A 59,394-nucleotide genomic window follows, 5' to 3' on the forward strand; every position below is an offset into this window, starting at 1 on the left:
TGCCCGCCAATGGAGTCAGAAGAAGCAGAGAGGGCGGGGCAGGGGGCGGAGCCAGCCTGTTATTCCAGGGTTCAAGACTGGTGGGAGGAAGACCCGCCCCACCCCGCGGGGATTGGCTGCTCTGGGCCCGGCTAGCCCCTGTCACGCAGCCTGCAGGGAGAGGACTGTGGCTTGGTGGTTTCCGTGGCTTGTTTTCCTGCGGCTGGTGAGGGACGCACCCGGCAGAAGCTGGGAGCCCCGAGCCGGGGCCGGACTTTAGGGAGGACGTGGCCCTCCTTCCGCCTGACAAAGTGTCTTTGTTCCACCAGACTGTAGTCGGGATCCCCAACTTTCGTCTAGGCCCTTCCGTGCCCTCTCTTTTCAAACCCACTTTCAGCAAGAAGAGCTGCTTAACCAGTGAGGACATGGTCAAGACTGCATTGCATTCCGGGAAACTGTTACGTGTGTAAATTCTGACCACCCAATTGGTAGACACAAAGTAAGTTCCAGAGGGTTCAAAGATTTAGACACACAAATGACACAATAAGTACACTGGAAAACACACAGGGAGAATTTCACGTCTCACAGAAGTGGCGTTATGAGTAATAGGTATGTTTAAGTAACTCAGGTCTGAAAACATTTCAGAAATAGGAAGACAAGATAAAACTAAACAAGACTAAATAAATTTTTAAAAATACTGAGAAAACCTACAAGTATTTTGCATAAAAATAAGATACCAAATTTGAGGACCGGTCCACAGAGCAGGGTCAGTGTAACTGCTGCTGGCTTTCACGGGATAAAATGGGAAGAGCATCTCTGGTCCTTACCTCGTTTCGAGCACATAAATATACCTTGATTTTCATGGATTGCAAATAAGCCAACTAGCTAATTATTACTGTGAAATTGCATAAAGGGAAACCTCACTAAAGTGGAGTTGGGGTCAGTGGGGGTGCTGTCACATAGCACCATCCGGGGTCCATTACAGGAAAAATTGTCTGTCACAGGCCCCAACATGAAGATGTACCTACGTGTGCTCCCAGGAGAAAACGACTCCCCAGCAACTCAGCCAGAGAGAAACCAGGGTCACCCTGAACTGATGCTTTTCTCCTCTGCATTTTCGTTTGAAATGACCCCTCTCAAGTTCCTCCTTTGTCCCTGTAAGGCGACGTACCTCTCCTTTAATTGTGGAGCTTGCCTATGGTTTTTGTACAGCTTGATTGTCCTAAATTGCATTTTTTACTGTTTCCGAATAAACCCCTTATTTGCTGGTAAAATGACTGACTGCTATAGTTTTGAGGTCAACACAGTTTGGGGGCCCGTATGGGGATCCAGAGGACTCCTGGAATCCCTGAGGCTGATGAGCAGGCAGGTGCCGTGACCTTGCTCTGAAAGGCTCGGGGAAGGGTCCTTTGGTGCAGACTCTCCGGTGATCATTTCCAGAATAGCCATCCAGAAACAGCATCCTCATGCCCTCTGACCCAGAAATCTCACTTTTCAAAATTTCCCCTGGTAGCCCTGGCCTGGTAGCTCAGTTGGTTAGTGTCCTGCCTATGTGCCAAGATGGTCAGTTCATTCTCCAGTCAGGGCACATACGAGAAGCAACCAATGAATAAATAAGCAGAACAACTCTCTCTTTCAAATTAATAAATGAAATTAAAAGAAAAGCATAAAAAATGTCCCCCAGTTATGCTTCCCTGTGTATGAAATGAAGTATGTTTAATATATTTTATCCAACACTTATATAATAACAGGTATAATTTTAGTATGTATCTTACTAAATAGTAATATATCTTACATATTTTAACAAATTCAATAGAAGAGAATTTGTTAAGTTATGGTTTCTAACACTGTGAAATATGATAGAACATTAAAAATGGGTGAGAATATATGACATTTCATTCAAGAAACAACCTAGTAAGGTGGTTCTAGTAGAATTTAACAGAGAATAATTTTCTTAGTAATGTTGTGATGTGAGAACAGTATCCTGCAAAACACGTCGTGTTAAAGAAAAACCAGGCAGAAGACACGTGCTGAAAGGAGACGCAGGGATCAGGGTCTGGGCAACGTGCAGCGGAAACTTGCTTTTCCTTCATGTCATTTGGAATGCTGTGTCATTTCTTTTCTCCTTTACTTAGAATAAACCTATCTATACATATTTTTGTAGATAAAAGAATGGGTGAGAAGTATTTGGTTATAAATGTATGCATTTAAAAATGACTCACCAAAAACTCTGCCCACCCTCATTACACCCAGTGGTCCCGGCCGCCTTCCTTATCCGAATAGCACCCTGACCACCCAACGTGTCCAATTTGCATCCAGAGCTCTGTTCCAGCAGGAACACTTCCATAGTGCAAAACGTACTGTGTCACGCAGTTACTGTTTGTTGGAGAGATGAAAACCATTTATTATAAAAACAATGAATTTTATATTTAAAAATTGGGTCCAAAGTCATTTATAGAAATGCTATTAAGAATATTATAAGCCCTGACTAGTGAGGTTCAGCTTCTGTGTCTGGCATCTGGCAACTAGGGTTCATTGTCCAGCTCCAGCTCTGGAGTCTGGCTGTGGGGTCTTGGTTACGGATCTGGGTCCTGTGTCTGCAGTCTGTGGCCCGCGTTTGAATCTATTGGGCTGTGGGTCTTGGATCTGAGGTCTGTTTGGGTGTGGCATTGGGGTCTCTGGGTTTGTGTGGGGTCCACGTGCATTTCTATAAATTTATAGTCGTTGGTTCCAAGTCAATGCCAAGAGGAGTCAGTCCCAAGGTTGGGGTGTGGTGATGACGGAAGCTTCAGTGCAAATACCTCAATTTAAAGACAGAATGGCTGTGAGCACAGAAGGGGTGTTAAGAAGCTCAGCATTGTCACAGGTGAAGTATGAAGCAGCACACTGTGTTGACTCAGCAGTGCTGCTTCTCAGTCACCTAGCAGCAGGGCTATGCGGAGGCCCCGAAGTGAGGCAGCCCCTGGGCAAACCCCCTCTCCCGCTGTGCTGCTCAGGCTGCTCCGCTCACCTGGCTGACCTTTCATTTCCTCTTTGCTCGGCTGCATTTGCACATGAAGAAGTGAAAGTTGGAAAAGGAGCCCCTCTGAGATCAGGCTGGGCGAGCACAGAAAAGGCCTCTGGTGGTGTCACCACAACAGACTAGATTATTACTATTTTTAAATTATGCCGTGTTTTCCTCTAGATCGTTTTAAGCCCAAACAGAGGTAGCCTGTTTTTGTTGTGGTTGCCGCTTAAATTATATAGAAGAATAAAAAATAGTTGAAAATCCTACCCAGACAGGTAATAACTGCTCTTATAATAACTGTATATGCTTCTAAAAAAGGTAGGGGTATGTGGGGTGGGATGGGTGGAGGAGGGCAAAGGGGAAGAATTGGGAAGCTGTAATAGAATAACAGTAAAAAATTATTCAATAAAAAAGTATATACCCTTCCAGACATCACCACTTGCCCATTTCCATTCTTCCACTTTCTCTGGATTTAATTTATTATTCCGGGTTTGTAAACTGATGCAAAATTGAATTTTCAGGCTTTCTCCTTAATGTGTGGATTTATCAATACATTTTTTCCAGAGTGTTTTTATGTACTATTTTTATTATCATTCAGTTCAAGTTATTTTTTAACTGCAATTGTAATTTAATTTGAGGGTTATTTAGAAGTGTATTTTATAATTTTTAAATATAAGGACTTTCTAGTTATCTTTTACTACTGATAGCTAGATTAGCTGCAATGAGAGCAAGAAACATACTTTATATAATTTCAGTCCTATGATATATATTTTTGAAACTCGCTCCATAGTACAACATGCTCACTGTTAAAAAAAAAAAAAAAAAGCAAGCTCGTAGCGTGGTTCTCTGCTGCCATCTCTTGTTCATTTTGGGAATAACACCTTAGTGCCGGTCACAAGAGAAATGGTTGATTCTGGTGGATTGTCACTGATTGTTGATGACAATGGTATTTAGAAATGTATTTTAAAAGGTCTAAATGCAAGCACTGTCCAGTTACCTTGTGACTGGTTTCCAGATTATGGCAAAGGAAGCAATAAATGTGCTTTATGTGCCATTTGTTGGACTTGCTGTATATTGTGATAGTCAGATTTTTAGAAGTTCTGAGTGCGCTAGAAAATCATTTATAATTTTCCTTGTTTGTTGAGGATTCCTGAAACAATGAAGAAAGTAAAATCTATTTAAAATAAATTTTAAACCAAGAAGCTAAAAAAAATAAAACCACTATCATTTTATACGTGAAAACCAAAGGAACTGTTTGGCGAAGCCACTAATATGTGTCCCAGGTGTGCATCTCTGCTGCCATCTTGTGGGAATTGTTGGGAATAACATCTTAGTACAGGTCAGCAGGAACCTGGTTGATTATAGTGGAGTATCAGTGACTTGATTTTTTTAAGACTGTTTCGAGGTACAAGTCTCAGGTCCCAATGTAAGTGACCAGTTCCTTGGGACCACTTTTTATGAGCACATCATCTAGACCAGACACTGGAATTAGGAGTGCACCATGGGTTCTTTTCTTTGATTATATCTTTAAATTACTCTTTGTGTATATAAAAGATATTTATTTCTGCATGTTATTTACCACACAATTTACTAAGTTGTATTATTTATAACTTTAAGTTGATAATTATGAGTTGTCAAGGTAAATAAGATATCATGCAATAATAAAATTACATTAGTTTAGCTGTATAGAACATAAAAAAGTAGTTAAAGCTTAGAATAAAACATGAAGACATGAAGAGTTAAAATTTGTCAGCTTTAAGTTCATTAATAATTAAATAATATAGTAACATGATTCTTAGCATTGTAAATGAGTTCAGGGCCTGGAGCAATGGTGTTCTAGAAATCAGAAGTATTTTGTAAGTAAAATTGTGCCCCTTGTAGGTTATCTGAGGAACTCACAATATGGCAAATGTCCACATTTTCAAAGCAGAGAACGTTAGATGGTGAATTCTGGAATCTAAAAGAGTCAGATTATAGATTCTAAGTTATTTTAAGAAACAATTACTGAAGAGTGACTTATGGGCAATGGAAAGAGACAGTGAGCCTCAGTGCTGCGGTTTATCACATGTGGTGCAGTCTCTTAAGGTGCCATATCTTCCTTGGCTTCTGAGGTTTTGTGGGTGTCTTCCTAGCCAAGGACATTCCTCCCCAGTCTTTGCAAGATGGCTGGCATTTTTATTTATTTATTTTTGTTGTTGTTCTTTAGCTCTCAGCCTCCAAGCTACATGTCCAGAGAGAGGCATGATTTCAGATCTAGGGTGCAAAGTCACATGCTGTTTGTGTTCTAATGGACTCTTCATCCTGCTCCATACAGAGGAGGGTTTCTCATGGCTATGAGATTGGGGGAATTTTCCCTGCATTGTAGGTGCTTATTAGCAATTAAGCACCTACATAGTTACCTCTATTCAGTGCATGACAGTAACTTCCACCTTAACCCCCCTAACGACAATCTGAAAGGTCTCTACACAATGTGCCAAATGTCCCTTTGGGGGCAAAGTCAACCTTAGGTTGAAAACCACTGATTTTTAAAAATTTTTATTTATTTATTTTTAAAGAGAGGGGAAGGAAGGGAGAAAGAGAGGGAAAGAAACATCAATGTGTGGTTGCCTCTCCCCTGGCCCCCACTGGGGACCTGGCCTGCAACCCAGGCATGTGCCCTGCCTGGGAATCAACTGTCAACCCTTTGGTTTGCAGCCCGTGCTCCATCTGCTGAGGTGCACAAGCCAGGGCGAAAACCACTGATCTTCAAGCTGTGATCATCTTTGGAACCTGAGTGATCTGGCCTTGGTATGCAGTATTTTTACTATCATTCCATGAAAATTATTTTTTAATTCCAATTGGTTTATTTTTGGGTGGTTATTTAGAAGTGTATTTCATAATATGTAAATATAAGTATTTTCTAGTTATCTGTTGTTACTGATTTCTTGATTAATGGTAGTGAAAGCAAAAAACATATATATATATATGTTTTTATATATATACTTGAAATTTATTGAAACTTGCTTTATATCACTATATAGTCAGTGTTTTAAAAAGTTTCCAGGGTGCTTGGAAAGCATCTGTAATTTGCAGTTTTGGGGTGTAGTGAAGTACTTATCCACATTGAATGCAATTTGCTTCTCATGTTATTTTAAAAATATTTTTATTATTTTGGGGGGGCTTTATTGGTTCTGGAATAGAACCTGAATGATAGAGGTTTGTTAAATCTCCTATTATGATTATTAATTTATATAATTTTCCATGTAGCTCTGTTCTATATAATTTTGAGTTTATGTTATTAAGTGAATAAAAATGTGGAACTAACTGGTAGATTGAACTGACTGATATGAAGTATTCCTCTTTATTTTTAGTAGTGTTTTTTTGTCTTCAAGTCTACTATGTTATTATATAATTTTCATTTGGTTAATGCTCGTATAGTATATTTTCCCCATTCTTTCACTTTAGATATTTTTTGCACATTTCTCTAGGTAGCTCTCAGTTTGTTATGTTAGTGATAAGTGGCTATTATAATCAATCAAAGAATTGATTTTGTCAGAGGATGTAATGTAGGAGATATTACATCCTCCTTTTTAATATTACATTAAAAATAATGTAATATTTTTCCCATTCACTTGTTCCAACACCTTTTATTATATTATAAATATTTTCCCACAAGTCTAAGGAGATATCTTTGTCATAGAAAATTTCCATCTGATTTTGCATTTACTATTGGACTTTGTATTTTGTCCCATCAGTTTGTCTATTCAAAGACTATTACCCCACTGTTTAGATTAACGTAGATTTATAACACAATACATAGTTATATTTGGTTGAGCTAGGTTCTATTTATTAATTTGCTTTTCCAGGATTCCCTTTTCTTTCCTAATTTTAACAAGTGAACTGAAAATGAGTTTGTTTTAGTTTTAAAATGTTGATATTTTAAACTGTATCACAATTTATAAGCAACTTTGGGAAATTGACATTCTTATGTTTTTCATCGAAGAACACGATGCCACTTTACAGTTGTTCAGGCGTCTTTCATTGGGCATCATTGTAACATTTGTCCACACAGATCACTGCACATTCTTGCTGAGGTTGGCGTTAGGTGTTTTATCTGTTTTGTTGCTATTGGTTCTTTTTGATTCTGTCTTTAACTTTCTGTTTCTATATACATATAAAGGATATTTATATGTGTGTTATTTCCCCTGACTGTAACAAATTCTGTTACTTGTAATCATTACGTTGCTTTTCGTGATTTGGTAAATAAGGTATCAAGGTAAATAAGTTATTGTACAATAATAAAATTACATTACTTTAGTTATGTAAAAATACTTAAAGTAGATAACACTTGAAAAACTGAAGAAACGAGGTGATGTGAGGAGCGAGAGAAAATCTCGTTGGCGGTGAGTTCATTGATGATGCAATAGAGCAGGAACAGGATACTTACCTTTAAGTGAGTCCAGGGCTCGGACCCCTGGTCCTGCAGAAACCAGCAGTGTTTGTAAGAGAAATCGCGCCCCCTGCAGGTTGTCTGAGGAACTCACGATCTGGCCAGTGTCCTGATTGTCCATAAGGGAGATTGGAGATGGTGAATCTGGGAATACGGGAAAGCAAGAGTATTTACTGTTAGTGACGTCACAGAGTAGGTATTAAGGAGTGACGTGTGAGCGATGACAGGAAAGCCGTCATCCTGGGACGCCTGCAGCGCTTCACCACCGTGACTCCGTGTCCCCAGGCGTCGGGTCCCTTCCACCTGCTGCGCTCGGGCAGGTGCCCGCGCAGCCTGGACGCTTGCACCGCGTCTCGTCCACCTGCAGGGACAGGGAGCCGCACGAAGGCGCGTGTGTCCCTCTCACCAGTGTGTGGCCCGTATTACACACGAGACGCCCGTCCCCCAGCCGGACACCAGCAAATGCTTCACACGTGTTCACCGAGTGAACGCGCTCCCTTCCCGGGGCGAGACCGCGCTCCATCCGTGTCCTCCGCGTCCGGGTGGGGCCGCACCTGCCCGGCGCTGCGCTCGGCCTCCCTGCGGTCCTGAGCCTTTCGGTTCAGAGCCCTTCTCAGATCCAGCCCGTCCCCACGCTGGCCCGCGGGTCCCCTCTCCTCCATCCCAGCGGACACAGGACGGGGACGCACCGGCGGAGGACCCGCGTGGGCGGAGGAGCGTTGGCGGGGTCGCGCGGGGGCAAATGTCTTGGGACGCAGAGCGGAGGGGGCGGAGCGATGTCTGCCCCGGGAACCTCGAGAACTTCGGGGGGAGGAGCGACCAGGACGCTGCCCTGGGAGGGACAGAGGGGCTGGTGAGGGACGGAGGGGCCAGGAGAGGCCGGCGGGGCTGCGATCCGGTGGTTCGGGGTTCGGGTTCGGGGACAAGCCCGGGTGAGAAGAGAAGGGCGGCGCGTGTCTGGAAAGAGGGCTGGACCCTGGTGCGCGGTGGGGACAGGAGAGGGTGGGCCGGAGCCGCCTGGGGGAGGTTTGAACGGGTTACGTTGGGAGCAGGAGGGGAAAGGGCCCGCGCGGAATTCTGCTGGAACGCAGAGAAGGGAGGTTTGGGGACGGGGACCTGCGGGTGGGAGTAGGTGACGGAGACCATGAGAGACTCCAGGAGGGTTTGGGGGGAGAGCGATGGGGCAGGAGACAGGACACGGAGTCGCGCGCTAACACAGCTTTGGGGGGTCCTCTCCCCGGTGGGAAGGAAAGGAGAGCGGAGTGGAGCTCCTTCACCGCGGACGGCGCTGCGCACCCGGCCTCTGGCCTCTCTCGGGACCGGGGGGCGCAGCGCGGGTCCGGGGGTTTGCGGAGCTGGAGCCGGCTGAGCATCCACATGGGTGAGCTCTCCAAGACCGCGGAGCTCACCCCTCTCTTTCCTGGTTCTGAAAGAAGAAAAAACGGGAAAACCGGCGTCCGAGGACTGTAGTGAAGGAGCGAAGGAATTCACCCATTTTCCACGGTGCGACAACAGGGAGGGGGTCGCTGGACCCCACGTGCAGACGCGGAGGCTCGAGTCAGGGACCCGAGCAGCAGGCTGGTTACACGCGCGGTTTTCTCTCCAGACCTTTCTTTGGCTCTTCCGGTGCCAGTAGGGAGAGTCAGCGTTTATGCATCAGAAATGTCCCTGGTGAGAGAAAGGGCTCTGTCCGAGCGGACACCGCCCCCGGGGACTCTGGTGCTCACTGTGTGCTTGGCCAGGGGAAGGGCTGAGACAGAGTTTTGCCGCGGTCCAGCCGCAGCAGAGTCCAGGGGGTCCCGAAGGTGCTATGAGGCGTCGGCCATGGGAGACAGACGACATCACGCCTCAGAGGACAGTGAAGCTCTGTTCCGTTTATTGCAAGCACAAATGGATTTTTATATTTTCCTTTTTGGCATAGATTAACATTTGCAAGTGCATAACATGATCAGTTAACCAGAAACATCAATACAAAGGTAACCAGGAAAAGTACGAAAGTTTCCATGGATATAATTATATTAAACAAAGATTGTTTTGACCAAAGTTTCCATAGATTCAGTTATAGTGAACAAAGATTATTTTAACTAGGAGAGTTATAAATCAGACAATTAGACATTTTCAGAAATTGTTCATAGGGCAAAAGTATACGGTAGATTGAGCAGAGGCAATAAGGCTTTTGTGATACCTAACTTAGCTATCTGTCTTTTCTGTCTGAAATGTTTCTCTGTGTACTATAAACTTTAACTTCATAGTAACTGTTTCTATATGCTTAATAGCTAACCAGCTTTTCTTATTTCTATGGCTGTCTAATTGATATATATTCTTATTTAAGGTAAAGGAGGGGCTGTTACTTTAACGACTTTTAGACATTCAGGGGCTTGTTGACTAGAAACGTATTGGTCTGATTATATCCTGTTTGTGTCAGCTTCTGGTCAATTCTAAGAGTGGTGATCATTTCCAGGAGGTTCCAGATGATTAAAGCAGTAAAAATACAGATTCAAAGAAAGAGAAAGAACAAAATCACACACAGATCCCAAGTAATGCCACGTCCTCCAGGCCAGGATACGCTTCTTTGAAGACATATCCCCCATGTCTGGACTTTGTCAAACAACATGGTTGACCGTACTGGAACTGGACGTGGCAGAGTTTGGGGACAGTTCTGGTCCGATCAAGTGACATGACTGACGGAAACGGTCTTCTTTGTGGTAGCCACGGTGAGCAGTTTTCCCTAAACACAAAAGCTAACATTGATATTGTAGCCAAATTGGACGGGTCCCACATGGTCTGGAGGAATCAGGTAGAAAGTGTCAAGAGGGTAATTGCCTTTCTCTCTGGTTGTTAAAGTTGGGACCTTTCTTGCCAGGAGTTACTGCGTCTGAAGTTCTCGGAGCTGGTGTTGGTTTGTGACTTGTCATTATTGAGTAACTGGGACCACAGCATTGGCTGCCTTCGCCCCTATTTTCCAGTGGTGAGTGACGTGGAGACGGGAGCATTTCATTTCCTGGGGGCTGTAGCTTCCAGTTGAGTTTTAACTATTTTAGGAGAAGTCAAGGAATATGTAGATTCATTTCAGGTGGAATTTTTCCAAATTTAATGGATTTAAGCAGGACGGCTACAAGGGGGCCCTGGGGCTGGCCCTTGACCCTTTTTATAAGGATACTTTGAAGCCCCAAGGCCCCTCACATCATTGCTGCCTCATTTATGCTCTTCTGCGTGTGGGGTTTCTGACTCTCTCCTGTGAGTGAGGTTCTCCCGCCTATGTATGTCTTACATTAGGCCATTTTCATTGGCTAATCTGTGTCATACCTGTGGGATTATTAGACCAGCCCAAAGATTCCTGAGGTCACAGGAAAGGTTGTTTCCCCACCATGTAAGCAAGCAGTCAGGTGTTTAATACGAGGTGAATTAGGGGAGTACATGTATGTCACCGTTTACTTAAGGAAGATTTAACAATTTAAGTAAAGTAACCTTCTCAAAACTGAATGATTGTGTCAGTGAAATAGGGAACAATGTACTAATGTAGCTTGTGGACATACAACTTCTATTAAAAGTTTTGAAGGTGGCAATGAAGATGGCCAATATTTTGCACTTGGCACGTTGATTTGAAACTGGCTGTTAAGGAAGGGAAGACTGAGAAATTACTTAGGATTGTCATCTCATTTCTTCCTAAGAGGTTTAGTTGCCACAGTTTGGTTTAGGAAGAGAACTTCAGCACCATCACCTCAGCTTCAGACAGTGACACTCCTAGCAAGAGGCTGTTGACCCTCTTACCGTCTCCTTGTGTGTTAAGGTTTTGGGAGTTGCCCGACAGAAATTAATCTGCCAGGTATGCTGGCTTTTTTTTTTTAATTGCCTGCATGTTCCCCATTTACCTTTGAAATCTAAGACTCTGTTCTTCCATTCTCCAAAATACCCTGTATACCCAATATCACCTCCTTATATTTGGTATTCATTTGAATATGAATTCCCCTTGCCCGTATGTTTGACATTGAATACCTCCTGTTAATTAGATTATGTTAATTTGATTGTTATCCCAGCTCTTAGAACTTAGAAGGTATGGCAAAAATAATGTTTTAAACCCTGCAGTGTTGGTGAGCTGGCCGTGTGACATGCATGGCTGGGACACTAACTTCTGGAAAGTGCAGCCTCTGAGAGATTGTGGACATCTGCTGGCAAAAGTAAGCATTAATATTATATTTTGCTCTGTCAGCCTTTTTGGTCTATTTCTGCAGGGCTTGGTACAATTTAGTAGTGGTGGGAGTCACTTTCTTCTCTGTACATTTACACCGGCATGAAAAGTATTTGTGAGGCCAGTTGCTCGGACTTAGGAGTGTTCTTCATTGACCGCTGGCTCTGTTTACATTGGGAGGACTTGGTTCTGCTCCTGCATTGGCATCTGGCAACTGGGCTCCATTGCCCAGCTCCGACTCTGGAGTGTGGCTGTGGGATCCTGGTTACAGATCTAGGTTCTGTCTCCAGGGTCTGTGGCCTGGGGCTGTGAGTCTGGGATGTGGAGTCTCTTTAGTGTGGCTTTGCATGCTGGGTTGGTGTGTGGGATCCACAGGCAGCTCTGGCTCTAGGGTCTGATGGATGGATTCTGGTGTCCAGAGTTCTCTGTCAGTCTCTGGTGTCCAGTGGCTGGCATTCAGTGTACATGGTCTGTCCTGGGTTGTGGGGACAGTTTTAGGATTGGGGCGGAGATCTGGCATTCAACTATTGGTTCTGGTTCTTCTCCAGGGTCCAGGTTCTAGACTCCAGGGCCTGTGTATGTTTTGGCATTGAGTGTCTGTGAACTTGATGCGGATCCCGGCCCACGGGATCTGTGTGCTGTGGCAGCAATAGACAAATTCACAGGGACTACAAAAATCCTGTGGGGAAAAAGGGATGGCATGGCCACTCTCTAAGTGAGAGAGGGCGTGAGGGCCAGAGAGAGCCCCTGAGAAAGCCCCATCCCTGCCTGGGCAGGTTTTCAGTGCTTTTCTGGGCAGTTTACATAGAGGATGGTCCACATTTACTGTGCCCATGCTCACTGTAGGTGACTACCTTTTACGTACAACCAAGGACAGAATGCTGCTAATTACATCAAAGAGAAGGATGTTACAGTTCCGGGGGGGGGGGGGGGAGTGGTTGAACTGGTCACACTCCATACTTGGGTGGTTTAGCACAGACTTTAGGAAGTTAAAGATACTCAGTCAACATTTGCTGCCTCAATCCAGGGTGAGGGAGTTTCTGGGAAAGCAAGTCTCAGAGCAGCCTAGGTACAGGGCACGCCTGATTCCCCACAGAAGTAACTGTGTGTATGGGCGTGGGCCCTGCCGGTTGGACCTCGCTCCCACTGGCTTTTCCGAGTGGGATCTGGGCTGCATTTCCCGTGCGTGGGACAGTTCCCTATACTCCATCTTGGCCGGCAGTCCCTGGTTCTACCTTTTGCACTCTGCCTTTATGTGGGTGGGAGACATGCTTGGAAAAGTGGTCTCCAGAAAAATGTGTGGTCCTCTGGACAGTAGGGAAAGCATGCAGTAGTTGGGAAGCGCCCTGCCCTGTTTCAGAAGCTGTAACCTCCCATGGCTAAGGCTGAGTGAAAGACCTTGGCACCACAGGCCATTAAGGAGACAAAGCTTATCTCCCTGGCAGGGGTGCCGCCCCTGCCCACTTAACTTTACCCTGCTTGGCCCTGAGCCTGATCAGTTAGCCAATTATGGGTACGATTCCTCAAGGGAGGGATGACCTAAGACAGGCATGGTCAGGAAGAGGCCCTCAGGGAGGACTTGGGGGGCTATAGAAAAAGGCAGTGATGGACCCTCGCCCCTCAGCTTTGACATAGCCTGAGTCCTCATTCTGTCTGCAAGAAGTCTCCTAACCTCTTGGCTGCCTTACTTCCCCTGCCTGACTGAAGCCTGAAACAATGACAGAGGGCAGTGCAGCCCTGTGCTGGAAAGGGCGTTTCCCTGGTGCGGATCAGGCCTAAGAGGGAATACAAAAAACCCCGTGAAAACTGCTTTGCTAAGAATGCCCTCAGGTTTCTCCTAATGGTCCAAGCATGAAATGAGTTTGTTTCCCAAAGTTTCATAGCCGTTTAGCTAACTGATCCTGACTGAGAATAAGCCCTCAGAGTTCTTTGAATGTTACCTATTGTTTGATTCTTACTGCCTGACAATGATTGATGAGCTTTACCTGTATTCCTGTGCGAATTGCACCCAATAAAAGCCCATTGAGGAAAAGGGTCTTAGCCCTTCCCCTTGCATAGATCAGTCACCTTTCCTCCCCAAGCAGATCATGTCTCAGTAGACTTATTCTCATCCTCGGCGGATAAGCTGATATAATAGCTGTCACTATACCATCTAATAAAACAGTTTTGAATGATGTTAAAGGGCAAGTATGGGTGACCAGAGACAGGTGATGGGGTGGGGTTGGGGGAGTGGGGTTGCAGGCTGAACTGACTTGTGGCTGAACTGACTTTTCAGCCAAACAGACTTATTGGCCAAATGGACTTTTTCACCAAACAGGCTTTTTGGCCAAAGAGGCCTTTTCGCTGACCCGATTTAAGGCAAGGTTCAACCAGCATCGCAGCCGCAAAATCGTATACAGTCCATTTTTTGCTCCCATAGGATTTAACCTAGCATTCACAGAGAATAGACGAATAGACAGTTCTGTTGTTCAGCACTTCCGAAAGAGACTCCTACAGAAGCTCCAAAATGAACCACCATAGGAATTAGTTGATAACTTGACCTGAATGACGCTAAAGATGATAATTACCAATTCTTGATAAACAATTCTTCACCCCTCAATGCAGAGGTCAGAAGCAGAAACTGGAAATGTACAACGTTTGCACATGTGGGAGGAACCGAAAATGGAAAAGGAAGTCCAGGCATAGTTGAGGAAACAACAGTACATACACCGATAGCGCCGATATTTTACTTTGTTTTTTTTTCTGCACCTCTTGGTGCAGAAATCTGTATAAATTTTACCTCCACGTTGTTTAAGGAAGCTGCAACAAAGCAAAGACAAACGAATTTCAAGCACACCTTCAACTTGTCAAAGACTGACGCTACTATGCTACAGAGCCAGTTCTGAGAAACGTCATATAAAACGTATCAATGGCTCCTTTGCCCTTAACCTGAAAGCCAGTCACAAGGTAACTGGACACCCCTGAAATTTAGATGTTTTCGAATGCACTTGTAAATACCACTGCCCCCCAAAGTCCTTGACATTCCACTGGAATCAACCACTTTTCCTGCTGACCTGCACTGAGGTGTCATTCCCAAGAGTGACCACGAGGTGGCAGCATAAACCGACAGTTGGAACACAAACTCTACTATTGGCTTCCCACAAAGGTTCCTTCGCTTTTTTACCTGAACGAGGACCCTAAAACAGTAAACGCACTCTAGGCAAAGTTTAGTAAACGAGCCCGTAAACATGTCTGGAGGGGCATATACATAAAGTGAAAGTGCTTGTATTTTACTTCACTTTTTCTCATCTCCTGGTAGAGAACTTTAAATAAATTTTACCTCCTCGTTGTTTAAGGATTCTGCATCAGAGAAACCAAATTACAAGTGATTTTCAAGCATACCTGGAACTTGTGGAAACCAGCCTCTAGCACGCTACACAGCCAGATCCAAGAAATGTCACATAAAATATGCTTATTGCGTTCTTGGTGGTTAATCTGGAAACCAGTGACAAGGTAACTGGCCAGCCCTGACATTTAGACGTTTTCAAATGCACTTCTGAATACCCCTGCTATCCAAAGTCATTCATATTCCCCTGGAATCAACCACTGATCCTGTTGAATTGTACTGAGGTGTCATTCCTTAGAAAGGCCACGAGATGGCAGCAAAGACCAGCATTTGGAACACATAGTGTACTAATGCCTTGGCCAAAAATTTTGTTTGCTTTTCACCATCAGATGCCATGACAGAGACAATTTTCATTCTCCCCCAAACAACGGGACTGAACCACTACTGGACAACGTTGTCACTGTTTTGTTCCACTGCCCTCTCTCACCTTTCAAGCTACTTCACCGTTCCATCGTCCCACAACATTGTCCTCTTTCAGACCAGGGAACTCTTCCAGGTGTCTTCTGCAGTCTTGCAGGGAAGGAAAATTCCTCTCCAATAAGAGAAATTCACAAAGACCAAAGTAAACGGTCATGCAAAGTGCAAGCTCTGGTGAGGACTGCGGATGAATCATGACTGCTCAGCGGGGCTGGAACACTTTCCCCCTGCTCACCGAAGAGAAATGTGTGTGCTCCTTCCTTATCCTGAAGCTTCCCTGTCTTTCCTGACAAATTCTGGACATTTTCCCTCAGGTGGCTTTCACCTGGTCTAACAGAGATCAGTACTTGTTGGGAGAAGCCCTCTGGGTTTCCGCAAGGAGCTCCCACCGCAGGACATCACCTCCTTCAGATGAAGACCACCCTTTGGAGGGGCTGCTAGTGGTTCCTGGGCTTCCCTCAATATCTCCTGTTCCACATTATTCTCAAATATCAACGGTTCATCCCCTCACACTTTGTCTTGGAAATGGAATGTTTCCCTTCCATTTCCGTAGAGAACTGCATGTGGAAATTCAGTCAAGATGGGACCCCCACCACCCAGCTTGACATCTGTGGAACCCAAACGTCAAAGAGATTAACATAATCAAGCTGCTGCAAATGCTTTTCGACACTGGATTGGGATACTTTGAGTATATTGCCTGTCTCCCATGTGCCATAACGTGGTCCGTCTTCTGTTAACGTCTGCCCTGGATGGCTCTCCACTGCTCCTGGTCTGCCTACTCGTGCGGTAACTGTCATGAGAAATCTCCTGCATTAATCTTTGCAGCCCACTTCTCACACGTTCCATCAGACTCAGCATCTTCTCCGTACACACCAAGCATGTTTTCTTGCCTTACACTTGCGCTTGTACCTTTCTGGAAATGACACAGACTGAGGGGCCAAAAACGTTCCTTATGTTCATGCATCTTCAGTGGGAAGAGGGCCACACACACATTCACCACTTGTCATGAGGTTTTTCATCCCACAGGGATATGACAGTTGTCACGATACTGTCTAAACAACAGTTTCAAATGACATTAAAGGCAAGTATGCGGGACCGTTGCCAGGTGATGACATGGGGGCAACACAGAGGTGGTGCAGCTGTGGGGGACCAAACTGACTTTTTGGACAACTAGAAAGTAACTAGAAAGCCCTTACACTTAGATGTTTTGAAACGCACTTCTAAATACCACTGCCATCAACAGTCATTGATATTCCACTGGAATCCACCACTTTTCCTGACTCAACTAAGATGTCATTCCCCAGAAAGCCCACAAGATGGCAGCAGTATGCACACTTAGAACATTTTGGAAATGACCCTATTGTACCATCCCTGTGTTCTCAACCAACTTCAAAGGAGTGAAATTATAGAAAATGTTTCAGCCTCATGGCTGCTAATGTAGAACTCAGAAACAAAAGGTAACTGGAAAGTTCTTTTATTTAAATGTAATGAAAGACACTTCTCAAATAACATTCCACAAACCCTTAGTAGATAATTTACTATAGCCAATGACTTTTACCGCCGGCCTGCACGAAGCTGTTATTCCCAGGTGACACACGAGATGGCAGCAGAGAGACACACTTGGGACAATTTTCAAAGGGACCATCCTGTGCTAAGGCAAGTTTTAACAAATTTCAAAGGACTGAAATTACATACAGTATATTTCTTACTGTCATTGCTGTTAACATAGAAATCATGAACAAAGGGTAACTAGTAAGTCCTGATATTTAAAAGTTACTAAATACACGTCTAAATAACATTACAATCAACACTCATTGATGTTCTAACTACACTCAACCACTTTTCCTGCTCACCTGCCACTAACATGTTATTCCTCAAATGACCACGAGATGGCAGCAGAGACGCACACTTGGAACACTGTACTATTTGGCCAAAAGGTTCATTCAGTTTTTATGCAAAGACGCAAAGGAAGAAACGTTTTTCATTTTCACCAATAACTGTATTGAACAATGTATTCACCGTTTTGTTCCACTGCTTTCTGCAATATAGCAGGCCTCTTCATAATTCCATCTTCCCAAAAGGTTTTATCGTTTGGCCAAGCCAATATAAAGCCAGTTTCAACAAGCATCAGAGCAGTGAAATTACATACAATGTTTCTTAAGTGCTCTCATTGCACTTCAGCCAGAATTCACATTCCAGAAATGGGTCTTAGGAAAGTCCTTATATTTGGTAGTTATGTAATGTACTCATAAACAACCTCAAAAGTAAAACATGATTTGAATTACAAAATAATTGAAAATGAATGGTGATAAAGATACTGCATACCAAAACTCATGTAGGAAATCTTCACCCTTCAATGCAGACTATCAGAAATAAAAGCTGCAAATTTACAATTTTTGTACCCATATTAGGAACCTAAAATAGTACATTAAATCCAGAGAAAGTAGATAAAAACGTGCACAGGATGTGAGAGGGGGCCACAGATGTGGGTGGGGCTGGGTGGGAGGCCAATTTAGGCTGGGGGGCATGAGGGGCTGGCAATTCTGGGGGAGAGTTGAGCAACCACGTGGGCTGGAAGTTAGGTGCTGCCAGCTGCTGCTGGTCTCTGGTCTCTGTGGTCCCGAGGTGTTGCTCACAGCCTAAGCTGACGCAAGCAACGCAAACCAGGGACAGGAGCTGAGCTGTGTCGGAGCTATGAGGTGGGAGGGTGGAGGGCAGATACAGCCCCGCTGTGGGGAGCAGAAAAGGGGGGCCTGGCTGTTTCTGGGGTACACGTCTCAGGTCCCAATTTAGCTGACCACTTACTGTGGGACCACTTTTCTATATTTATCTAGATTATGTTTCAGTTATAGATAACTTTGGTCCATGGATATACAATGATACCCATTTTTTAACCCAAAAACAAGATGATATTTTTCATCTGTTAAAGTTGCTGTTATTGGGTGGCAATTTCCAATTTTGTTCATACAGATCCTGTACGTTGTTGTTAAGCTTATTCCCAGTTTTTTTTAACCTGTTTTGTTGCTATTGAGTCTTTAAAAAAATTGTATCTTGAATTTACTATTTCTGCATATTTATTTCTGCATGTTATTTTTGCATCACTGCACTAAATTCTATTGGTGATACTTTTCCGTGGATTCTCATGAGTTACAAAGGTAAACATGCTCTCATGCAATAATGATCGTTAAATGGTTGTAGCTGTAGGTGACCTAGGAATAGTTAAAGCCTGAAAGAACACAGGAAGTGAGGTAATGTGAGGAGACAGAAAAATTTTCTTTGTTAGTCATACATAGATTAACGGCTCAATAAAATAGTAACATCCTTCTTAGCATTTTAAATGAGTTTGGGGCCTGGAAGCATGGTGTTCTAGAAATCAGAAGTATTTTGTTACAGGGAATGTGCCCCGGGCAGGTAATCTGAGGAACACAGAGTGTGGCAAATGTCCACATTTTCCAAGAGGAAAACTTGAGATGGTGAAATGTGGAATCTAACAGAGTAAGAATCTTTGTTCTAAGTGACATTATGAAGAAGTTATTACAGTGACATAGGAGCAGTGGAGAGAAGCAGGGATCCTCAGATGGCTACTGTGTTTAATCACAGTGTGATTTGGTCTCCTAAGTGGATGGGTCTTCCTTTGCCTCCAGATCTATTGCCTGGGACACTTCTCCCTGACATTTGTCAGATGGCTGGCCTTTTTTATTCTTTAAGTTTTAGCTTCCATGCTTCCTGTTCCAAGAAAGGCAGCATTTCAGACATAGGATGCACAGGGACATGCTGTTTGTATTCTAAGGGACTCTTCAGGATACAGAACAGGGTTTGTCATTCTCAGCACTATGGACCTTTCCGGCCCCATAACTCATTCACCTGGGGGATTGTCCTCTGCATTGCAGGTGCTTATTAGCATTCAGTACCTCTATTCACTGCCCACACCCTGGCTTCCCTTCCCCTCAGGACAGTCTAAAATGGCTCAGCACATTGCCTCAAGCCCCCTTTGGGGCAGAAATCACCTTTGGTTGAGAAACAGTTTGAAGCTTTTATCATTTTTGAAAGCAGAAAGATCTTGGTCTGGCATACAGTATTTTTATTGTTTTTCTATGTAAATTATTTCCCAGTCTGACTGTGATTTATTTTGGGAAGGTATTTAGAAGTGTGTTTTAGAACATCTAAATGTAGGGACTTTCTAGTTACCTTGTGACTGGTTTGCAGATCAATGGCAAAGAGAGCAATAAGTAGTTTGTGAGATATTTGTTGAAACCTGGTTTATAGCTGACTATAGTCATGGTTTAAAAAGCTCTAAGTGTGCCTGAAAAGCATTTTTAGTTTACTTTGTTGCTGCTTACTTTAACAGTGAGAAAAAAATGTTTTCACAATTCTACCCCAAAGGTTAAACAGAGCTGCTATCATTTTATGTACATACACTTGCGGAGATGTCGACGTGCACGTTTCTGTCTACTTTCTCTGGATTTAATTGACTATTTTAGTTTCTAAGTATGGGCACAAAACTTGTATATTTTCAGCTTTTATTTTTGATACTGTGCATTTAAGGGTGAAGATGTTTCCCATAAGTTTTGGTATGCAGTATCTCTATCACCATTCAGTTTACTTTGTGATTCAAATTGACGTGCATTCAGCTATTGGTTCTGGCTCTACTCTGGGATCCAGGTTCTAGACTCCAGGGCCTGTGTATGTTTTGGCATCGGGTGTCTGTGAACTTGATGCGGATCCTGGCCAGCGGGATCTGTGTGCTGGGGCAGCAATAGACAAATTCACAGGGACTACAAAAATCCTGTGGGGAAAAAGGGATGGCATGGCCACTCTCTAAGTGAGAGAGGGCGTGAGGGCCAGAGAGAGCCCCTGAGAAAGCCCGATCCCCGCCTGGACAGGCTTTTACTGCTTTTCTGGGCAGTTTACATAGAGGATGGTCCACATTTACTGTGCCCATGCTCACTGTAGGTGACTACCTTTTACACACAACCAAGGACAGAATGCTGCTCATTACATCAAAGAGAAGGATGTTACAGCTCCAGGGGGAAAGTGGTTGAACTGGTCACACTCCATACTTGGGTGGTTTAGCACAGACTTTAGGAAGTTAAAGATACTCAGTCAACATTTGCTGTCTCAATCCAGGGTGAGGGAGTTTCTGGGAAAGCAAGTCTCAGAGCAGCCTAGGTACAGGGCAGGTCTGATTCCCCACAGAAGTAGCTGTGTGTGTGGGCATGGGTCCTGCCTGCCAGACCTTGCTCTTGCTGGCTTTTCAGAGTGGGATCTGGGCTACATTTCCCCCGCGTAGAACAGTTCCCTATACTCCATCTTGGTCGGCAGTCCCTGGTTCTACCCTTTTGCACTCTGCCTTTATGTGGGTGGGAGACATGCTTGGAAATGTGGTCTCCAGAAAAATGTGTGGTCCTCTGGATAAGAGGGAAAGCATGCAGTAGTTGGGAAGCGCCCTGCCCTGTTTCAGAAGCTGTAAACCCCCCATGGCTAAGGCTGAGTGAAAGACCTTGGAACCATAAGCCATTAAGGAGACGAAGCTATGTCCCTGGAGGGGCACTGCCTCTGCCCACTTTACTTTACCCTGCTTGACCCTGAGCCTGACCAGTTAGCCAAAGATGGGTAAGATTCCCCAAGGGAGGGATGACCTAAGACAGGCATGGTCAGGAAGAGGCCCTCAGGGAAGGACTTGGGGGGCTATAGAAAAAGGGGGGATGGACCCTCGCCCCTCAGCTTTGACTTAGACTGAGTGCTCATTCTGTCTGCAAGAAGTCACCTAATCTCTTGGCTGCCTTACTTCCCCTGCCTGACTGAAGCCTGAAACAATGACAGAGGGTGGTGCAGCCCTGTGCTGGAAAGGGTGGGTTCCCCAGGGTGATCAGGCCTAAGAAAAAATATATAAACCCCGGTGAAACCTGCTTTACTAAGAATGCCCTCAATTTTCTCCTAACGGTCCAAGCATGAAATGAGTTTGTTTCCCAAAGTTTCATAGCCCTTTAGCTAACTGATCCTGACTGGGAATAAGCCCTCAGAGTTCTTTGAATTTTACCTATTGTTTGATTCTTACTGCCTGACAATGACTAATGAGCTTTACCTGTATTCCTATGCAAATTGAACCCAATAAAAGCCCATTGAGGAAAAGGCTCTTGGACCTTCTCCTTGGAGAGATCAGCCACCTTTCCTCCCCAAGCAGATCATGTCTCAGTAGACTTATTTTCATCCTCGGCAGATGGGGGGCTCTGCGGGCAAAGCTGATATAATAGCTGTCACTATACCATCTAATAAAACAGTTTTGAATGATGTTAAAGGGCAAGTATGGGTGACCAGAGACAGGTGATGGGGTGGGGTTGGGGGAGTGGGGTTGCAGGCTGAACTGACTTGTGGCTGAACTGACTTTTCAGCCAAACAGACTTATTGGCCAAATGGACTTTTTCACCAAACAGGCTTTTTGGCCAAAGAGGCCTTTTCGCTGACCCGATTTAAGGCAAGGTTCAACCGGCATCGCAGCCGCAAAATAGTATACAGCCCAATTTCTGTTCCCATAGCATTTAACATAGTGTTCAGAGAGAATAGACAAATAGACAGTTCTGTTGTTCAGCACTTGCGAAAGGGACTCCTACAGAAGCTCCAAAATGAACCACCATGTGAATTACATGGTAACCTGTCCCGAATCACGCTAAAGATGCTAACTACCAATTCTTGATAAAGGATTCTTCACCCCTCAATGCACAGGTCAGAAACAGAAACTGGAAATGTACAAGGTTTGCACATGTAGGAAAAACCGAAAATGGAAAAGGAAGTCCAGGCAAAGTTGAGGAAACAAGAGTACATACACCGATAGCGCTGATATTTTACTTTGCCTTTCTTTCTGCACCTCCTGGTGCAGAATTATGTATAAATTTTACCTCCACGTTGTTTGAGGAAGCTGCAACAAAGCAAAGACAAACGAATTTCAAGCACACCTTCAACTTGTCAAAGACTGACGCTACTACGCTACAGAGCTAGTTCTGAGAAACGTCACATAAAACGTATCAATGGCTCCTTTGCCCTTAACCTGAAAGCCAGTCACAAGGTAACTGGACACCCCTGAAATTTAGATGTTTTCGAATGCACTTGTAAATACCACTGCCCCCCAAAGTCCTTGACATTCCACTGGAGTCAACCACTTTTCCTGCTGACCTGCACTGAGGTGTCATTCCCACGAATGGCCACCAGGTGGCAGCAGAGACCGACAGTTGGAACACACACTCTGCTATTGGCTTCCCACAAAGGTTCCTTTCCTTTTTACCAGAACGAGGACCCTAAAATAGTAAACGCACTCTAGGCAAAGTTGAGTAAACGAGCCCGTAAACATGTCCGGAGGGGCATATACATAAAATGAAAGTGCTTGTATTTTACTTCACTTTTTCTCATCTCCTGGTAGAGAACTTTAAATAAATTTTACCTCCTCGTTGTTTAAGGTTTCTGCATCACACAAACCAAATTACAAGTGATTTTCAAGCATACCTGGAACTTGTAGAAGAAACCCAACTCTATCACACTACACAGCCAGATCCAAGAAATGTCACATAAAATATGCTTATTCCGATCTTGGCCGTTAATCTGGAAACCAGTGACAAGGTAACTGGCCAGCCCTGACATTTAGACGTTTTCAAATGCACTTCCGAATACCCCTGCTGTCCAAAGTCATTCATATTCCCCTGGAATCAACCACTTTTCCTGCTGACCTGCACTGAGGTGTCATTCCCCAAAATAACCACAAGATGGTAGCAGAGACCGACAGTTGGAACACACACTCTGCTATTGGCTTCCCACAAAGGTTCCTTTGCTTTTTACCTGAACGAGGACCCTAAAATAGTAAACGCACTCTAGGCAAAGTTGAGTAAATGAGCCCGTAACATGTCTGGAGGGGAATATACATAAAATGAAAGTGCTTGTATTTTACTTCACTTTTTCTTACTTCTTCGTAGAGAACTTTAAATAAATTTTACCTCCTCGTAGTTGAAGGATTCTGCATCAGACAAACCAAATTACAAGTGATTTTCAAGCATACTTGGAACTTGTGGAAAGCAGCCTCTAGCACGCTACACAGCCAGATCCAAGAAATGTCACATAAAATATGCTTATTGCGTTCTTGGTGGTTAATCTGGAGACCAGTGACAAGGTAACTGGCCATCCCTGACTTTTTGACATTTTCAAATGCACTTCTGAATACCCCTGCTATCCGAAGTCATTCATATTCCCCTGGAATGAACCACTGATCCTGCTGACGTCTACTGACGTGTCATTCCTACGAATCGCCACAAGATGGCAGCAAAGACCAGCATTTAGAACACAGTGTATTAATGGCTTGGCCAAAAATTTTGTTTGCTTCTCACCATCAGATGCCATGACAGACACAATTTTCATTTTCCCTCAAACAACGGGACTAAACAACCACTGGACAACGTTGTCACCGTTTTGTTCCACTGCCCTCTGCCACCTTTCAAGCTACTTCACTGTTCCATCATCCCACAACATTGCCCTCTTTCAGACCAGGGAACTCTTCCAGGTGTCTTCTGCAGTCTTGCAGGGAAGGAAAATTCCTCTCCAATAAGAGAAATTCACAAAGACCAAAGTAAACGGTCATGCAAAGGCACAAGCTCTGGTGAGGACTGCGGATGAACAACGACTGCCCAGCCAGGCGGGAACAGTTTTCCCCTGGTCACCAAAGAGAAGCGGGCGCGTTCCTGCCTTATCCTGAAGCTCCCCTGTCTTTCCTAACAAATTCTGGACATTTTCCCTCAGGTGGCTTTCACTTGGTCTAACAGAGATCAGTACTTGTTGGGAGAAGTCCGCTGGGTTTCCGTAAGGAGCTCCCACTGTAGGACATCACCTCCTTCAGATGAAGACCACCCTTTGGAGGGGCTGCTAGGGGTTCCTGGGCTTCCCTCAATATCTCCTGTTCCACATTATTCTCAAATATCAATGGTTCATCCCCTCACGCTTTGTCTTGGAAATGGAATATTTCCCTTCCATATCTGTAGAGAACTGCATGTGGAAATTCAGTCAAGATGGGACCCCCACCACCCAGCTTGACATCTGTGGAACCCAAATGTCAAAGAGATTAACATAATCAAGCTGCTGCAAATGCTTTTCGACACTGGATTGGGATACTTTGAGTATGTTTCCTGTCTCCTGCGTGCCATAAGGTGGTCTGTCCTCTGTTAACGTCTGCCCTGGATGGCTCTCCACTGCACCTTGTCTGCCTACCTGTGGGGCAACTGCGCATGAGAAATCTCCGGCATGAATCTTTGCAACCCACTTCTCACACGTTCCATCAGACTCAGCATCTTCTCCGTACACACCAAGCATGTTTTCTTGCTTTACACTTGCGCTTGTACCTTTCTGGAAATGATACAGACTGAGGGGCCAAAAATGTTCCTTATGTTCATGCATCTTCAGTGGGAAGAGGGCCACACACACATTCACCAGTTGTCATGAGGTTTTTCATCCCAGGGGGATATGACAGCTGTCACAATACTGTCTAAAAAACAGTTTCAAATGACATTAAAGGCAAGTATGCGGGACCGGCACCAGGTTACATGCTGGGGGTGATGCAGAGGTGGTGCAGTGGGGGGCCGAACTGACTTTTTGGACAATCCCATTTAAAACAAGTTTCAACCATCATCACAGCCTCGAAAGCCCATACAATATGTTTTCTGCTCTAATGGCACTTGAGCTGGCACTCACAGGGAATGGATGAGGACAAAGTTCTGCTGTACAGACCTTCTCAAATAGACTCCTACAGAACCTCCAAAATGAACCACTATTTGAATTACTAAGTAACTTGACCTGAATGATGCTAAAGATGCTACGGACCAAAACCTGAGAAAGAAATTCTCACCCTTGAATGCACACATTAGAAACAGAGGCTTAAAATGCACAAGTTTTGCACCCATACAAGGAATCTGAAATGGTAAACAAGGTCCAGGCAAAGTGGAGGAAACGAGCCTGTAGAGATGTCCAGAAGGGCACATACATACAACGATGGCGCTTACTCTATTTTACTCTTTTTTACTTGTACCTCTTAGTGCAAAATTATGAATAAATTTTCCCTCCACGTTGTTTAAGGAAGCTGCAACACATAAAGCCAATGACAAGTGATTTTGAAGCACACCTGCAACTTTTAACAACTTGATTACACTATAAAGCCAGTTCCAACTATGTCACATAAATCACGTTTATTGTTCCTTGGCCATTATTCTGGAAACTAGTCTCGAGGTAACTGGAAAGTACTTACACTTAGATGTTTTGAAGTGCACTTCTCAATACCACTGCCATCAACACTCATTGATATTCCCCTGGATTCAACCACTTTTCCTGACTCAACTAAGATGTCATTCCCCAGAAAGCCCACAAGATGGCAGCAGTATGCACACTAGAACATTTTGGAAATGACCCTATTGTACCATCCCTGTGTTCTCAACCAACTTCAAAGGATTGAAATTATAGAAAATATGTTTCAGCCTCATGGCTGCTAATGTAGAACTCAGAAACAAAAGGTAACTAGAAAGTCCTTTCATTTAAATGTAATGAAAGACACTTCTCAAGTAACATTCCACAAACCCTTAGTAGATAATTCACTATAGCCAATGACTTTTACCGCCGGCCTGCACGAAGCTGTTATTCCCAACTCACACACGAGGTGGCAGCAGCGAGACACACTTGGGACAATTTTCAAAGGGACCATCCTGTGCTAAGGCAAGTTTAAACAAATTTCAAAGGACTGAAATTACATACAGTATATTTCTTACTGTCATTGCTGTTAACATAGAAATCATGAACAAAGGGTAACTAGTAAGTCCTGATATTTAAAAGTTACTAAATACACGTCTAAATAACATTACAATGAACATTCATTGATGTTGTAACTGCAGTCAACCACTTTTCCTGCTCACCAGCCCCTAACATGTTATTCCTGAAATGCCCACCAGATGGCAGCAGAGAAGCACACTTGGAACACTGTACTATTTGCTTGGCTAAAAGGTTCATCCAGTGTTTATGCTAAGACGCAAAGGAAGACACGTTTTTCATTTTCACCAATAACTGTATTGAACAATGTATTCACCGTTTTGTTCCACTGCTTTCTGCAATATAGCAGGCCTCTTCATAATTCCATCTTCCCAAAAGTTTTTATCTTTAGGCCAAGCCAATATAAAGCCAGTTTCAACAACCATCCCAGCAGTGAAATTATATACAATGTTTCTGAAGTGCTCTCATTGCACTCCAGCCAGAATTCAGTTTCCAGAAATGGGACTCAGGAAACTCCTTATATTTGGTAGTTTACTATAATATACTCATAAACAACCTCAAAGGTAAAACACAATTTCAATTACAAAATAATTGAAAATGAATGGTGATAAAGATACTACATACCAAAACTTATGAAAAACATGTTCGCCTTTAAATTCACATTATCAGAAATAAAAGCTGAAAATTTACAATTTTTGTACCCATATTAGGAACCTAAAATAGTACATTAAATCCAGAGAAGGTAGACAAAAACGTGCACAGGAGGTGAGAGGGGGCCACAGATGTGGGTGGGGCTGGGTAGGAAGCCAATTAACGCTGGGGGGCGTGAGGGGCTGGCAATTCTGGGGGAGAGATGAGCAACCAGGTGGGCTGGAAATTAGGTGCTGCAGGCTGCGGCTGGTCTCAGGCCTTCGTGGTCCCGATGTGTTGCTCACAGCCTATGTTGACGCAAGCAATGCAATCTACGGACAGGAACTGAGCTGCGTCGGGGCTATGAGGTTGGGGGGTGTTGAGGGTAGACATAGCCACCCTATGGGGAGCAGAAAAGGGGGGCCAGACTGTTTCTGGGGTACATGTCTCAGGTCCCAATTTAGCTGACCACTTACTGCAGACCACTTTTCTATGTTTATCTAGAGTATATTTCAGTTATAGATAAATTTGGTCCATGGATATACAATGATACCCATTTTTTAACCCAGAAACAAGGTGATGTTTTTCATTTGTTAAAGTTGGTGTTATTGGGTGGTAATTTCCAATTTCGTTCACACAGATCCTGTACATTGTTGTTAAGTTTATTCCTGGTTGGCTTTTTACCTGTTTTGTTGCTATTGAGTCTTTTTAAAAAATTGTATCTTTAATTTCCTCTTTCTGCATATTTATTTCAGCATGTTATTTTCGCATCACTGCACTAAATTCTATTTGTGATTATTTCTCATCAATTCTCATGAGTTACGAAGGTAAACATGCTCTCATGCAATAATGATCGTCACATGGTTGTAGCTGTAGGTGACCTAGAAATAGTTAAAGCCTGAAAGAACACAGGAAGTGAGGGAATGTGAGGAGACAGAAAAATTTTCTTTGTTAGTCATACATACTCAATAAAATAGTAACATCCTTCTTAGCATTTTAAATGAGTTTGGGACCTGGAAGCATGGTGTTGTAGAAATCCGAAGTATTTTGTTACAGGGAATGTGCCCCGGGGAGGTAATCTGAGGAACACAGAGTGTGGCAAATGTCCACATTTTCCAAGAGGAAAACTTGAGATGGTGAAATGTGGAATCTAACAGAGTAAGAATCTCTGTTCTAAGTGACATTATGAAGAAGTTATTACAGTGACATAGGAGCAGTGGAGAGAAGCAGGGATCCTCAGATGAGTACTGTGTTTAATCACAGTGTGATTCGGGCTCCTAAGTGGACGGGTCTTCCTTTGCCTCCAGATCTATTGCCTGGGACACTTCTCCCCGACATTTGTCAGATGGCTGGCCTTTTTTATTCTTTAAGTTTTAGCTTCCATGCTTCCTGTTCCAAGAAAGGCAGCATTTCAGACATAGGATGCAAAGGGACATGCTGTTTGTATTTTAATGGAATCTTCAGGGTACAGAACAGGGTTTGTCATTCTCAGCACTATGGACCTTGTGGGCCACATAATTCATTCACCTAGGGGATTGTCCTCTGCATTGTAGGTGCTTATTAGCATCCTGTACCTCTATTCACTTCCCACACCCTGGCTTCCCTTCCCCTCAGGACAGTCTAAAATGACTCAGCACATTGCCTAAAGCCCCCTTGGGTGCAGAAATCACCTTTGGTTGAGAAACAGTTTGAAGCTTTTATCACTTTTGAAAGTAGAAAGATGTTGGTCTGGTATGCAGTATTTTTATTATTTTTCTATGTAAATTATTTCCCAGTCTGACTGTGATTTATTTTGGGAAGGTATTTAGAAGTGTGTTTTAGAACATCTAAATGTAGGGACTTTCTAGTTACCTTGTGACTGGTTTGCAGATCAATGGCAAAGAGAGCAATAAGTAGTTTGTGAGACATTTGTTGAAACCTGGTTTATAGCTGACTATAGTCATGGCTTAAAAAGCTCTAAGTGTGCCTGAAAAGCATTTTTAGTTTATTTTGTTGCTGCTTACTTTAACAGTGAGAAAATTTTTTTTCACAATTCTACCCCAAAAGTTAAACAGAACTGCTATCATTTTATGTACATACACTTGCGGAGATGTCGACGTGCACGTTTCTGTCTACTTTCTCTGGATTTAATTGACTATTTTAGTTTCTAAGTATGGGCACAAAACTTGTATATCTTCAGCTTTCATTTTTGATACTGTGCATTTAAGGTGAAGATTTTTCCGTAAGTTTCGGTATGCAGTATCTTTATCACCATTCAGTTTACTTTGTGATTCAAATTGACGTGCAATCAGCTGTTGGTTCTGGCTCTACTCCAGGGTCCAGGTTCCACACTCCAGGGCCTGTGTATGTTTTGGCATCGGGTGTCTGTGAACTTGATGCGGATCCTGGCCAGCGGGATCTGTGTGCTGGGGCAGCAATAGACAAATTCACAGGGACTACAAAAATCCTGTGGGGAAAAAGGGATGGCATGGCCACTCTCTAAGTGAGAGAGGGCGTGAGGGCCAGAGAGAGCCCCTGAGAAAGCCCGATCCCCGCCTGGACAGGCTTTTACTGCTTTTCTGGGCAGTTTACATAGAGGATGGTCCACATTTACTGTGCCCATGTTCACTGTAGGTGATTACCTTTTACACACAACCAAGGACAGAATGCTGCTGATTACATCAAAGAGAAGGATGTTACAGTTCCTGGGGGGAAAGTGGTTGAACTGGTCACACTCCATACTTGGGTGGTTTAGCACAGACTTTAGGAAGTTAAAGATACTCAGTCAACATTTGCTGCCTCAATCCAGGGTGAGGGAGTTTGTGGGAAAGCAAGTCTCAGAGCAGCCTAGGTACTGGGCAGGCCTGATTCCCCACAGAATTAGCTGTCCATGGGTGTGGCTCCTCCTGCCAGACCTGGCTCCCACTGGCTTTTCAGAGTGGGATCTGGGCTGCATTTCGCGTGCGTGGAACAGTTCCCTATACTCCATCTTGGCCGGCAGTCCCTGGTTCTACCCTTTTGCACTCTGCCTTTATGTGGGTGGGAAATATGCTTGGAAAAGTGGTCTCCAGAAAAATGTGTGGTCCTCTGGGCAGTAGGGAAAGCATGCAGGTGCTGGGAAGCGCCCTGCCCGGTGTCAGAATCCCTAAAACCCCACGGCTAAGGCTGAGTGAAAGACCTTGGGACCATAAGCCATTAAGGAGACAAAGCTTATGTCCCTGGAGGGGCACTGCCCCTGCCCAATTTACTTTACCCTGCTTGACCCTGAGCCTGACCAGTTAGCCAATGATGGGCAAGATTCCTCAAGGGAGGGATGACCTCAGACAGGCATGGTCAGGAAGAGGCCCTCAGGGAAGGACTTGGGGGGCTATAGAAAAAGGGGGGATGGACCCTCGCCCCTCAGCTTTGACATAGCCTGAGTCCTCATTCTGTCTGCAAGAAGTATCCTATTCTCTTGGCTGCCTTACTTCCCCTGCCTGACTGAAGCCTGAAACAATGACAGAGGGTGGTGCAGCCCTATGCTGGAAAGGGTGGGTTCCCCGGGGGCAATCAGGCCTAAGACAGAATACAAAAAACCCTGTGAAACCTGCTTTGCTAAGAATGCCCTCAGTTTTCTCCTAAGGGTCTAAGCATGAAATGAGTTTGTTTCCCAAAGTTTTATAGCCCTTTAGCTAACTGACCCTGACTGAGAAGAAGCCCTCAGAGTTCTTTGTATGTTATCTATTGTTTGATTCTTACTGCCTGACAAAGATTGATGAGCTTTACCTGTATCCCTATGCAAATTGAACCTAATAAAAGCCCATTGAGGAAAAGGCTCTTCCCAGTCCCCTTCCCCTTTGAAGATAAACCACTTTTCCTCCGCCAGCAGATCCTGTCTCGGTAGACGTATTTGCATCCCCAGCAGACTGGGAGATCTGCAAGCAAAGTCCCCACACACACAGTTCTGTGAACACAGTCACGAGGACTCTGCAAACCTGGGATGATGACTCAGGAGTGGGGGGCATTGCCCCGCAGAAGACAGGAATTGTTTTTGGGGAGGGTTCTAAACTAGGGTCCCTGCACGTACCTGGCCCCAGGCCTGCCCTGAAATGAGCCAGCCGAGTCTGTGAATAATATATCTCCTGGGACACTACTCTGTTTCTCAGTACCAAGGGGGGGAGCGCCTTACGGATGGAAGAACAGGGGATCTTCACGGTGGGGAGGAAGTGACGGAGGGGTCTGAGGGTTTCCCCCAACATAGGCCAGTTTCTCCCACCCCGGCTCCATGTGTCTGAGCCCCATGGAGGCACAGGGACGCTTATAGCAGGATGCAGGTGTCCTGCGGGGGTCAAGGGAGAGCGTGGGCACTTCCCGGGCAAGAGAGGGTGCCTGGGCCCCGAGAGAGCCCCCGCGAAAATCCCCAGCCCTGGCCCCAGTGGCTCCAGTGGCCTCCCCAGGCTCCTGCCCTGGGGCGTGGTCCCGCTCAGCGGGGCCCAGGTTCGCCCCAGGTGAATGCCTTTGTGGACACCAAGGACAGGAGGCCTTCGCTGCCTTCACGGAGAGGGGGTTTTCAAGCGCTGGGGGACCGGGGTCGGGGCGGTCACAGTGCATTCTCCCGTAGTTTAGCCCAGACTTTAGAGACTTGAAGCCTCTGGGTCCAAGTTGGGGCATCAGGGCAGGGTGGGGCAGTTTGAGCCAAAGCAAGAATCTTAGCCTCCCCGGTGGGGTGCAGGCCTGAGTCCCCTCGGATGCACGCGTCCGTGGGTGAGCGTCCCGCCCACCCTGGCCCGCTGCAACTGGCGCCGAACCGTGTCCGGTGCCCCGCTAGGGCCCCAGGTCCCCAGGTCTTCCGTGGGCGCTCTGCCTCTGCGCGGGTGGGAGGCCTGCTGGGAAGTGTGGTCCACGTGAGAACGCGCGGTCCTCGGGGTGGCCTGAAGAGCTTCCAGTTCTCCGGACACGAGCCCTGGGACCCTGTGAACCTGGCCTGATATCTCAAGGGTGGTCACGTTGCCCCTAGGGAGGCTTGTCGTGGGTGGGGCCTGCCCTGCGCCCGCCGGGCCCCGCGTCTTGGCTGGAAACCGGCCAGCTGCGGCTCGGACAAAAGCCATCTCCTGGGGGCCTCCCCCCTGTTCTTCCATCCGTAAAGGGGGTCCCCTTTACGAATGGAAGAACAGGGGGATCTTCGCAGTGGGGGGGATGGGACGGACGGGTCACGGGTTTGCCGCAACGCAGGCCATTTGCTGGCACCCCGGCCCCACGGGTCCGAGCCCCATGGAGTCAGAGGGCCGCTTATAGCGGGATGCAGGTGTCCTGTGGTGGTTAAGGGTCCGTTCGGCATTCTCCAGGCGACAGAGGCCGCCTGGGCCCTAGAGAGCCCCCGGGGATAGCCCGAGTCCTTGCCACAGATGCTCCTGTTGCCTTTTTGGGCACATTACACCCATGGGAGAACCGGCCTTTGTCTTTTGTCCTTTCTGTCACACCCAGCTCACACTGCCTTTTCCGAAAGTGTTCTGGGTTACATTTCACATACAAGGAATTGTTCCCTCTATGAACTAACTAATGGTCATTGACCCCAATTCAATGTCAGTATGTGTTCCAGTGTTGGGGTGTGGGAAAGAAGGGACCGTTATTTTTGGAGTTGCTCCGTTTTGGTACAGAATAGCTGTGAGTGCGTCATGACTGAGAGGAATCCCAGTGTTGTTCCAGGTGACTCATGAAACAGCACCTTTGTGGTTCAGGTGTGTAGTGTTGCTGCTTAGTTGTGAAGCAGCAGGGTTGAGCAGGCCCTGCAGTGAGTCAGCCCCGGGGCACGTTCCCCCTGAGGTTGTGCTGCTCATTCTGCTCTGGTCCTGTCATTTCCTCTCTGCTCCGCTGCATTTGCACACAAAGAAACGCACTTTGGAGAATGGGCCCCTCTGAGTGCGGAGTTCGGGGCTGGGTGAGCAGAGAAAAGGCCTCTGGTGGTGTCACCACAGCAATCTAGGTTATTTTTATTCTTAAATTTTGCCATGTTTTTCCCTCGTATTTTTTTAACCCAAAGTGAGGATGACTTTTTTTTTTGTTACAGATTATTTAAATTATACAGGAAAGTGAAAATTAATTCAAAATTCTACGAAAACTGCCAATAACTGCTATTGTTTTAAGTATATACCCTTCAGACTTCTCTCCTTGCCTATTTCCATTCTTCTACTTGCTCTGGATGTAATTTATCATTCTGGGTTTGTAATATGGATGCAGAACATGTGAATTTTCAGCTGTTTCCCCCTAGTGTGCAGGTTCGTCACTACTTTTCCCATATGTTTTTGATGTATTATTTTTATTATTATTCAGTTCCAATTATTTTTTAACTCCAATTGTGACTTATTTTGAGGGTTATTTAGAAGTGTATTTCATCAGTTTTAAATGTAAGAACTTTCTAGTTACCTTTTACAAATGATTTCTAGATTATCTACAATGTGAGCAAGAAACATACTTCATCTAATTTCAGTCCTTCGAATTTTCATTGGCACTGGCCTCATAACAATATGGTGGATATAAAAAAATCTCCCAAGCTGCATCTCTTCGTTTTGGAAATATCACCTTTGTGCAGGTGAGCAGGAAAAGTTGTGTATACTCGGTTGTCTGTGGATGCTGAATCCAGTTTGCTGCTCATGGTGTGTCTTACATCCTTACTGAATTTTTTGAGGTGCTCTCTTGTTTATGAAAGGAATGCTCTATTCCTGACGAGAGAGGTTTGTTAAATCTAGTATGATTATAAATATTTTTGTGTCTCTGTTCTATATAATTTAAGTTTATGATATCGAGTACATGGTGAAGTTGGATCTTCCTGGTAAATTAAACCTATTGATATAAAGTGCTCTTCATCTCTACTAATTCTGTTTACCTCGAGGTCCACTGCATGTTATTACGTAATTTTCATGTGGTTTATGTTTGCGTAATACAGGATGGGAGAAAAATAGGGTCAGAGTTGCGAGTACGAGAATCAAAGTTTATCGTTGTCTTATTATTTAATAGTTACGATATCATTTTCCACGTAAACAACTGTAAAGCTGCTTTTGTACCACCCTGTGTATCTGTTCCCGTTCTTTCACCTTCTGTCTTTTTGTACCCTATGTTTTAGGTAATTCATATTTTCTCACACTTTGTGTCTTTCCCTTTCCTTCTCTGGACTTTTTCAGAGTACTCTTTAATTTCATAAAGTATACATCATTTATGTCTGTCCACAGGTATAGTCGATTCCTGACTGATTTTGTTTAAGTGGACCACTAAAAATCAAACCCACAGATGAGGGGCGGGGCCTGTCTGAGTCCAGAGGCAGGACTGGGCTGCAGGTGAGAGGGGTGGCCAGGCCAGAGATGTGGGTGGGGTGGGTGGGAGGCCAATTTAGGCTGGCAGGCCTGAGGGGCTGGCAGTTCTGGACCAGAGATGAGCATCGACACGGACCCGAGGTTGGGCGCTGCTGCTGGCCGCGGGTCTCTGCTGTCACGAGGTGATGCTCCTGGCCAAACGTGATGCAAACAACGCAATCCAGGTACAGGAGGTGAGCTGCAGGGGGGTATGAGGTGAGGGGACTGGGGGCAGATACAGCTACCCTGTAGGCAGCAGAAAAGGGGGGCCAGACTCTTCCTGGGCACACATCTTGGGTCCCGATTTAAGGGACCACTTCCTGTGGTACCACTTTGCTATATTAATCTAGATTATATGATGTTTATAGACAACTTTGGTAAGTGGGTATACACTGATACCCAATTTTTAATCCAAGAACAAGATAGCTTTCCTTTGTTACAGTTTCTGTTATTGGGGAGCAGTTTCCAATTTCGCTCATACCGATCCTGTACATCGTTGTTAAGTGTATTGCGAGGGTTTTTTTTAAACCTGTTTTGTTGCTATTGAGTCCTTAAAATATTGTATCTTTAATTTACCGTTTCTACATGTTTATTTCTGCATGTTATTTCCCCATCACTGCACTAAATTCCATTTGTGATACTTTTCCGTTGATTCTCATGAGTTATGAAGGTAAACTCGCTCTCCCGCAGTAATGATTATTCCATTTTGATAGCTGTATATGACATAGAAATAGTCAAAGCTTGAAAGGAAATAGAAAGATGTGAGGTAATGTGAGGAGCTAGAAAAATTCTTTTTGTTAGTCCTAGATATATTAATGACTAAATAAAAGAGCAGCATCATTCTTAGCGTTTTAAGGGACTGTACAGCCTGGAAGCAAGCATGGTGTTCTAGAAATCTCAAGTGTTTTGTTAGCGGAGATGTGCCCCCGACTTGGTAATCTGAGGAACACACAAGGTAGCAAATGTCCACGTTTTCAAAGAGGAAAACTTTAGATGGTGAATTCTGGCATTTAACAGAGTAAGATTCTTTGTTCTAAGTGACATTATGAAACGGTTATTAATGTGACTTATGAGGAATGGAAAGAAGCAGGGATCCTCAGATGCTGACTCAGTTTTATCACAGTGCGACTCAGTCTCCTAAGTCGTCAGATTTTCCTTTGTCTCCTGAACTTTTCCAGATGTCTTCTCAACTTGGGACACTTCTCCCCAGTATTTGCAAGATGACCGGCATTTGTTGTTCTCTGAGTTTCAGCTTCCATGCTGCCTGTTCCAAGAAAGGCAGCATTTCCCATGTAGGATGCAGAGGGACATGCTGTTTGTATTCTAAGGGACTCTTCAGGATACAGAGCAGGGTTTGTCACTCTCAGCACTATGGACCTTTTTGGCCACATAATTCATTCTCCTGGGGGATGGTCCTCTGCATTGTAGGTGCTTATAAGCATCCGGTACCTCTATTCACTGCCCACACCCTGGCTTCCCTTCCCCTCAGGACAGTCTAAAATGGCTCAGCACATTGCCTCAAGCCCCCTTGGGGGCAGAAATCACTTTTGGTTGAGAACCAATGAGTTTGAAGCCTTTATCATTTTGGAAAACAGAACTTGCTCTGATATGCAGTGGTTTTATTATTTTTCTATGTTAATTATTTTCCAACTCTGACTGTGATTAATTTTGAACAGTTATTTAAAAGTGTATTTTAAAACATCTAAATGTAGGGACTTTCTAGTTACCTTGTGACTGGTTTCCAGATGAATGGCAAAGAGAGCAATAAACATACTTTATGAGACATTTGTTGGAACCTGCTTTCTAGCTTAGTATATAGTCAGTTGTAAAAATGTTGCAAGTGTGCTTGAAAATCATTTGTAATTTATTTTTTTGTTGCCTCTTACTTAAACAGTGAGAAAAACATTTATTCAAAATTGTACACCAAGAGTTAAAAAGAAACTGCTAATGACAGGGGACTCAAGAGTTGGAAAATTTTAGTTTAAGGTTAAAAGTTATAAGCTTAGCAAGTAATGTATATGTTAAAGGTTTTGTTTCAGAAACTACAGATAAGGCCTGTCCTGGCTCCTGGAAAACAGCTGACCTCCTGGGGCACTGGTAAAGATTACCCCCTGGGGAGAAGTTGGAGGCATCCAGACCTTTGTGTTCCAGGGAGAGACCCAAGGGACACAGTCAAGAGGAAAGGTACCCTGGGGTGGGGGGAGATGGAGACCCTCTTGGGCCAGAATCCAGCTGCTGAGTGGGCCTGGTGGCTGAGCCTCATGGGGCAGGGCTGCCAGCAGGCCTGAGGGCCAGGGCGGGGACAGCGCCAGCTGGTGTGGCCCCTGCTGTGACTTTGCTCTTGTGGGAGCCAGGCTGTCTGTTTAGCTCCTTCTGTTCTCTGGCTTCCTGGAGAAGAAGAACCTATCCCCTGGCTGCTGGGTCCTGCAGCAGCCCCCGCCCCTGGCAGGAGCAGCCTGCTCACAAGGACTTGGCTGCTATGATTTGGGGGAGGAGTGAATTTTCTGGACCCCCAGCAGCCACATGAGCAGCTCCTCCATGTGAGGCTGGGGACAGTGGGCAGTTGTGCCTCCAACCAGATGGGCTCATCTAAACCAAAGACCCCAGGGGAGCAGACGAGGGCCATGGGGTCAGGTTGGCAAATGCGGCAGTCACACCATGGCCAGCCCTCAGCTCCGCAGTCCCCTCCTCACTGGCCCTCGAGCTCGGGGTCCCCGGGGCCTGAGGCGGGGGAGGCATGGGCATGGGCACCACACACTTGTGAGGAGGAGGGAAGAGCCCCCCCAGAATCCCTGCTGCCGCCACCTTGACTTCTTGGCCCTTGACTTCTCTCTGGGAATGATGACGGTCCCCCGCTGTTCTGGCCCCTCTCACCTACTCAGGGAGCAGGTGGAGCTGTTTCCTTTTTTTTTTTCCCCTTTAATAAATTTTATTTTTTACTGAATTATAATAAGTAGAGAAAACGCACAGATCTTAAAAGTACAAGATGATATTTAAATATGTAAACCATCATGATAACCATCATTCAGATCAAGATGTAGAACATTTGAACACCCCAGCAGATGTGTCGCATCCCGGATGATAACTCCCAAAGTTACCCATTACTCTGACTTATTTTTACCCTGAGTTAGTATTTTTTTCATGAATTCCTATTTTTTGACCTGATTGTTGGCTACATGACTGCGGTCACTTTTTATGCATCCGTACACTTAGGACTTGTGTACGTTTCTGTATGTTATACTTCAATATTTTTTTTTACAGCCCACTTCACAGGCTCACACCCCTGTCCGCCCCACCTCCTCCCCAGGGGGCAGGGACCACAGAGAGCCTGGGCGTCCTGAAGGTGCTCCCATTTGGGCGGGGTTCCCGAAGTTGCAGGCCCTGCCCCTTCGTTGCGCAGAGGAGGAAACTGAGTCCCAACCAGGGCAGCCCCGGGCCCAGGTCGCCAGCAGTGCAGCCCCCCACACCCTGCCAGGAAGTCCGCAAGGGGCATCGCAATGGGAAAAGTCAGTCCCTGGCTCGAGTACACGACCCGTGTGGCCAGGGCTCTCAGACACACCAGGTATGCACGTGGGGCCAGAGGAAGAAGGGGAGGTCAGCAATTAGTCCTTCTCAGAGGAAGGCTCCCGTGGGGGGCTTCCTAGACCAGTGATGCAGCTGGTTGTGGGGTCCCTTGTGGGGTTACAGCAAGGAGGGCTCCCCTTTCTCTGGATGATCAGAATCCACAAGGAGAATGGACACAGGTCATACTTCTGAGCTTTTACTCGGAAACAATGTGGAAACTCCCAGCCTGTGGGAGAAGGCGGGACAGGTCCCTTCCTGCCCCCTGTGAGTTCTCACTGTCCCCAGGCCTCTCCTGCCACAGCCTTTCCTTCAGCGGACGGCCTGAGGTGGGCCCTGGGCTCTGGACACCGGGTCTGAGGATCCGGTAGACTCATGGTGAGGGCTTATCACCGCAGGAGCCAGTCTTCAGGCTCAGGAACTGCAGCCCTGGCGTGCTGGCTCTTCCCCTTCACGGGGACCCTGCTGCTCCCCAGGACAGGTATAAACACAGGGACGGGGGTGCTCCTTGGGGCTAGTCTGCCTCTTTCTCCTCACTGGACAGTGCTGAGGATTTTTTAAAACACAAGCCCGTTTTATCTCCGACTTCAACCCACCCCCACAGCATTTTCCTTAAAGTCTTCCACCCCAGAGTGAAAAGCTCAGGGCATTCACTCCCTGGCTCCATGCTACAGCTGCCCAAACTGTGGCAGAGCTGGGATGAAACGCCACTCCCACCTGGTTTGTGATCCCCTGGGAAGTCCGGCACCGAGGAGGCACACCAGGGCTCAGCTTCTTTTCCGTGGCCTGCGGGGAGGCCTCAGAACTCCACGTCTTTGCCCAGTTTCAGGCATCTGTACCACCCTGCTGAACCCAGGAAGCAGGTGGCGTTGACGGCTCACAGCCCTTTGGTGAACAATTTAATTGCTTTTGCAGGGGGCTGTGGGGACCGATGGTCTTTTATGTTTTAGTTCTCTGGCCGAAGCCCATTTAGATGGTGCAGAATCCTCGGTCTTTGATTTCGGATAAATGCTGATTTCCATGAAAAAACCCTAATTATCTCCGTCTCTTCCCTCCCTCCAGGCAGAGTCCCCGGGGAAGGCAGTGCCTGCTCTTTGGCACCACGGAGGCCCTCTCCCACCCTGGTAACTTGTAGTGACACTGAGGTGCCCCCCATCCCCCATCTTGGGCAGCGCCCTCCCCTCCCCATGCCCAGGGTGCAGCTAAGGCCCTGATGCAGACCCAGCCTCTGGATGCCGAGGAGACCTGCATCCATTTGGAACATATTCCTGCAGAACTCCCCCCCAACCCTGGTTTTCTTCCCAGTGGTTGTCTTTCTGCTTCGATGGCTCTAACAACTTCTGTCTGTTAAACCCCAGGGGACCAGTCTCTGGGAGCAAGAAGGGTGAAGATGATGAAATAGTCCTTTTGTGGTTGGGTTTGCGAGTAGGAGAAACGGTAGTGAACTTGAGCAGACAGCATTCTGGTTTGTACCAGTACAGCGTCTGTGAGGGACCTGCACCTGTGCTCAGGGCTAGGCTCACCGTTTACCCCGCTGCTCCCCCAAAACATCCGGGATTGGGATTTTCTTTTTTTTTAAGCAGTGATTTGCCACCACGTGGGGAGGGCGGGAGGACGGCATTGGAGAGAGCATGCTGAGATGGGGTCTGCTGGGGCCCGTCCTGTCCAGGACACCTCCCCACACCCCCTTGCAGAACGGGGTGCACACACAGCAGGTCTCTCCCCCGGGCTGAAGGAGGCCGGGTTGCCTGAGCTTTGGGGCCCTGGGTTTGTCCTATTGCAGTAATAGTGATAATGGTAATAATAATAAACAATAACTAACAATACCCTTGTTGTCATCCCCAGGGTTGGCTGGCTGGCTGTGGAACTGCTGAGGAGCATTTGTTTTAGAGTTATTTTCCACTTGTGATGTTTTCTGGATGGAATCCCATGCAGATGTGACATTAAGGGGGAGCCACTGTCTTCGGATGGGTGACTGGGGCTCGCTGAGGGTCAGGTCGGATCCGGCAGACTCCCACCTGGTCAGGACAGGCACCGGATGTGTGTCCATGGAGGTGGCTCTGGGGAGACTGTGTCTCCTGTGTGTGGCGGCCTGAGCTCGGGCCACGGACTCCCATGGACCAGCCTTCAGCAAGCGGCCTTGGAGGCATGGGAGGCCATGTGAGCCGGGTCACTGACCCCCTTCCCCTGCAGGGAACACTGTTGGGGTGCACATTCCCCTCGGGGAATCATCTGCATGTTGGCGACGTGCTGTTCGAATGAGGCCCCCTCTGGCCCTGCACGTGGGCCCCTTGGAGGACGGGCAGCTGGAGTGGGGGCTCGGCCCGACCAGCAGAGGCTTTCTGTGGGCACATAACTGCCCCCCAGAGCCCAAGAGTCTGGCACACAGTCCCCACCGTGGGTCACCCTGAACTTCGTCCAATGGCGAAGGCAGCGTGGAGAACAGGGTGCTCCTAGTCAGGAACCTGTGAACAGGAGCTGGGGGTGGGTTGACTCAGAGACCTGGAGAGGGGGAGTGTGTCAGAAGGGAGGTCTGGCAGGGTCCACTCCCCGCACTGCGAGATCCCCAGCGAGGAGTTGGTGGTAGGCCTGGGGTGCAGGGTTGGCCAGGAGCTGAGCGGCATCCACAGGCATTGGAGGCACCTCGACTTGGTGCAGTTAATGGGTCGAAACACTCAGACATGGGCATTAAACACACTCATGAAATCCCCAAACCAGAGCCGAGCTGAGCTTCCAAAGTGACTGAGATGTATAGCAAATAAAAGTCTGAAATTACAGAAAGCTTTTTACAGAGATTGCTCTGCAGGACCAGGGGAGGGGCCCTTCTGCTCTCTGTCGAGTTATTACAGAATTCTATTTTGTTTTTAACATCATGGTTTTTAATAAGAAACCATCTGGCAGCATCCCCCCCCTCCCCCCGAAGGTATTGTTTTGTGGCCCTTTTCAGCTGGAAGGCTGATTTTGTAATAATTTACCAAACAGAAGTGTCCTTTTCCTGATGCGGAGACAGGGGCTCCTGCAGGGGACATCTGTTTGCGGAGCACGCTTGGGGGGTCTGTGACCTCGTTACACCTTGGGGGGGGGGTTCCCTCTCCCGAACACCTCCCAGGGTCTGAGTCGAGCACACGGGCCGTTCTGTTATAGAACACGCGGGGGGTGGTTCATGATAAAGTTTTACAGAAAGGATTCCCCCTTTCTGTCTCTGGAGGTTCCCCCACGCACACACATACCTACTAGGTTCGAAATGCCCGCCGCCAGAGGAAAGATGTCTCTCAATGCCAGAGACTGTTGAAAGGAAAGAAATTATTTATTTAAAAATCACACAGACTTAGAGTAATGACTGAATGTCTTCATTAAGATACTAAAGTCCTCTAGAATACCCACAGATGCACAGTCCTTCCCTCTCCCTCTGCCCAGTCTGGGGTACCGCATCTCAGGAAAAGAATTAGAAGTTCGTGATTCAGACTCCCGGCACCATCAGTTGTGTGGCTGCTGCAATCTCCAGTTAATCCAAAGCCATGTGGCAGCCCATGCCACAGCCCACCAGCAAGAGTCCTTTCTCCCCTTGTCTTCCCGGCAAAGTCTCTTCAGCTGCCTAAGCCGCGTGGCAAAAAGAAGCACTCCAAAACCCCATGGTCCTCTCCTATTCACTCCGCCAAAGCTGCATGTTTCCCTCCCTTCTTCCCCAAAACCTCGTGGTCGTCCCTCTTCTCCTTCAGAACCACGTGGTCCTCTCTCTCTATGGCTGCCGCACCTAGGTTTAAATCCCAGCGCCCATCTTCCTTTGCAGCCCCATTTCTGACTCTTCCTACAACCAGTTACACCTGCCAGCATCCCTGTATTCTTCCAGCTTTACTGGGCTGTCATAGTAAGTCCGGGCAGGTGTGGCCCCATGCATGGCATGGAGCCAATCATCTCCATGCTCTCACGCAGGCTCTGTAACCAGGGGGAGTTGCTTCCCAGTTACATTTTAGGTGGAATTTGCTCCCATCCCCCTGGCTCAAAGTGTGCCCACAGCTATTTAACATATCTATGAAACCAGTTAAAGGTTATAGATATGTTAAATGACTGTGCCAGGGGTTAGCTGCAAAGCTCTTGCTACCCAAAACAGCTCTGAATGGCTCTGTTCCATATGTCCCTTCCCCGTGCTCAGGCTTGTGGGTGTGAGGACATCCTATATATTTTTTTCTAATATTTCCTGAACACCTTGAGTTCGGGACCCCATTACAAATCCCTTCTTATGGCCCTCCTCTTGGCTACACCCTGCTTCAGTTCCAGGAGGTGGCGCTGGGCCACCCCGAGCAGAGGCTGAGGGGCGAGGTGGGCGGCTGCACGCTGACCTTGGGGAGTAGCCGTGCCCGGGCCACGCGGGGTTCCGGACACAGGGCTAGGTGGAGAACGGTCTGAAGCGGCCCAGGGAGCCCCTGCTGGGCACGGTGCTGCCGGGCAGCTGGGCGTCACCTCAGGAGGCGCAGAAGGAAGTGAGACGCCCCATTAGAAAGGGAAAACAGCGCCGAATACACAGCTGCCTCCAAAACATCTCCCGGTTTGGCCAGAGGTGCCGGGTGCCAGATGGGCAGTGCCAGGGAGTGGAACCAGGGCGCCCACCGACACTGCACCTCCAAGGGACACACAGGAGCAATCGGCCAGCAAGCCACATGGGCGGAAACTTAAAGTGGGAGGGATGGTCAGAGAGGGACAGATGACAGGGGCATCTGTAGGGAAGATCCAGAAACATCCACAAACTGCCAGACTAACGCGTGATTTTACCCAAGCCACTGGGTTCAAGGCCAATTTACAAAAATCAAGCTGATTTATTTAGAAAAGCAGCAAACAGGAAAAAATTTAAATGCCCCAGCAATGGCATGCAAAGCCTGCAAAAGCTTTGTTCCAGGCACTGGTAGCGGGACCCACCCTGACTCCAGGAGGCCACGAGCAGCTCCACCTGTGCGCCTCAGGAGGCCCACACCCAGTTCCAGGTGGTATCTGAGCCATTGTGCTCCAGGTGAGATGCCCACCGCTAGGACACAGCTAAAGCCCACCGCCCAGGGTGAGAATGCTGAACTTGTTTGTAATCCAATGAACTTTTCCCTGAATTCCAAACCCCTACCTACGCTTTGCTCTCCTTATAAAAAGGGCCATTTTAAAATGGAATTTAGATGGTCTGTCAGGGTACGAACCCGCCATGTTCTCATATCGCCGGCCATGTGCATAAAGCGCCATAAAGATTCAGTCCCTGTTGCTGCTGATTGGGTTTGGTAGTGGCGGGCAGCCCGGATGCCAGTGTCTTCTCTGGTTTCATATTTTGGCGACTCCGCCGGGACCCACTTTGGGACTCTCCGGGAAGTGTGGGTATTTGGTGGGGAGTCCCATTGGCTGCCTGGGCTGAGAGGCCCCGGGGTTTTGGTTCGGAGAATCCCAAGCAGCTGCCAAGTGATTTCACTTGGGGATTCTCCCCCTCACTCCTGGCATTTCTCATCGTTTTTCACATTTGATGGAATTGAAGCAGGGTGCAGCCAAGAGGAGGGCCCCAGGAAGGGATTTGTAATGGGGTCCAGGACTCGGGGTGTCCAGGAAATATTAGAAAAATGTATGTAGGATGTCCTCACCCCCACAAGCCTGAGCCAGGGGGGATGGGACACATGGAACAGGGCCATTCAGAGCTGTTTTGGGCAGCAACAGCTTTGTAGCTAACCCCTGGCAGTCATTTAACATATCTATAACCTTTAACTGGTTTCATAGATATGTTAAATAGCTGTGGCCCTGCTTTGAGCCAGGGAGATGGGAGTGACTTCCACCCAAGCTGGGTCTGAGAAGCAACTCCCCCTGGTTACAGGGCCTGTGGGAGAGCTTGGAGATGATTGGCTCCATGCCATGGGGCCACACCTGCCCAGACTTACTATGGCAGCCCAGTAAAGCTGGAAGAATACAAGGATGCTGGCAGGTGTAACTGACTGTAGGAGGAGTCAGAAATGGGGCTGCAAAGGAAGATGGGCACTGGGATTTAAACCTAGGTGCGGCAGCCATAGAAGGGGGAGGACCACAAGGTTTTGGGGGAGAAAGGAGACCATGCGGCTCTGAAGGAAGAAGTAGACTACGCTGCTCTGAAGGAAGGATTAGACCACGCGGCTCCGAAGTAAAGAGTAGACCATGCGGTTCTGAAGTAAATGGAAGTACCACACAGTTCTGAAGGAGAGTAGAGAGGACCACGAGGTTTTGGAGTGTTTCTTTTTGCCACGCGGCTTAGGCAGCAGGAGAGACTTTGACGGGAAGAAAAAGGGGAGAAAGGACTCTTGCTGGTGGGCCATGAGAAGGTGCCGCATGGCTTTGGATTAACTGGAGATTGCAGCAGCCACACAGCTGATGGTGCCGGGAGCCTGAATCACGGACTTCTACTTCTTTTCCTGAGACACGGTACCCTGGACTGGGCACAGGGAGAGGGAAGGACTGTGCATCTGTGGGCATTCTAGAGGACTTTAGTATCTTATTGAAGACATTAGGTCATTATTCTAAGTCTGTGTAACTTTTAAATAAACAATTCCTTTCCTTTCCACCAGTCTCTGGCATTGAGAGACATCTTTCCTCTGGCGGCGGGCATTTCGAACCTAGCAGGTTGGCGTGGGGGAAGGAACCTCCAGAGACAGAAAGGGGGAATCCTTTCTGTAATAATTTATCGTGAACCACCCCCTGCCCTTGCTCTGTAACAGAATCACTGCACTTTCTGGTTCAGGTTAAAATCCGGGGTCACAGCTTAGGTCATCTGGTAAAGGTACCATTCGGGGTTACAGAGCTCGATCTGAAAAAATGACGTCCGATCTGGTTTGGTTTGGGTTCCCTGTGTTTGGGGCTCCATCTGGTAGAATGGGGGAAAAAGCCTCTGTTCCGGGAAGCAGCCCTTTGGGGCCAGTTCTGGCTAATTTGTCGATGTATGTCTAGCGTATACCTAGAGCGTATGTGGCTTTATTGTAGTGCTGCTCTGTTTGTGTCCTGTATAATTTAGACTCAGGAGAGCGCTGGTCACTGAATGGGTCTTTACGTTGCTGTATTATACTGTAACTAGAGTTGTTACAGTATAAAATCCGGTAAGTGGGACAAAATGCCTTACCTAGAAGTTTGTTTGAGTTTACATTATAAAGAGGCATGCAGAATTAAAAAAAAAAAAACAACAGAAAATAAGTTAATGGCTCAGAGAAAGGGGAATTTGCATGTGAAAGACAGAAGCTCTGAGGAGAAGGACGAGGAAGATCTAGATATTGTGACTGCTGCAAGCTGGTCAGTGTCCCCACAGCCCCAGGGGAGTGGATGGGGAAAGTGCACCTGAACCACCTTGAATCGGTCAAGGAACCAAATTTGGTAGAGAAAAAGCCCCTACCGGGGCAGGGCAATATCCTTTTCAGAACCTTCCAGTGGGAGTAGGGCCAGAGGGCCAGCCTGCTGGATGTTATTGGACGCACTCTGTTTTCTACATTGGATCTGTTAAACTGGAAAAGCTCAACCCCCTTTTTTAAAAAAATCTTTAAAAAAAATTTTGTTGTTGTTGTTCAATTAGAGTTGTCTGCATTTTCTCCCCACCTCTCCACCCCACCCCAGCCAAACCCACCTCCCTCCCCTGCCTCCACCCTCTCCCTTTGTTTTGTCCACGTGTCCTTTATAGTAGTTCCTGAAAACCCCTCTCCCCACTATCTCCTCCTCACTCCCCTCTGGCTATTGTTAGACTACTCTTAACTTCAATGTCTCTAGTTATATATTGTTTTCTTTTTTCTTTTGTTGATCATGTTCCAGTTAAAGGTGAGATCATATGGTATTTGTCCCTCACCGCCAATTAAAAAATGGGCAAAGGACTTGAACAGACACTTCTCCAAGGAAGACATACAGAGGGCCCAGAGACATATGAAAAGATGCTCAGCATCATTAGCCATCAGAAAGATGCAAATTAAAACCACAGTGAGGTACCCCCTCACACTGGTCAGAGTGGCCAACATAAACAAATCAACAAACACAAGTTGGAGAGGATGCGGAAAAAAGGGAACCCTAGTATATTGTCGGTGGGAATGCAGACTGGTGCGGCCACTGTGGAAAACAGGAGGGAATTTCCTCAAACCCTTCTCATAGAGATGATCCTGCTAAAATGACTGATTTGGTTGCATCAGTTTTTGCCACTCATCATCCCCAGTGGACAGACGTACAAGCCTTATTGAATTCTTTGCTTCAATAAGGGGGATGAGCAATGAGCAGAGGCTGGTGTCAGATAAGGCAAATGAAGAGGCTCGGAGGTTGCACCAAGAAAATCCAGATGGGGCTCTGGGCCTTCCCAGGGCAATCCCTGTAACTGAGCCCAACGAGGACCCTAATGGGGACGGCCTTCCTCTCTTAGAGCATTGTAAGGGATGCCTCCTTGAGAGAATGGGGGAAGGAGTCCCTGAGCAGAAAAGGCTGACTATGATGCAGGCGGTGCAACAAAAGTCCACAGAGGACCCCTCCCAACACCAGGAAACAGTTCAGGAGATTCCTGGGGATGGCAAGCTACTGCCACATTTGAATTCCAAACTTTGGGCTCATCGCCAAACCACTGTGTGAGGCTCTGAAGGGACGGGAATAGAACCCTTTAAAGTGGACAAAGGAGTGCACTCAGGCTTTTGAGTGTCTGAAGGTGCACCTGGCTTCTGCACCGGCCCTGGGGCTTCCAAACCTACTGAAGCCTTTTCAATAATATGTGTGTGAGACACAGGGCTTTGTCCTAGGATTCCTCACCCAAAAGCTTAGTGACATATGCGGCCCATCGCATAATTGTCAGGGAAATTAGATCACACTGTCCAGGGGTGGCCAGCCCACTTGAGAGTGGCAGCCACCTGTGAGCTCTTGCAGGAAGCTGAGAAGTTTCCCTTGGGACAGCCTGTACCAGTTATGTGTCCCAGCAAGTGTTGAGCCTGCTGGAGCAAAAGGGAAATATGTGGCTTGCCGCTGGAAGAACGGGCAGGTACCAAGCCATTCTTCTCACCAATCCCAACGTCTCCCTCAAAACTCTACATTAAATCCTGCCTCTCTTCTCCCCGAGCCCGACTTGGCTGCGCTAATACATGACTCTGCTGAATAACAGATGAAGTGTATTGTAGCAGAATTGATTTACAGGACCATCCTTTAGAAGAAGCAGACTGGACTCTATACAGATGGGAGCAGTTGTATGGACAAAGGAAGCAGAAAGGCTGGGTGTGCAGTTGTGACTCTTGAAGGAGTAGTGGAGGCCAAAGACCTGCCACCAGGAACCCCTGTTCAGAAAGCCGTATGGATCACATCGATGAGGGAGCTGGAATTGTCACAGGAAAAGAGATGAATGTACACACCGACTCAAGGTACGTTTTCTTGATTTTGCATTCACGTGGTTCAGTCTGGAAGGAAAGAGGACTATTAACCTCCAATAGAAAGGAGATTAAGCATGCAGCAGAAAATTTTAAGTTATTAGGTGCTGTTCAGGTGCGTTTACAGGTGGCAGTTAGGCACTGCCCGGGGCATCAGAAAGAGGACACTGAAGTGGCTAGAGGAAACAATCTGGCTGAATGGGCAGCAAAAGAGGCTGCTAAAGGAATGTTTAGAATTCCCTTGGTACCTGTTCTGGACATGTCACAATTTGACCTTGAATATTCGAATGCAGACTTAGAGAAAGCTAAGGGCTAAGGTTTTGATGAAGAAGGTCCTGATAGCAGATGGAAAAAGAAGAAGAAAGGAGCTATACTGTGCTCCTGATCATTTAGTAGAGCCAGTCATGAAGCATTTGCATGAGGCCACACACTGTGGAAGAGGCTCCTTAACCACCTGCGTCAAACTGTGGCTCACAGGTCCCGGAATTTCCAGAGCCATAAGAAAAGTAATTGCTAGATGTGTTGTGTGCCGGAAGAACAACCCCAAACAGATCCCCATCAAAGGAGAGAAGGACAGCAACGCCAAGGACAGTGTCCACGTGAGGTCTGCCAAACAGACTGTACTCAGATGCCAAGGGTCTGAGAGTGGAAATATTTGTTCGTCTTTGTTGACGCCTTTTTCAGGATGGATAGAAGCTTATCCTACTAGAATGGAGACATCTTTGGAGGCAGTGAAAGCTTTACTGAAGGAAATAATCCCTCACTTTGGCCTCCCTGGCAGCATCCAGAGTGATAACGGACCTGCTTTTGTTTCAGAAATTACACAGAAGGTTAGTAAATTTGAGGAATCAAGTGGAGACTCTACACGGCATGGAGACTCAGGCTTCTGGGAAGGTAGAGAAGATGAATCACACCCTGAAGAAAAATGTAGCCAAGCTGTGTTAAGAAACTCATCTGCATCGGGATCCAGCCTTGCCTATTGCCCTGCTCAGGACAAGGGTGGCTCCTCGAAGTGGGATTCACTGGAGTCCCTATGAAATTGTGTCCAGGTGGCCATTTCAGGCTACAATTGGGGTGGGAGATATGCATATAGGTTAAGAAACGAAGAGGAAGAAATACGCACCACATGTAAGTCAAATCTTAGCTGTAACTGATGACTTTGCCTGCATTGGAGGCTCCTCCCCTGTACGTTCACTGCATTTGTTGGAGTCAGGAGGCAAGGTGCTGCTCAAGGCCTGGAGGGCAGGATCTCCAGAGAATCGACTGGAAGAGAAGCGGACTGGACCTTGGGACATACTCCTCACCACCCCAACTGCGGTGAAGTTGGCAGGAATAAAACCTTGGATTCATCACACCCGGTTAAAGAAAGCACTGGAGGAACAATGGACCATCAAGCCTCAAGAAAACCCGAGTCATCTTTCGGAAACAATGAGTTATGGTGTCTTCATTACTGCCTGTTCGCTCCTTGTTATGGACAACGTATTCCCTTCAAACGGGATGAAAATATTTGGGTATATTTAGCAAAAACAGTTCTGAATATTTCTGACTTTTGTCTTGCAGGAGGAACTTATTTTGAACAAGTTTTCGTTTCATGTGTTATAGGTGTCTGTACTCCTTTGGAGAGCCTTAGAAATTATACTGTATTTGAACATATTGAAAAGAAAATGACCTACTCTGATATTTATAATTGGGCACCAGTGGTGACTATAAAGGACAGGGAAACGTTTTCATTGAAAGTCGGTATTGTAGCCCCAGCTAGAGGATGTGTAACTTTTGCCAACTGTACTAAAAACCGTGTTGTGCTCTCAGCAGATGTGAAAATGAATCGCACCACCACCACCGATGTATCTCATGCTTATGCTCATGTAAAACGGCCCACAGGATGGTTTCTGACATGTGGAATGACTGTCTATTCTTATGTTCGGGCAAACACTCTGGGGGACCATGCTTTCTGGGGAGACTGACGGCATTTATGCCTCCGAAGCCCCACTCGACCCAGATTCGACGGGATCTCTCCCTTACTCCCTTGTATCAGTGGCTTACACCTCTTTAGCCCTGCTGAATATGTGTCTTTAACTATATTTGTCATGCTAACCATGGTAATTTATTTGAATATAGAAATAAGGAGATGAGCCTGCGCTACGGGAAAAGCTTTGGATGCCACCTCACAAGCCATCAGTGCCATTAGTCAAGAACTAGGACAAATCAGAGAAGCACTACTAGAAAATCGTGTAGCTGTAGACTACCTACTTTTAAGGCAAAATCATGGATGTGAAGAATTTAAAGGACTCTGGTGTTTTAACCTAACTGATAGTTCACAACTCATAGAGCATAAGGTAAAGCAAGTAAATGATGTGGTGTCCAATATCAAACAGAGAGGGATTGTTTGGCATTGACGGGTCTAAACTAACCTCCTGGCTGCCTAGTTCATGTGGTCTTCGAGAGGCATTTATGGTTTTTATCCTTGTCATTTTGTTTAGTATCATAGCTTGTTGTTGCATACAGTGTGCCTCCTTATGTGGGTCTGCAGTTAGGTGTATTCCTAAAACCCCCACCGGACAGTCCAATGCTAAGTTCTGATCTCATAGAAATGAGATAGTTTCATGCTAAAGGTGGGGAATGATAGGGGACTAAGAGTTGTAAAATTTTAGTTTAAGGTAAAAAGTTATAAACCTAGCAAGTAATGTATATGTTAAAGCTTTTGTTTCAGAAACTACAGTCTTGGCTCCTGGGAAAACAGCTGACCTCTTGGGGCACTGCTAAAGATTACCCCCTGGGGACAAACTGGAGGCATCCTGACCTTTGTGTTCCAGGGAGAGACAGAGGACCACTGCCCCCGGGAACAGCTAACTGCCCAGGATGGGGATGTTGCAGCTCCTTTCACCTAATCCTCCCTGAATTTCAAAGCCCTCACCACACCTTGTTTATTCCCTGTTATGAAAAGTCTGGCCTGGAAAGAGAAGGGAAGATGGTGTGTTAGGGAATGAACCCACCATCTTCTCGGATCACTGGCCATCTGAATAAAGCGCCCTTAAAGATTTGATCGCTGTCATTGCTTATTGTGTTTGGTAGTGACCGGCAGCTTGGACACCGGTGTCTTTTCCAGTTTCACTATCATGTTATGTATATACACTTGCAGAGATGTCGATGTGCCTGTTTTTATCTACTTTCTCTGGATTTCGTTTACTCTTTTAGGTTCCTAATATGGGTATAAAAATAGTAAATTTTCAACTTTTATTTCTGATAATCTGCATTGAAGGGTTAAGATTTCTTTCATAATTTTTGCTATGTATTATCTTTATCACCATTCATTTTCAATTATTTTGTAATTGAAATTGTGTTTTACTTTTGAGGTTGTTTATGAGTATATTACATATACTCATAATATAAAGGGAAAACATAAGGACTTTCCAGAGTCCCATTTCTGGAAACTGAATTCTGGCTGAAGTGCAATGAGAGCACTTAAGAAATATTGTATATAATTTCAATACTGCGATGCTTGTTGAAACTGGCTTTATATTGGCTTGGCCAAACGATACCTTTTGGGAAGATGGAATTATGAATATGCCTGCAACGTTGCAGAAAGCAGTAGAACAAAAGGGTGAATACATTGTTCAATACAGTTATTGGTGAAAATGAAAAACGTCTCTTCCTTTGTGTCTTTACATAAAAACTGGATGAACCTTTTGGCCAAGCAAATAGTAGTGTTCCAAGTGTGCATCTCTGCTGCCCTCTCGTGGGCATTTCAGGAACAACATGTTAGTGGCAGGTGAGCAGGAAAAGTGGTTGACTGTAGTAGAACATCAATGAATGTTGATTGCAATGTTATTTAGATGTGTAGTTAGTAACTTTTAAATATCAGGATTTACTAGTTACCTTTTTTTCCTGATTTCTATGTTAACAGCAATGACAGTAAGAAACATACTGTCTATAATTTCAGTCCTTTGAAATTTGTTTAAAATTGCCTTAGCGCAGGATGGTCCTTTTGAAAATGGTCCCAAGGGTGTCTCTCTGCTGCCATCTCATGTGTCACCTGGGAATAACAGCTTCGTGCAGGCCGGCAGGGAAAGTCATTGGCTCTAATGAATTATCTACTAAGGGTTTGTGGAATGTTATTTGAGAAGTGTCTTTCATTACATTTAAATGAAAGTACTTTCTAGTTACCTTTTGTTTCTGAGTTCTACATTAGCAGCCATGAGGGTGAAACATATTTTCTATAATTTTAGTCCTTTGAAGTTGGTTGAGAACACAGGGATGGTACAATAGGGTCATTTCCAAAATGTTCTAAGTGTGCGTACTGCTGCCATCTCGTGGGCATTCTTGGGAATTACATCTTAGTTGGGTCAGGAAAAGTGGTTGATTCCAGTGGAATATCAATGAGTGTTGATGGCAGTGGTATTTAGAAGTGCGTTTCAAAACATCTAAGTGTCAGGACTTTCTAGTTACCTCGAGACTGGTTTCCAGAGTAATGGCCAAGGGAACAATAAATGTGGTTTATGTGATATTTGTTCGAACTGCCTTTATAATTAATCAAGTTGTTAAAAGTTGCAGGTGTGCTTCAAAATCATTTGTCATTGGCTTTGTCTGTTGCAGCTTCCTTAAACAACGTGGAGGTAAAATTTATTCATAATTTTGCACTAAGAGGTACAAAAAAAAGAAAGGGTAAAGTATAAGTGCCATCAGTGTATGTATGTGCCCTTCTGGACATGTCTACAGGCTCGTTTCCTCCACTCTGCCTGGACTTCGTTTACCATTTTAGATTCCTTGTATGGGTGCAAAACTTGTGCATTTTAAGCCTCTGTTTCTAATGTGTGCATTCAAGGGTGAGAATTTCTTTCCAAGGTTTTGGTCCGTAGCATCTTTAGCATCATTCAGATCAAATTACTTTGTAATTCAAATAGTGGTTCATTTTGGAGTTCTGTAGGAGTCTATTTGAGAAGGTCTGTACAGCAGACCTTTGTCCTCATCCATTCCCCGTGAATGCCAGCTCAAGTGCCATTAGAGCAGAAAAAATATTGTATAGGCTTTCGAGGCTGTGATGATGGTTGAAACTTGCTTTAAATGGGATTGTCCAAAAAGTCAGTTCGGTCCCCCACAACTGTACCACCTCTGTGTCGCCCCCACATCATCACCTGGCACAGGTCCCGCATACTTGCCTTTAATGCCATTTGAAACTGTTTTTTAGACAGTATCATGACAGCTGTCATATCCCCCTGGGATGACAAACCTCATGACCACTGTTCAATGTGTGTGTGGCCCTCTTCTCACTGAAGACACCTGACCCTAACATTTTTGGCCCCTCAGGATGTGTCATTTCCAGAAAGGTACAAGCACAAGTGTAAGGCAAGAAAAGATGCTTGGTGTGTACAGAGAAGATGCTGAGTCTGATGGAACGTGTGAGAAGTGGGTTGCAAAGACTCATGTGGGAGATTTCTCATGCGCAGTTGCCCCATGGGTAGGCAGACCAGGTGCAGTGGAGAGCCATCCAGGGCAGACATTAACAGAAGACGGACCACGTTATGGCACGCGGGAGACAGGCAATATACTCAAAGTATCCCAATCAAATGTCAAAAAGCATTTGCAGCAGCTTCGTTATGTTAATCTCTTTGACATTTGGGTTCCACAGAAGTCAAGCGGGGTGGTGGGGGTCCCATCTTGACTGAATTACCACATGCAGTTCTCTACGGAAATGGAAGGGAAACATTCCATTTCCAAGACAAAGTGTGAGGGGATGAACTGTTGATATTTGAGAATAATGTGGAACAGGAGATATTGAGGGAAGCCCAGGAACCACCAGCAGCCCCTCCAAAGGGCAGTCTTCACCCGAAGGAGGTGATGTCCTGCATTGGTTGCTCCTTGAGGAAACCCAGAGGGCTTCTCCTGACAATGACTGATCTCCGTTAGACTAATGAAAGCCACCTGAGGGAAAATGTCCAGAATTTGTCAGGAAAGACAGGGAAGCTTCAGGATAAGGCAGGAGCGCACCCGCTTCTCTTTGGTGACCAGGGGAAAACTTCCAGCCTGGCTGGGCAGTCATGATTCATCCGCAGTCCTCACCAGAGCTTGTGCCTTTGTATGACCCTTTAGTTTGGTCTTTGTGAATTTCTCTTATTGGAGAGGAATTTTCCTTCCCTGGAAGAGTTCTCTGGTCTGAAAGAGAACAATGTTGTGGGATGATGGAACAGTGAAATTGCATGAAAGGTGGCAGAGGGCAGTGGAACAAAATGGTGACAATGTTGTCCAGTTGTTGGTCAGTCCCGTTGTATAAGGGAAAATGAAAATTGTCTCTGTCATGGCATCTGATGGTGAGAAGTGAACAAAATGTTTGGTGAAGCCAGTATAGTATGTGTTCCAAATGTTGGTCTTTTCTGCCATCTCGTGGCTTTTTTAAAGAATGACACCTCAGTACCGGTCAGCAGGAAAAGTGGTTGACTCCGTGGAAGATCAATTAGTTTTGATGGCAGTGGTATTTAGAAGTGAATTTGAAAATGTCTAAATGTTCGGGCTGTCCATTTACCTTGTCACTGGTTGCAGGTTAATGGCCAAGAGAGCAATAAGCATATTTTATGTGACATTTCTTGGATCTGGCTGTGTAGCATGATACAGTCGGGTTTCCACAAGTTCCAGGTATGCTTGAAAATCACTTGTAATCTGCATTGTGTTATGCAGAATCCTTAAACAATGAGTAGGTAAAACTTAGTAAAAGTTCTCTACCAATATGTAAAAAAAAAAAAAAAAAGTAAATTACAAGAACTTTCATTTTATGTATATGACCCTCTAGACATGTTTACGGGTTTGTTTAAACTCAACTTTGCCTAGAGTGCGTTTACTATTTTAGGTTCATCCTTGGGGTAAAAAGGGAAGGAACCTTTGTGAGAAGCCAATAGTCGAGTGTTTGTTCCAACTGTCGGTCTCTGCTGCCACCTTGTGGTCATTTTGTGCAATGACACTTCAATGCAGATCAGCAGGAAAACTGGTTGATTCCAGTGAAATTCAATGACTTTGGGTGGCAGTGGTATTTACAAGTGTATTCTAAAACATCTAAATTCCATGTATGTCCAGTTACCTTGTGACTGGATTTCAGGTTAAGGGCAAAGGGAGCGATTGATACGTTTTATGTGACATTTCTCAGAACTGGCTCGGTAGCATAGCAGCGTCAGTCTTGGACAAGTTGAAAGTGTGCTCGAAATTTGTTTGTGTTTGCTTTGTTGCAGCTTCCTTAAACAACGTGGAGTAAAATTTATACATAATATTGCACCAAGAGGTGCAGAAAAAAAAGCAAAGTAAAATATCAGCGCTATCAGTGTATGTACTCTTGTTTCCTCAACTTTGCCTGGACTTCCTTTTCCATTTTCGGTTCTTCCTACATGTGCAAACCTTGTACATTTCCAGTTTCTTTCTTTTTTAAAAAAAGATTTTATTTATTTTTAGAGAGAGGGCAAGGGAGGGAGAGAAACCCTCAATGTGTGGTTGCCTCTCTCAGCTCCCAGCTGGAGACCTGGCCCTCAACCCAGGCATGTGTCCTAACATGGAATTGATCCAATGACCCTTTGGTTTGCAGGCTGGCGCTCAATCCACAGAGCCACACCAGCCAGGGCTCCAGTTTCTGCTTCTAACCTGTGCGTTGAAGGGTGAAGATTTTTTTCTCAAGAATTGGTAACTAGCATCTTTAGCATCATTCGGGTCAGGTTATCATGTCATTCAAATGGTGGCTCATTTTGGAGCTACTGTAGGAGTCTATTTTGGAAGTCCTGAACAACAAAACTGTCTATTCATCTATTCTCTCTGTATACTAGGACAAATGCTATGGGAGTAAAAAATGTACTGTATATGATTTTGAGGGTGCGATGCTGGTCGAACCTTGCCTTAAATCGGGTCTGCCAAAAGGTCTCTTCAGCCAAAAAGTCTGCTCAGTGAAAAAGTCCATTTGGCCAAAAGTCTGTTTGGCTAAAAAGTCAGTTCAGCCACAAGTCAGTTCAGCCTGCAACCCCACTCCCCCAAACCCATCGCATCACCTGTCTCTGGTCGCCCATACTTGCTCTTAACATTATTCAAAACTGTTTTATTAGACTATATTGTGACAGCTATTATATCAGTGTGTGATGAAACTCATCACTACTGGTGATTGTGTGTGTGTCCCTTTTCACAGTGAACACGGGTGAACAGAAGCACCATTTTTGGCCACTTAGGCTGGTCATGTCAAGAAAGGTACATGCACGAGTGTAAGGCAAGAAAAGATTTATGGAGAAGATGCTGTGACTGATGGGACGTGTCTGAAGTGGATTGGGAAGTTTGATGCTGGAGGTTTCTCGGGTGCAGTGGCTGCATGGGCAGGTGGACTACTTGCAGTGGAGAGCCATCCAGCCCATATGTGAACTGAGGACAGACCATGTTATGGCACATGGAATTCAGGTGACATACTCAAAGTTTACGAATCATGTGTGGAAAATCACTTGTATCAGCACAGTTACATTAGTCTGTTTTAAGTCTGGGTTTCACAGAAGTTAAGTAGGGTGGGTGGAGGTGGGATTAAATCCTTCTTGACCACATTACCACATGAGATTCTCTAATCAAACACAAGGAAAATGTTTCATTTCCAAGGGAAATTGTGAGGAGGAGGAAGAACTGTTGATATTTTACAATAATGTGGAATGGAAGAGATCATAGGCATATGAAGGGAACCACCACCAGACCCTCCAAAGGTGGATCTTCAGCCTTGGCTGGTGTGGCTCAGTGGATTGAGTGCCCGTGTGCAAACCAAAGGGTTAGAGTTCGATTCCCAGTCAGGACACATCCCAGTCAGGTTCGATTCGGGCCAGGACCTCAGTAGTGGATGTACAAGAGGCAATGACACACTGATGTTTCTCTCTCCCTCCCTACCCCTCCCTGTAAAAACAAATAAATACAATCTTAAAACAAAGAAAAAGGATATTAAAAAAAAGAAAAGGACCATATTCGTCCAAAGAATGTGGTAGTATGTATGTGGTTGGTTCGGGAGGGAGTACTTTATTAGAACATGCTTGCGGAAAACCAGTGGGTTATTTTCAACAGCTATGGCTCCTGATTAAACCAACTGAAAGCACCACTCCAGGGAGAGCCAGCAGTTTGTCAGCAGAAGACAGGGAAGCTTCTGGATAAGGTGAGAGTGTTGTTTCCCTTTGGTGACCAGGCCAACGTGTTCCCACCCTGGCTGCCCAGTTGTGACTTGTCCTCAGTACTCAGCAGGCCTCGCAACTTTGCGTGGCTGTTTAGTTCGGGCTTCCTGAATTTCCCTTAATGGAGAAAGGTTTCCATTCCCTGGAAGACTGCAGAAGGCACCTGGAAGAGTTCCCTGTTCCAACAGATAACAATATTTTGGGAAGACGGAATGGTGAAATTGCCTGAAAGATGGCAGAGGGAGGTTGAAGAAAACGGTGAAACCGTTGTTCAGTAATGTTGTTGGTAGAAAATGAAAAATGTGCCTGTCATTGCAACTCCTGGTAAAAACCAAAGGAACCCTTCGGCAAAGAGCAAAGTACTAGTGGTCCAAATGTGCATCTCTGCTGCCATCTCGTGGCCGTTTGGGGGGAATGACACCTTAGTGCAGGTCCCAAGGAGAATTGGTTGATTCCAGTGGAATATCAATGACTTTTGACAGCAATATTAATTACAAGAGCATTTCAAGACATGTAAATGTAAGCATTGTGAGGTTACTTTCTGATTGGCTTCTAGATTAAGAGCATAGGGAGCACTAAACGTGTATCATGTGACAATTGTTGGAACCGGCTTTTAGCATGATGGAGTCCAGTTTTTACTAGGTCTAAGTTGTTTGAAATTTTTTGTAATTTGTCTTGTGTGTTGCAGCTTCTTTAAACAAGGGGAAAATAAAATGTATTCAAAAATCTCCACTCGGAGGTAAAATCCAATCAAATCGCTGCCATGTTATGTACGTGCCCTTCCAGACACGTCTAGAGGCCTGTTTCCTAGAGTGTGTCTTGGCTTCATTTACTCTTTTCGGTTCCTCAAATGAGTGCCACTCTTGTACAATTTGAGGTCTTGTGCCTAACACGTGTGTTTAAGGGTGCAGATTTTGTTCTCAAGTTTAAGTATGTAGTATGTTTAGCATCATTCAGTTCAAACCATTTTGTAACTCACAATGTGGTTCATTTTGGAGGTTCTGTAGGAGTCTATTTCAGAAGTACCAAGCAGGAGAACATTCCAGTCACCCATTTTCAGTGAACTCTAGCTTTAGTGCTGTGAGAGCAAAACACGTACTGTAATTGATTTCAATGGTGCAATTCTGCTTGAAGCTGTCTTTATACCGGGTTGGCCCAAAAGTAAGTAAGGCTACCCACCACCCTTTTACCGTCCTGCCCCTTCATGTGACTCTGGATTGCGTTCTTGTCTTTAACTTCACGGGAAACTGTTTTGTTGGAGTGTATCACGACAGATGTCATACCAGCATGCGTTTCAATAAAAAACTCACCAAAACTGTTGAGTGATGTTGTGGCCATTTTCATCCTGAAGATGGGTGAACATAAGGAACAGTTTTGGCACATTAGGCTTTGTCATTTCAAGAAAGGTGAAAGCACATCTGGAATGCCCAAATAAAGATTTGTAGTGTGTATGGAGAAGGCGCCCTTAGGTGATGAAATGTGTCGAAGTGATTTGCAAAGTTTCACGCCCAAGATTTCTCACACAGAGGTGCCCCACGGCATGGCAGACCAGTAGCAGTTCACGGCCATCGAGTCCAGACCTTAACTGAGGACAGACCAGGTTATGCCATGTGGGAGGCGGGTGACATACTCAAAGTATCCAAACTGAGCACTGAAAATCATTTGCACCTGCATGATTACGTGAATCGCTTTGAAGTTTGGGTTCCACACACATTGAAGGGATGGGGGGGGATTTTCTTGACCTCATTCCCACATGCGGTTTTCTAGTGAAACCTAAGGAAACTGTTCTGCTTGCAAGCAAATTGCTAGGGGCGTATGAACTGTTAAACTTTGAGAATAATATGGAACAGGAGAGATAGTGTGCAAATGAAGGAACTACCACCAGCAGCTCCTCCACAGGGCGGTCTTCATCCAGAGCAGGTGATGTTGCCTATGTGGTGATAACAGAGGGAGTTCTGTAGGAGGTGCTTCTTGGGGTAATTTGCAAGAGGTGCTGCCCCATCACTGCAAGACCAACTGCAAGCACTTCCTGTTGACAGAGTCGAAGCAGAAGACGGGAAAGCTTCAGGATGAGGTGGGAGCGCACGTTTCTGTTTGGTGACCAGTGAGAAATGGTTCCAGCCTGGCTGCGCAGTGGTGATTCATCAGCGGTACTCACCAGAAATTGCACCTTTGCATGGCCGTTTCGTTCCGTATTCCGAATTTCTCAGTGGAGAGAAATTTCCGTTCTGTGGAAGACTGCAGAAGGCACCTGGAAGAGCTGTGCTGCTAAAGGTAACAGTGCTGTGGAACGATGGAATGGGAAGTTGTCTGAAAGATGGCAGAGGCCAGTGGAACGGAATGGCGATGACGTTGTGCAGTTATAATTTGGGGGGAAAATGAAAAGTGTGCCCGTCATTGCATTTTACCGTAAACAGCTAAGGAACCTTTCAGCCAAGGCTTTGGTGCAATACGCATTGTATCTGTTGGTTTCTGCTGCCGTCTTGTGGCCGTTTTGGGGAATGACTCCTTAGTGCACGTCCGCAGGAAAATGGGTTGATTCCAGTGGAAATCCCTTTGACTTTTCATAGTAGTGTAATTTAGAAGCTCAGTTGAAGACGTCTAAATGTCAGGATTGTGTAGTTACTTTGCAACTGGTCTCCAGATATCGGCCGAGGGAGTAATAAATGTATTTTCTGTGACGTTTTTTGGAACTGGCTTTGTAGCGTATTGGAGGCAGGTTTTTACAAGTGCCAGGTGTACTTGAAAATCGTTTGTAATTTTCTTTTTCCATCGGAGGTTCTTTAAATAACATGGAGGTCAAATTTATTTGAAATTGTCCACCGAGAGGTAAAAAAAAGTAAAGTAAAATACAAGCGCTCTCATTTTATGTACGTGCCCGTGAGGACATATCTACGGGCTCGTTTCCTCCACTTTGCCTGGACTTGGTTTACTATTTTAGGTTCCTCCCACAGGTGCAAAACTTGTGCATTTCCAGATTCTGTGTCTGACCTGTGCATTCAAGGGTAAAGATTTCTTTCTCAAGTTTTCATACAGAGCATCTTTGCCATCCGTCTTGTCGAGTTATTTTGTTTCTTACATTTATGTATTTACTTACTTTGATTTTTTTAAAAAGTTTTTATTGATTATGCTATTACAGTTTTCCCAATTTCCCCCCCTTTTCCCCCTCCTCCCTGCACCCCTTACCCTCCATTCCT

General features: G+C 45.8%; 3 long non-coding RNA genes across 4 annotated transcripts; 2 read left to right on the forward strand and 1 right to left on the reverse strand.

Moving 5' to 3' along the window:
- The first annotated feature begins 5,557 nt into the window (after positions 1 to 5,557).
- LOC128780231 (uncharacterized) lies at positions 5,558 to 34,120 on the forward strand. 2 transcript variants are annotated; one of them, XR_011650909.1, is made up of 3 exons: positions 5,558 to 5,773; positions 33,223 to 33,368; positions 34,006 to 34,120. It is a non-coding gene; the product is annotated as an uncharacterized lncRNA (long non-coding RNA). The 2 variants fall into 2 exon arrangements; XR_008426150.1 differs by lacking the exon at positions 5,558 to 5,773 and adding an exon at positions 11,575 to 11,593.
- On the reverse strand, positions 7,539 to 9,347 carry LOC139441054 (uncharacterized). Its single transcript, XR_011651467.1, has 3 exons — positions 9,143 to 9,347; positions 8,712 to 8,841; positions 7,539 to 7,559 (listed from the first exon to the last, which is right to left on the reverse strand). It is a non-coding gene; the product is annotated as an uncharacterized lncRNA (long non-coding RNA).
- A 3,276-nt stretch (positions 34,121 to 37,396) lies between the features above and the next one.
- LOC128780230 (uncharacterized) lies at positions 37,397 to 40,752 on the forward strand. The gene is made up of 3 exons (XR_008426149.1): positions 37,397 to 37,687; positions 38,749 to 38,810; positions 39,532 to 40,752. It is a non-coding gene; the product is annotated as an uncharacterized lncRNA (long non-coding RNA).
- The last annotated feature ends 18,642 nt before the right edge of the window (positions 40,753 to 59,394 follow it).

The sequence above is a fragment of the Desmodus rotundus genome, chromosome 1 (genome assembly GCF_022682495.2).
Source record: "Desmodus rotundus isolate HL8 chromosome 1, HLdesRot8A.1, whole genome shotgun sequence".
NCBI classification, from domain to species: Eukaryota; Metazoa; Chordata; class Mammalia; order Chiroptera; family Phyllostomidae; genus Desmodus; species Desmodus rotundus.